This window comes from Eleginops maclovinus, chromosome 20 (genome assembly GCF_036324505.1).
Source record: "Eleginops maclovinus isolate JMC-PN-2008 ecotype Puerto Natales chromosome 20, JC_Emac_rtc_rv5, whole genome shotgun sequence".
Classification (NCBI taxonomy): domain Eukaryota; kingdom Metazoa; phylum Chordata; class Actinopteri; order Perciformes; family Eleginopidae; genus Eleginops; species Eleginops maclovinus.
Genome location: NC_086368.1, coordinates 14951319 through 15003479, shown reverse-complemented (window position 1 = coordinate 15003479; position 52161 = coordinate 14951319). Strand labels below are relative to the sequence as shown.

The 52161-nt window shown below is 41.8% G+C and overlaps 1 protein-coding gene and 1 non-coding gene across 2 annotated transcripts; both read left to right on the top strand.

Annotated features, from left to right (window-relative positions):
* The first annotated feature begins 9930 nt into the window (after window positions 1–9930).
* On the top strand, window positions 9931–25516 carry LOC134882426 (G-protein coupled receptor 22). The gene is made up of 2 exons (XM_063910102.1): window positions 9931–10323; window positions 21641–25516. The coding sequence occupies exon 2, from the start codon at window positions 21765–21767 to the stop codon at window positions 23466–23468; it is 1704 nt and encodes a 567-aa protein (XP_063766172.1). The 5' UTR covers window positions 9931–10323; window positions 21641–21764; the 3' UTR covers window positions 23469–25516.
* A 2843-nt stretch (window positions 25517–28359) lies between these two features.
* Window positions 28360–28432, top strand: trnaf-gaa (transfer RNA phenylalanine (anticodon GAA)). Its single transcript has one exon. It is a non-coding gene; the product is annotated as a tRNA-Phe (tRNA).
* Window positions 28433–52161: the final 23729 nt, after the last annotated feature.

The window sequence follows — 52161 nt, the reverse complement described above, 5'->3', positions numbered from 1 at the left end:
GCTGCTGTCTCTCAGTAACAGTTACCTGCTGGGCCTGAAGCACTGAAGCTTCAACAGTGAGGCTGACTATGTAATGAGCTGTTTCTTTCAGCTCATAAACCCAATAGGACCCGCACTGTTATTTTGAAATATATTGATTTTCTCATAACACTGATCTCTATCATAACATGGAAATACAACCCTGGCTGTGCCTAACATTCTGCAGGCCTACATTTATGAATTTATGTATGTTTCTCACGCTCCATGCCTTTCCTTCAGCATGCTTGATTTATCTGGTCTCTTACGAATTTGTACATTTGTCAGTGTGTGTGTGGGGGGTGTGTGGACGCTCCCTGGCACACAAGAGGATTTCATCATGATCCGTGTGTCTGGGATACATTTCACATATCCTAAAAATAGCTGCCGTCACTGATTTCCGTTTCCAAAACTAGTCTGCTTTGCAAGACACCAAAAGCCTTTAGCGCAATCGTGTGTGTGTGTGTGTGTGTGTGTGTGTGTGTGTGTGTGTGTGTGTGTGTGTGTGTGTGTGTGTGTGTGTGTGTGTGTGTGTGTGTGTGTGTGTGTGTGTGTGTGTGTGTGTGTGTGTGTGTGTGTGTGTGTGTGTGTGTGTGTGTGTGTGTGTGTGTGTGTGTGTGTGTGTGTGTGTGTGTGTGTGTGTGTGTGTGTGTGTGTGTGTGTAAAAGACTGACTGGGAACTTAGGTCCAAGGGCCGTTTAAATAACCCTAACTAATTTGATATTCACTCGGCTACTTATGGGGCTCCAAAGGACTCTTTCTCTAAACACACACACTCTGAATTTGTGACTCAAGGTTGTCCTTCACAGGTGTGTGTGTGTGTGTGTGTGTGTGTGTGTGTGTGTGCTTGTTGACTACAACTGAATTGTAATTTAACATGAACTAAGTGCCCCCCTTACTGCATTTACGTGTTGAGTTATATTAGTGTTATTGCTGTCATCAGAGCTGAACTCAGCATAGGACATTAATAAGATGGTGAGCTTTTGCATACAAACAGGAAGCATGTTCACGGTTGCTTGCATATGATCTTTTTAGGTGTATCAAAAAATGTTCATATGAGGTGTTTTTCTACATAAGATGTATCAATTTGCTAGTAAGAGGTTTTCAAATAAGACACAATAATGATTATTATCCTTGACCCTTCAAGGGTATTTTAGACAGCCACCATTATCCTTCAGCTGGTAAGTAGTGGGTCTTGTGGAGGACAATCGTATGCTGTGAGTATAATAGTGGCTCCCCCTGTCTGTGTGAACCAGAACTGGTTCTTATCGCCTCTCGGATGTGGAGTATTCAGAAACACGTTTAGGAGTTGTTCATTTTTCCTCTTCAGTGACCTTGACTGTTTAAAGCCCCAGGGTCCTTGGGTTGGCAGAGAGCTGGATCAGTAGAACCTCGCCAAGAGAGAGGAGCAAGCCAAAGTCTCTCTCGCTCGCTTTCTCTCTCTTTGTCACTCCTCTCACTCTCAATCTTGCTCTTTTTCTGCCACCCACTTTCCTCCGCAAGTACAAAGACTGTTGCTATAGCAATGAAACATGCTAGAAATATTCTCAATCTCACTTTTACCCTCTCAGCCATATTAGCATATGATCCATATCACTTGTATCTTTATTTCCGTCCTACTTGCTCGCATATATTGTTCATTAAACGGAACATGAACCGTTTGTGTGTGGGTCCTTTTAAGATGCATGTGCACTTGCTTATCTATGCGCACAAATGTGCGTGTAAGGACAAAAATGAAGAACGAAACGTTAGGGATTACTTTAAAGCTTGTGCATGCTGTTCACAGCAGATTCCCTTCCATGCTTTGACCCGGTGTTGTGTCTATCTCATCTCCTGGAGTTTGTGAGTGTGGACAGAGGATCAGAAGTTCCCCCTGTCTGTTAAGTCTTTCACTTGCGCACTCTGCCAGTCTAAGCATTTATTCAGTCTATTGATCTGAGCATTTGTGTTAACCTCTCTGGACTCCTGGCTACTGAGCATTTTCAGTTAGAAATGGCTTTTACAGCTAAAAGCTACTCAACTAATATCACCCTGACTTTGGGTCTGTATTTTTATGCATTGAAGATTTTAATTTAATGGTGACTTTCCAAATAAAAAATAAACTTCTAAAAAGCCTTTTAAAATTGCGAAAAGAAAGTCAATGTGGCATTATCTGAACACTAATTTTTACATTTTGAGTGGAAAATCTTCCTTTATCTCCTCTCATGTCCATCTCCTCAAACTGCTCTCTATTTGGGTGTGAAGGTGTTGTTTACTTTGCTAGCAGATGAGTCAACTATTAGCATATTCTCTTCATTATGGCAGTAATGAGCACAGGCCACCTGAGTGTCACAGTGCCTCAGCATTATTATAAGCCTCTCATGGGACATTTCAGGCACATAAACCTAAATTAGTAAATGCCATTTATCATCTCTCCCTGCTGTCATTCAGCAGTCCATGCTCTATTTCAATTTATACTCAAACTACTGATGGCCTGGGATTTTTTCTCTCAGCTCTCTCTATCCATTACTCTCTCCCACTCATCTTTCCCCCTCTCTCCTTCAATCTTCCCCCTCCAGCGATCCACTTCCCCCCCTTGACTATAAGTAAATCTGTAATTTTGCAGCTGACTAGGAAGCAGAAAGTGGGGGAAATTGTCGGTTATTCGTTGAGAGTGGGAGATGGCATAAAGATTTGATCCTTTAAAGCACTTCCCGCTCTTTGGAACCAGTGCAACACCTAGACCTATTCCTGATGCGGTGAGTGCAGTGCAGTGTAGCAGGATGGACCTTTAATGATATATTTTTCAATATAACTGTACTTTCAGGTAGAAACACAGTAGAGGATGAATATAATTTTGTGGAAAATGCCCCCCTCCCTTTGGAATAAGCTCTCAAAGATTCAGAGCCTTAATTAGAAAAGTAATCTTTGCTGAACAAACACACCATTAACATTAAATATTAGTTAAATCAACAGTAGGGGGAGGGGGGGTTCAGGTGGCTCCAACTGCACACAATAGATCAGCTGTTGGATAGTGAGAGGATACAGAGACCATGCTGTACACCTGTATGATTAAATGTAACTCACTCTCTAACTAAGGGTATGTGAAACGATAGTTTACCCGAAGGTTGACAATTATAGTCTAAGATAAGATAAGATAAGCCTTTATTGGTACTGTTGTGTTTTAGCAGTAATAGTAACAACATAGTAACACAGAATAGGGCAGGTAGGTGTTAGAATTACAATAAGTTGGTAGTGATAGTATAGAATAAAACAATTAATTTAAAAAAAAACGTTTACATGTATGCAATAAGAAATATTATGCACATGTTATAAATATTTGAATATGTATATGTGTGGCTCTAGGGATGGCAATACGGATCAGTGGGTCGGTCCATGACTTCAGAGGCATCTCAACTACTGTTGCTTTGAATTTAATGAATGTATATTTGATTACATTTCTGCCAGCAGATTCTAATGGAAACCAGTTTATCTTTGTACAATTCACTACATTTCTTAGCATTTTATTGATACAACTCATAACACTAACATGCTCATACAGGGAACATATTGATTTAAATGAAATGTTTTGTCCTGTGTCCTGAGTTAAATATCCAACCATGGGCAAAACTCTCATGTCTGATGGAGGACACTTGTAAGCCACTAAACTAAGCAACTGAACATATGGCAAGTAAAACACGGATCAAACCATCGTTACACTAACGCACTAAACTAAGATGGTTAACGTGGTACAGACTGGACATCACTATATCAACACTCTAATTGTAGACTCTGTTATTCTGTGTAACATTTCTCATGATAATAATTCCACATAAGATACATTTCCCACATGGTTCTCAGTGCAGTCTGTTGACCTCTGACCCCACTTAGCCAGTAGACTGAGCTGCCAGACGACCTTGTCAGTGAGACCCTTCTGCAACTTCCAGCTTGTATTTCTGTTTTACATTTTTAGTGTTTTATTATTTTGGATAAGTTCCAGCCAGGTTTTTGTTATCCGTTTTTTACTTCTACACCTTTTCAAATGTCATAGCTTTGAAACGCTTTGATCTTCAATTTAATTATCCACTACCTTAATGACTCAAACTGTGCTGTTGCTGTAGACCCTTGGGATCTTGACCTCAATCACTTTTCTGGTCTCTGCTCTCTAACCAACCTCATGTGACCTCTTCAACTTCCCTAAGTAATTGCCTGCGGATCCATCAACACTTGTGCAACATAAGGTTCTCTTTGAATGAATAGGTTTAAAAAAAGAAGAAGAGGGATGCAGAGGATACAGAGAAATCTAATTTAGTGGAGACAGAAGAAAGACTGACAAAGTGAGGCAGAAGATTATCTACTCCTCGTCTCTGTAGATGGATGTGTGACATCTGTCTGTGACGATGTATCAGTTGTGATTTCTGGGCTCCAGGGTGCCCTCTCTCTTATTCTGAATATTATCTCTGGCAGGCTTCAACTGATATCTTTAATCTGAATCAAATAGCACACTAAAGAAAACACACATACCAGTTTGGATAGATGGTGGCTCGTCTTAAACGTTTGAAGATGATGACCAAGGGCCATCGTCGGGTTTATGCATGCAGGTGGGGGACAGGCAGGCCCTGCTGTTTCTGTGTTGAAGTGGCGAAGTGAGGCTGAGTGGGGATTGGAGGGAAGTGACAGGCTGTACTGGTGGACGAGGAACAGGAGGGCTGTGGATGTCAGATACAGCCCTGGGAGAGCAGACCGCACAGGCAGGGGTCAGGAAAGGAGGGGCCGAGAGAAGAAGTGGGGGGGGTTGAAGTGACAGGTCAGTGCGCGTCTTGTCTTCTGTCCATCACACAATCCCTTTGTGGCTCAATCAAACTAGAAATGTCTTGACTGAATTTGACTGCAGGAGCACAGGTGAATGGGTAGTCATGCAGACACCTGTGCCCACTTGTCTGTACTAGACAAAAATATCATCCAATCAAATGAAAAGACATGTTAAATGAAACCTGTACAGGCTGGGAAAATCTGTTTCCTAACTAAAGAATATATATGTAAATTGTGGGTTGGAACAGTTTTTCTAATAGTTACATAGTATGCCACTTTAAGTGAAAATGCAATTTCCAAACCCGGCTTTTAGGGAAACTAGATAGTCCACAATTATTCTGTGGCCATATTGTGTGCAGAGATCAAACTAATTTCACAGCCCATTACACTTATTTGTAAAGCAGCAGACGGTATGCTCACAGTGCGGCATGCATCTCACAAAGAAATGTAGTTTACAGTGGCCAGAAAATACCAGTTAAAGGTGACTGGCCAGTCGTGACGGGTCACACACTCAGGGTGACACTGTCAATATTAGACCCACTGTGAAGGTCCATGGTTACTTCCTGGTTACACTAATGAGAGGGAGGGTATGATGTCAGTATACCCCCTCCATAGGCAGGACACCATGAGCTTTACAAATACACTTCAGAGGTGGCATTTAGTGAACCACCCTCTGTGAGCTCCGCTTCTCCTCATTATTGCTGGGAAGAGTTACATTTGTCTCTCCTTATTCATAATGAATGATTGTCATTGGTTGAATTCTGCTCAAATGGCTACTGCAGATATTCTTTTCCTTCTGTCTTTGATCTCTTTCCCTCACTCACTTTATCCATTGTGAGTCTCTCTTTTCAGCCCTCTTTTATTGACTATATACATAATCCTCTCTTTCTGCCCCGTGCCCCTGGCTCAGCTATTGCCTCCCTCAAACCTCAAGGTCATTTTTTGAAGCCATGGTGGATTTTCTCTTTCCTTTCTTTGCCTTTTTTTCCTTATTCCATCTGGTACAATTATCAGGTTGGACCGTTTGATAGTTACCTTTCTCTTCTCCTCTGTCAACTCCTGTGAACACCTTGTTCATGTTGGTCTCATTGCAATCTCTCCTCTCAGGTCTATCAGATTAATCTTGCCTCTTGTGTTTGAATGCCTTTCATTTAAGCAGAGTGTTACTGAGTCAGGTGGTGACATTGTGAGGCATCATGAGATATTAATTTTCCAATATTCTCTTTTATTGGACACTCCAGTTGCTGTCTCTGACTGTCACATAATTTAGTGGCACGCATAGTTTGGTCTAAATATAAACACATTCTAATTATATTCCATATTTATTACCTCTCTAAGAGAATTCAATTATATTTTCACACCTTGGGAAAACCTGCAGCTCCCCAGTCTTTGGTAGAAGTGTACAGGACAAGGTTAATACTTTCTGTTCAGTGGTCAGTGCAGCTGAAGCCAGACTGGGTCCCAGGTCTTACCAGAGGTTAAGCCGGGGTCATTGATGCTGAGCCTCACTGCCAGGCATGCTGTCGGACAGGACACAGGGACATACTCATTATCCACACCACGGAGTCTACGGTAAGGGCAAAACAATGCACATTAACACTGTAATAAATGCTTCATTTTGACATTACCTGTAAAGGTAAACACAAACTGATTACATTCACTTCCTTGTAAAAAAGAGAGAAGATAAAGCTACAAGAAGATGTTGATTTATTATGCCTGTAGGGAAAATCTCTCTCAAGGGATGAAACGGGGAGGAACACAATACTGTAAATTACCTGCTACAGGAGAAAAAAACGTCCTTAACGACAAAACGTATCAAGCATCTTGTGGTTTGGTCATATGCTCTTGTCTCATTTCAGTAGCAGACAACTTGAGATGTTTCTGTACCTACAATACAATGAGGCTTTAAAGAAAACTCTCCAATGCCGTAACATGTAAGAGAAAAAAGGTCACATTTGTATGTCACACCTGAAAAATGAAAGAGCATGGGTATCTTTTAAGGCTTAGAATTTTGCACTGACATTTAACACTCTTATAGGAAACCTCTGTAGAGCACTGAGATATATGAGTTTCTATATAGACTGAGTCACAAGTTGCTTGTTGAGTTTCACATAGATTGTGCCACTTGCCTTGATGTTACTGAAAGGCATTTTGGGAACCGAGGACATGACTAAAATAGATAGCAGTTAAGAAGGCTAAAAGAAAGAAAAGTTAATATATCATAAGCTGCTGGAATTTGCTGAAAATTGCGAATTGACGATACGTTACGTTGTAAAGCATTTTTTGTCAGGCAGATTCTTGCTGTGATTGATGCTCGTATGCAGGTCCCGCAGTTTTTTCATTATGTCAATCTCCATGGCTCCAGTATGTCTCAGCACCTACTGTAAATGTTAATTGTATGAATATTTTTGATAGTTTTTGCATGGTGTTTTTGTGTTAATGTGTCATGTATGTATGTTTTTATTTGCTTTCTAGTCCGTGTTTAGATGCATTTTTCAGTATTTTTCCTTGGCTGAGTGACGCAGGCATATGGTAGGTGGGTGTTTGGCAGATGCTCCCAATCACTGGCTAGCTTTGCATTTGTATGTGACTGTTTTCACAAGAGATTCCGATCGGTAGCAAGGGCAATTCTTCGTGTTTCTGTGTCGGGAAAACAATACTCGACTGCATGCTCACAGGGGTCCTCACTGTCCTGCAAAATGTGTGAAGCAGTGAAAGCAAAGGTGGGCTACAGAGAAGACAGAGTGACAGAGGTGATGAGGTGTGAAGTGGGTTTCGGGGTGCAATAGAAAAACTGCTGGAATCTTCAGACTGAGACCATGACATGTTTAGTAAAATCGGTAAAATATCACAGTCATTAAGTTCCGCCATCTTTTCCTCCCGAAATCTTACAGTCGCCTTACACACATGTCTTTGTTGCACACAAACACATAAAGCATATAGCACCAAACATGGGCCTATACTTTGTGTAGTCACAATATCGTTGCAATATTCAGTTTGGAAGAGGATAGTCTGACATTTTGGAAATACGCATACTCAATTTCTTGCCAACAGTTAGATGAAAGGATAACTACCACTTTACAGTATGTATGTATTGTATATATTGCTATAGCTGTTAGCCAGTTAGTTTAGCTTAGCACAATGACTGGAGCAGCTAATTTTGTCCATAAGCAACAAATTGTCACTACCACACTTTTTATATCTTAATATCATAAGCGTAGAAACGTGGCTATAGTTTTGTAAACTTGAGGTTGACAGGCAATACTTGGTTACTTCAGGAAGTTACTGCTCCCAACCAAGACATTTCCTGACATTTAACCCCCAGTAAAACTACAATGGAGTGCTTCAGGGATGACGTGTTTTTGAAGCACAAATGCAATCTCCAGTAAAAAGCCTAAATTAGGCACTAAACTACACTATGATTGCAAGAATTCAACATCACCACTGAGTAAATACCTTTTATTGTGTCCCTTACAACCTCTGTAGTCACCTCTTGTCATTTGTAAGCAACCTCCTTCGTCAACAAACATTAAAACGTATAACTTATTTACTAATGTATTTTATGTCTTAGAACAAAATGTAAAGGATTCTTAAGCTTGTGTTAACTACTTGACCTTATTTATGTTAAAAAAAAAGAAACTTCTTCAAGGCAAGGGAACGAATGTGCAAAAATGCTAACTCAATGCTCACTTATGTGGGTTTAGGACACCTGCATAACTCTGAATAAAAAGAGGTAGAGAATTTTAATTGCTGTGCTTTAGAGGTGTTGTCAATAAGAGCCAGGCTATATGTTTCCCTCAGTTTCCAGCCACTATGCTAAGCAAGGCTAATCAGCTGCTGCCTGTAGCTGTGTTCTCACCAAAGAGATAATGAGAGTTGTATCTATCTTCTCATCTAACTCATTTTAAGAAGACGAACAAGCATATTTCCTAAAATGTCAAACGACAGTACACCTTCACGAATAAAAACTGAAGGGAATACAACTATAAATCATGATGATGATAATACTGATACAAAGTAGGAAAATACACTGTCAAGATAAGGATAATATATAAAAGACTAGGGAAAGGAGTGTGGGTGGAGGTGCATGAGAGCCATCAATGATTTGATTTAGTTTAAGAGGCATGTCATGTTTCTTGTTCAAGGTTATATAAACAGTATTTATTCCACCATCTGTTTATTAGCATAAAACGGTCCAACATGTAAATTTCAAATGCAAGTGTAACAAGGTCCAGGAACCATTTACCAAATATCAGTCTGGGTTTCTAATACATTCATTTGGGGAAAACAAACATAAACAGTGTTAATTAAGAATGTTTGGTATGTTAGCACAAATTCCACTATGGGAGTTTCCAAACAGCCAAAGCCAGCTGACCCGACTTTCCTCAGACACTCCAGGTGTTCACACCATTTATCTAAATCTCCCTCTGCACAGTTTATCTCACATATTAACTTGCATAGTAATTTACACATCCTTCTAAAACAACTTTCTGTGTTTCAGTGTGAGAACTACAGTAAGAGGGACCTCATGTTTATCCTGCACCCAAGGTCACAAATCTACCATTCAGTGACCTTGATCTCTGCAAACAGTTCATAGTAATTGTGCTTGCAGTGCAGCACATGTAAGGATGCCACTTCATTGAGATGATAATCTTAGGTGAAATATGTCTTCAAGCCTCATCAATCTTGTCTTTAATCATTTCATCCTACAGAAGTGATGAAGTCGCCACATGGAAATTTAGATATGAGACACTCGCTGCAGCCTACAGTGTGCAGCAAAGCATAGACATAAGCCTTCAAAAGCCTCCTCCACAGTGGGGGTGACTGATATAATCGAGTCAAGCCTGAATCCAGTCCTTTTCCTTTGAGGGAGTTAAGGTGAAGTGTGTGTAATATGTTTTAGAGAAGGAGAGGCAAGTAATTGGGAGATCTTGTTGAATAACAACAGAGGAGCGTTCACCCTTGAGGAATCTCAGGTCGTCCTTGTGGAAGGAAGGCTACCCATCACACACAATCCCCAGCCCCCCACTCCTCCCGCATCCATTTCTCCTCCTCCTTCCTACAAAAACCCCTTTCCATCCTCCCTCCCTTCCCCTGCACTTGCAGATCACCGTATTGGTCGATGGGATGGAGCGACTGCGCTCCAGCGAGCGGTTAGCGCATTATCATGCGTTTGGCCGGTCCGTGTGTGGGATGCTGTGCAAGTCTGCTGCATAAAAGTGGACAGGTGAAGCGCCTGTTTGAGTGGGAAATTTAAAGAAAACGCCCAAACATTGTGATATTACCTGATGTGTTGTGAGCCACTGCTGAGCTCTGCATCTGCAGACGTGCAGGGTTCTCCCCCCCTCCCGCTGTAATATTTATGACAAAACGGAGGCAAATTATTCTGGTCACGTTTTTGGCTGACAGCCGGCTGTCCTGGAGAGCTCTGGAGTGAATCCGGGTCCAGTGTTGGAGATAGCGCAGCGCACCGACACCTGCAGTAGGATGTAAAGGGAATTCCCACTCAGCAACCTGGTAAGTTTAACACTCGACTAAACACTTGCTCTTAAAACAATCATATTTAATTTCAGGCAAAAATCGTCATGATTTGGATAATGTGTTTAAAAATACCATATTATTAAAACAGTTTGAATAAAAGAGATCAAAAAGGGGTACAGTTTTCTGCAAACAATCTCTTGCTAAATGAAACAAATGGCGGGCTGTCTCGTGGAGGGACAGGATAGTCCAAACCTGTTTTGATTCCGGACTCGAGGCGACAATAACAAAACACCTCATTGCCAGACATGCACTTATGAGGGGCCTCTAACAGCCTCGGGACATGTCACCGGTTGATTTTAATCCTTTGGATTTTCGGACACAAGGTGATTTCCTGTGGGACAAAAGAAATTCTTCGGACCATTTCGTCTTTTTCGTATTCGTGCAGCAAGAATCAGACAATACTTGTCCCGCAGAGAAAAATCATATCTCATATTGGATATAAAGTCTCCCATTTTCTTTAGGACCCAGATGGATTGTTGATGTGCTTCAGTTACATGGATGCACAACGCCACGAAGGTGGCCCGTTTGACTCAAATGGCTCAAAAATGTGTTTTGACATTTAATCCTTTAATAAGATAACATCACACTGCATGTGATTAGTTGGTCTTAAACTGGCATACTCTCTCAAGACCACGATTCAAATGATTGTTAAAAGAGAATCTGTGCACTGTGCAAAGAACAGACAAAAAGTGGCGATTTAAAATTCCTGATATGAAAATGTTAAATCTGGAATATGATTGTCACAGGTTATCAAAGTCTCCTATAACTGTCTTTGCACATTGTTTCATCCTGTAAATAAATGGTAATGGTTGTTGTAATGCAACACTGTCTTTTCATCTGTTTTAATATGAAGCAGTGACTCTGGTAGATGTGATGTAAAATGGGAACATGTGTGGTTGGAAGGTGGTAGAGCAGTGATAACATCATCTCTACTTAATGTTACGGTTGCAGTTAGTTGAATGTCCAACTGCTGTCTGGTGGCGTTATTGACAATGCTTATGACATTTAAAATGTGATGCATGGTGTGGTGTGGTGTGGTTTTTGCCCTTTTTTTAAATCACTTTTTAGTTCCCATTCACTGTTTTCCCTTACACAACACATTACATTCTTTCACATTATTGTTTTCCCACTTTCACATACTTTAAAATCTTTAATTCATTGCGATACCTTTTTGCTATGCCACTACAAATGGCAATAGCAATAATACATTTACTTTCAACTATATCAAATACTGATGCAGATCTAATTATGTAATTTGTGAACAACAGGCTCTTTACAAATACTTTTTTAAATTAAAGAACTGCTATCATCGGCAGGTTGTAGGCCTAGCCTGGTTGGACATGTTGAACACTTAAATATGGGGAATGCAACTAAAAATGCATGATTGGTAACATGACCATATTTTATTCTTTTCTCCATCTCATCAAACAATCAGTCTTCTGAACTGAAACTGTAGCTCATCTTCATGATCTATAAACAACATCTCCAAATTAACCGTTTTTGATAAAACTGAGCACAAACATGCCTTTAGGCCATCTTCTGTTTGATGTTTTCAGGATCGGTGTGTTTGTGCATGATTTTGTGTGTATATGTATTTCCTTCTCTTCCATTTAGAATCCCAAAGGGATAATTGTTTTAACGTTTTCCCATTTCCATTCACTGTCATGGTTGCAGCCTGTGTGTTTGCTTTGCATGTGGGTCATTGTGTGTTTGTGTTTGAGTCTGTGTGTGTGTGTATTTATAGAGAAGCTTTGATGCTGCTGGTGGGGAAATATTCCACCACACGTGTCACTCCAGCAAGATGCCGCAGCTTCATATATTTTCTCAACTAAGGGAAATCATATAACAATCATATTTTATGTCAACGCCTGAGCAAAGGAGTACCTCTGATGTGATGAGTCTTATTTACCTTTCATATATAACAGCGCTGAACGTTTTGCTGAGGTTATTATTGGATGACGTTGAAGGGAAAAACGCACAAGATTTATGTAACAGCTGATCTATTTTCATAACGGGCTCTAACAAAGTTTCTTTTTTTGTTGTATTTGTTTTGAATACAATCAAATGGCCTTAAAGATTTCTAAAATGTAAAACATGATAGTGATATGTTTATATAAAAAAATAGCTATACTGCTGATTCTCACTCAATTTAAGCTGGCCAAATATTATTTTTCAATACAAGGCTTAATTTATGATGTATATTGAAGGGACCCCCAATTTTAAAATATTCCTTATAACAGAAACTTTGCTGAAACACATATGAGCTATTAAAGTCCAGAGGTTGATCAGTTCAAATTAAAATATAATTGGATTCAACAGGAACCACATACATTTTTAAGAGGTCACCTTGAGTAACAAAAGAAAAAAAAGTAAATTGATCTGCTGACTCAACAGGGACAACATTAACTGAGAAAAGTAAATATGCAGGAGAGAAAATATTTGAAATCAAAACAGTATTTGTGCAAGCATATCTATATATTTTAAATCATCATCTGCCATACTTTGCATTCTAAATGAGTGCAAAATTGTCCCAGAATTAACTCAAAAGTTCTTCCTGGTAATATTGAAATGAATCCACTCTCCATTTTACTGACAACTCTTTAACTTACTTTGAAAAAAAGGATTGTGCAAAATGGCACTGCGGTAACTACAATGAAAGCCTCCAGCAACAGGCTTTTATAGCAACAGCATTAAAGGACGGATGGACTATATTTCTGATTTAGGACAATATGTTGACTGGATTGGTAACATCCTTTTTTAATTGCCCTAGTTCAAGCCATAAGAAGAATCAGTCAAACCTCTGAACTAGAACAACAGATGTTGGTAAATATGTTTTGACAGTGCATATTATTCAGGGCTGAGGTTGGTCATCCTTTCTTGTGTTCATGTTCACCGTGAAGCTAAAAGCATTCTGCACTTGATACATTTAGCTAATACAGTAAATAATAATGTTCCTCAAAATGTCTGAGTGTAGGGTACCAAAGAGGTGAAGCAGATCTCAGCACCTGATAGGACAAAAGCAGAAGCAGGAGGATGGTGAAAAAGTGAGACACACAAAGAGCAAATAGAGAGAAGAGATGGACCGATAAATCATTAGAGGAGCAGAGTGGAATGACCAGAAAGAAAATAGACTACCAAGAGGAGGGAGACGGAGGCAACATGGACCATACAAAAGACTGTATATACTCAGTGTGGCCATCTGTAGATAGACTCAATAGAAATACAGCTGCTTTTGTTTACGCTTTTTATTTTTCATGTGTAATGGCAAGTATATGTTCATGCTTAATTACTTGGAAGTGGACCGACAGACATTGAGGTTTAGTGTAAATGAAATGTAATTGATTCCACAAAATATTTAGAATGCACCTCATGTTCTTTGACCCTCCTGGTTTACGTATGAAACTTCTTCTGGATTTCTTCTGAAGGATTAGAAACTGATTATGTTAGGAATGGATGAGACCTCTGTCTCTCATTATGGTGTGACAGATGCCTGCAGTGATGTTCTCTGCTCTTGGCCAATGATGTCTGCTGGAGATAAATGGCATTTATAGGGGTCTAATTGCCTTATAGAGTGGAAAAGCTTATTCAATTTAAACCGTCTTTATTTGTATAGTACCCCATCAGTTCCACTCAGTTCTTTGCTCTTATTGTATTGCCATATTTTTTTGGTTTTCTGACCTATTCAACTGCTTTCCAACTCTCTAAAGCCTGTTTCTCTATGGGCGCTGAGCAAGCTTCAGATAGCTGTAAAGCATGATTCGTAGCACAGTTGATTAATTGTTTGATTAAATTGATTTAAAAAAGTGAAGAACAAGAAAAATTCCTGATTTATTGTTTCACTGCAATATTTTTTAAGGTATTTTTGCCCAATAATAGCGCTATAGAGCAATCTTTTTATTGGTGAAACCCCTTTTGTTTTTTTGTTTTATCCCACCACAATTGCTTCTGTGCTTTTGCTTTTATGCAAGTGGCTGTAATATGCAAAGAAACATAGCAAATAACCGGTTGGTAAGGGAAGAAGAAAAGTGCTGCGAATTTTATGAGAAAAGGAAATGCATTCAACATGTTTTCTGGCCTCCAGGATACAAACAATGCATTTCAGTAATTAGGTGAAAACGGTATTATTGTTTTAAAAAATCCAAAAGACAACTTTAATAATAAAATGTTTTCCTCTTTCAATATGGTAAAATAAAATAAACCAAGGCAACTGCACGCTTTTCTCCTCAGCATTCATCAAATGTATTGTCTACACATGCTCAAATAGTCTGTCACAGCAACCTAAACTGAGAGCTTTGACAATACATTTGATGCATGTAAAATATATATATAATCTAATTGTTTTCATCCAGACTACTTTAAAATTCTGCTGTATGCTTTTGTATGTTGTTCTTGAAATTCCCTTTCCATGTAAGCCAATATATAGACCAGAACATTGTAATAACGCTCAGTTTTTATTATGACAAGTTACTTCATTTTATGTGTGATTGGTGGATTGCTCCTTAACACATAATGAGCCAACATCTCTGGGAGAGTTTTTTGGGCAAAACAAGAACAGTGTTGGACCTTTTTTTTACCAAATTAACACAGCTGGCTGCACCACTCTGGCTATTTCTCTGGTCTGCATCCGGACAATCCATTAACTCCTGATTACAATCGCTTTTGATATAGAGAGATTGAGAGAGAATGTGCTAATCATTGTCTTATCACTGCAGAACACAAAAGGAATGTACTAGTAATATAATGAACGCTGTTATAGCTGTCCTACGTATCCTGCTTTTATCTTTCCTTCATTATTCATAATCATTGCTATTCTGTTGGAAGGGCCATGTGAAAAGATGTCTAAAGCACTGATTTATGTAACATTCTCCACTTGCTCTGGCTCACTTTTTACTTCATTTCCGTAGCTTTCACACTTGATTTTGATTTCCTCTTGTTTTAAAGAACTGTGATTGCATGGTAGCCTTGATTAGTGCTTATCGATGGGTGGTGCTTTTAATAGCAAAATTACAGGCTTATGGTGTCATAGCTGGATATAGGATACCAAGAAGTGTCTTTAATGAATCTGTGGAGCCAAATGAAATCCATCGAACACGCTGTCAAGTGATAATGATGCCTTGCACCCTGTGGACCAGAGCAGTCTAAAAACCAAGGTCTTTCTGGAAAGAACTCTTCCTACATTTTACAGGCTGTGATAATTAACCTACCTACTATAGCTTCCTTACTGATGTTCAGATAGCAGCCTGTCAGAATAGTGGGATACAAAGTGGCTGGACATATGAGATTTATTTTATCTGCAAGGTCTCTGATGTGCTGACAGAAATATGTGAGAGGCTACTTGCACTTTCATATTCAATATCACATAATTGTCAGTCCGAACTATCTGGTGGGATCACACATAGATATTGCATGGTAGAAAAGCAAAGAGCCATGTGCTGGGTGTAAGATGGATGATGAGGCAAGGCGAGGCAGTGCAACCGGGACTATTCAAAAGAGAGATGGATCGTGGCAGAGAGCAGGGAACAAACATTCCCCTCCAGCGAGCACACAACTCAGCATCCATCTGCACACCCCTAAGCCTCCCTCCCATCCATCACTCCCTCACTACACCTAGCCCCCGTTTTCATCTTACCTCCCGTTACCCCCGTCCCTTTCTCCCTAACTGGCCTCAGGCACAAGTGTGGATGGGATTCAGCAGTTTCTTAAGCACACAAGATGTCATTCACCTCAGATGGTAATCCATCTTCTGCTATATCTGCAGCGAGCGCATGCAGAGAGATGGGCTGGCGGTGGGTGGCTGTGTGGGTGGATGGCAGTTAGCCGTGCATTGTGGACTACATGGCGTGCGTCTGTGTCTTCTACCAGCTTGGCAAGAGTTATGATAACACATTTTAAAATTGTACAGTGTTAAGTGTTGCTGAGCCTTACATAAGGATTTACACATACACCTGTAAGAAACACAACACTAAGTTTGTTGCACTTTCAAACTTCTTTTCACCTGACATTCCTGAAGTTGTCCTGATCAGAAACACATGGGATAGGGTGGGATGCTGTTGCTCTCACTGAGCCGGTTGTGTTGTTGGTCTGTCCAGGCTGGTTTGTTGGGAGCCTGCCAGGGATGCTGCTGCCCAGCTGGTGGCTGCTTGCTGTTAGCTGCTGGATGAATCGAGTGGGAAAATTAAGCCTTTGATCGATTATTTCACTGCGGACATTAGGAATACCTCAGACAGCCGTGAGTCAGCGTGCTGCATGCGCCATCATCTGCTTTCTGTCGTTTCCCTCTTTTTCTCCTTCACTCACCAGTCTCTCTCATATTGTTTCCATTTTCTTCCCGAAATGTCAACTCTGGGTGTCTGTCCCATAGAATCAAAGAGCAACGGCTTTCTTCTAGTTTCACCATTTTGTACTGACATTTTATAGTTTTACAAGAAAAGATCCATTAAAGAAGAGCCGGATAACAAATTTTCCTTGAATAGCCGCCTGAATAAATCCAGCTTGTTCTGCATCTGCATCTGTAGTTAAATACAATGCTGCCCTCTTGTAAACATAGTGTCTTCTTATCTGAACAACCAGGCACTGCTTACTACCACAGCATTTTCTTTTTCCAATATAATAAAAAAAGAGACTTTTATTTTGGTTATTGTTGTGCTGTAAACAGCACTGACAATCCCCATCCCTGAGGTTGATGCTAGCTCAGAGCCTCACGGAAGAGATGGATCTGTTCCAACTGCTGAATATAAACCACAGTAACAGGTATACTGATTACAAATAATAAGTCCAGCAAAAAAAGGACAGACTAGACTTACTTAAGGCAATCCATTGTGCTCTACTCAACCAGTCTTTTCAGAAATAGCCGAAACATCATCTTATAAAGGTCTGTGCTGCTTTTCTGTCATTCTTAAGGGCTCATGTGTCCTTTTCAAGCAACTTATTGTGTAACGTACAGCAATACTAAGGGGGTCACAACATTATAATCACAACATGAGGAGGATTTATAATAGTATGAAATCCCCTAACCCTTTACTGTGGAGAGTTACACCCTAACATAGGCAAACTGAGCATAATGTTTCATAGATGGCACAGGCAGAGATTACTTCTGAAAAATGAGCATACTGAAGTTCCACATATAGATTGCAGAGGACTGACGTGGAAATAGGAGAGTGTCCTTAGGGCTTGCGCTGAATCAGCACTTTTAAGGAGCTGGGTGACACCCTGGCATGCAGTAGCACAACGGACAGTAGCATGAGACAAAAGGACAGATGTACTAAACGTTTTCTGCATCATTTCAGAAATCCCAGTGTGTGTTGTGTGTGTTGTTTATCAGACGGATGCATTAGCCTGGAAGAACAGTTGCCATATGAAGTGTTATGTGTGAAATAGGTGAAGTGTGCCTCTACCAATTGGCATAGAATCATAGAAGTGAAAAGTGTATTTATAAGTCCATGCGGTTTGTGAGTGTCCATTTTGTGGGGAACATTCTCTGGCTCTGGAAAGCAGGTGCAAAGGTGTGCAGTTGTATTTAAAAACAACATACAAAAGAGCTTATTTGAATGAAAGCAAGAGCCATTATACACATAACATTATACAAATGTAGAGAAACACAATGCCTTATTTAACAAGGGACAAAGACTGGTGGCTTGAATTAATCTTGGCATCCAGCAAGCTGCTACAGCACTGCAGTGTGTTGATTGTTCCCTTTTCATTTAACTGTTGCAGTATTTTGCTGCAGTTATCTTGGGATTCCAGAGCATATCAACTGTATTTCAGCTTTGCTCATGGACTATAAAATGCACACCTCTTCCTCTGACATATTCTCTGAATGTAGTAATGTTGTGTTGTGTTTGGTTGTTTCACCAATACATACCCTACAATAATGCAAAGTGCCTTACACTTACACCTATAATAACTCAGAGAGCAGGCTGCAGGGACTACAGTCTATGACACTGCCAGTTATGTTTTGTTGTGTTTGTAGAAATCATAGAACATACAGAGATTAAGATACCAGATTTGATGAAAACCGAAAGTCAAAGTCAGATCTGTAAATGTCAGTTTCTTTTTAGTTTTCACACAACAACAATTCAAACACAATATTTAGCTTTCAATACATGATTGCAAATTATGCTTTTGATTGATGACTGTGGAGAGGGCGTGTGGGTTTAACAGTTGCAATGTAAGACTCTCTGACTGAAATGATGCCAGCCTCTATGACAATCACTCACAGAACTCAACAGAGCTTAGGCTTTAAAAAATATAGCTTCACATCTGTTTGTCTTCATGATTGCAAAGATGTCAGACAACTTCAGACTATTTGGATTTGAATGCATGTTTGTTTGGGTAATTTTTTATATAAAACATGATTTGTAGTACATAGTACATATCCTAAGCTCCATCTGCCTGTTCCCTTCTGTCTGACTTCAGGCTAATTTTCATTGGGTGGAAGTTTCACCTTGTTTCAAGCTATTTTCTGTTGCCAGAATTCATTCAACAGCATGCCACAATAACTAAAATTCAATGATGGTCTCTCTCGAAAACTAGACCCACGTAACAATGAGATTTCCTGTAGAAGGTAAGGTTGAAATAACAAAATGACAAACAAAACATATACTGCAATGACTTCTAAAGACCAACAATCATGAACAACTAATCTGCAGCCTCAGTTGAACCCATGAAGTATTTACAATTTCCCCGAAGAGACATCGACACTGATTGTGCTCATAAAAAAAACACCCCACCACCCTGTCTACACATTTGAGTTGTCTTCTTCTCTCTCTCTGCTTGTTAATACTAGAGTATTGTGGCCGTTCCTGCCCCCAGGTTAGAGTCACAGCTGTTCATTTTAAGGGCTTATGACATTTTGTTTTGCCCCGAAACTGTATGTTAACTCAGACTTCTTTTTCTATTGTTTTGTTTGTGGCCCTTTGTTTCTCCAGTTCATCAAACAGTACTGAGTATATTTTATCACAGGACTGATTGTGGCTCATTGTTTCTCACCAGAGTAACATAAATTACTCTTGTTGAAAGCGATTCAGCCTGTTCTCTTCACCAGTACACAATCATCCCTTTGTAATTAAGTGCAGAACGGTAAAAAGAAGCGCATGATTACCTGATGTTGTAAGTGACTGATTAAAATCAATGACTGCAGAAAACAATTTTATTTTGTCAAAATCTGCCCCTATTTTCACATTATTTAAAAAAATAAGATCACGGTTGATTTTTGTGGTATATCACCAAACTTTTGCCAATCACAGTACTTTTACAACATTATATTTGATTTTACTTACGTGGGAGCACAATTCAGTTCTCCTCCTGACATTAATTATCTAAAGTGCTTCAAACACACTCACATTAAATGGAACACATTGCATTGTCAATGCAGTATTGACATGTGTGTTGCCTCTGTGATTGCTGTAAGTGATTGACTGTCTAACATAGTGTGACTGCATGTTTGTTCGTTGATTCTCTGGAGTACCTTCATGTCCACCATTTTGCACAAAGACTGTTAACACAATTGGATATTATTTAAGGAGCCATTGTCTCAAACACAGTGTGGATCTAGACATGTTTTTAATCCAAATGCCACGTCTTTGATTACGCCCAATTCTCATTGTTAGTTCAACACTTTTTTGACTGCTTTTTGGAATACCTAAATACTAAAAATACTGGAGTAACATTTTAAACATACTATATTTGTTTATTTAGTTCTTGTATGCCATGATACTGTGGCCTGTGTAAATTGATTAAAACAAATCCAACTGCATACAACAAATGTACGCATCACTTAAAATGAGGCCACAGGTAACATACCCTTAAGTTGAGGAGATAGGGAGTCTGTTTTTGTGCTGTCTCGCCTCAGGCTTGTTAAATTGGCAGATCGATAATGCTTTAAATCAATGTTCCAGCAATACCACAAACCCCATGGAACCCATTAGTGAATTAAGATAGACCACTGTTTCATGCTGAGTCCTGTTCTGCCTGCAGGTCCTTTCCACATGACAAATGGGAGGGAAAACTGTGAAATAAAACAAAGGGAAAAGGGCAAATGAGAGGGTGCGAACAAGCTGTGGGAGAGAAAAGGTTGACAGAAAAGGCTGAGGTCAAAGCTGCCTGTAAGGACACACCTGTAGCTTTTGGTTCAGAGACGAAGATCATTTTTTTGCTCTCTATATCTATCAAGAAAAAGTCTCATGTCTCAGCAACCAATGCTTCATAGGATTCCTTCTGAAGCACAAAAGAGCATCCAGCGAGCCCTGAATAACATGCTCTACATGCAAAATAATCTGTGTCAGCCAATAAATTGGAAAGGGAACAGAGTAGGAAGAGATGTGAGGGATAAATGAAAGCAGATGAGACAGAGGGGGTGTAGAGAGAGAATGCCAGGGGAGTCGGTCTTTCTCTGATAGCATTGTTTATGTGCCACTGTCTGTGGATCATTGATCCATTCATCTTCATTACGTCTCACTGTGAGAAATATTAACTGCTGCCACCCTCAGTTGGGGTCTTGCAATGTTGACATGCACTGCACGGCCTCTCTACCAGCCCACAAATGTCCCTTCAACCTCTCCTCTTGAGATAGACGCTGACAGTTTTAAACTGCTTATGGGAGAAAAAAATGGCATTTATTGAATTAGTACAGGCATTAATTACCTTCACATGGTAGTATGTTGATAGAGATCACGTACAGGTATCTTACTACTATAGACAACTTGTTGTGTGTCACTGCCACAGCGGTACCGGTGTAGTTGGTTTCTATATGTTTCTGTATGCCTTACTATGCATATTTTATTCTGACCCATATAATCTATGTTGCATAATAATGAGTCAAACATCCACCCACTCCTGCTCATGAGAAGCATAGTTTCCTTTTTTTGTCAGAGTATTAAGCACAGTATATGAAGTGTAAGCACAGGCAGGAAATAAATCCCTGTTGGTTTGTTAAAATGTGTAGCTCGTTCAGGCCAAATGGTGAGGCCCTGCCTAATGCACTACTTGAACATGTCCCCCAAGACACTTTGTGCTCCAGTTATTGTCTGAACTGTTAGCATTGTCTATGCAAAGCATGTTGTTGTCTAAATGCCTGAGCCCAGTGAGACATAGTGGGTCATCAGCAGCAGCTTGAACTGCACCCCACGACTCTAATCACATGCCAAGATCACTTTCACCTCGTTGTGTCAACTCATAGCTTCCCCCCACTTGTGAAATCTCACAAGTTTGACTTGTACTTGCTGCACAGTGTTATTTTTGAGTAAATATGAGACAAGCTGTCTAATAACTGCTTGGTATTTCTGTTTTTTCGCAGAATCAACCACAGTTCTGGGCATCATCCTCATCGCTGTCTCGTTTGAGCCAGAAGAAAAAGAAAGACGAGCATGGTCTGGTGTGGGGGCCTCTGTTGCTATGCGTGAGGGAGTGCTGTGGCGTCAATGGAGACCGAAGGCTATCGTGACCTCCTGGAGACCAGCGATGGTCAGGGGGTAGGCCTGCTGGATGTAGGGGGTGAGCTGGGGGTGGAGGAGGGCTGGAGCACGCCCTACCCCCTGGGCTTCCAGGTTTCTTTGACCACTGTGCTGCTGCTGGAGCTGGTGTTGGGCTTCAGCAGCAACCTGACGGTACTTGTGCTCTACTGTGCGCAGTCCAACCTGGTGGATTCAGTCAGCAACCTTGTTACAGTCAACCTCCATGTTTTGGACATACTGGTCTGTCTGCTGTGTCTGCCACTGACTGTGGCTGTGATCCTGCTACCAGCCAATGAAAGTGGAGTTGGCAGCCTGGCCACACTGTGCTGCTTTCACGAAGCCTGTGTCACGTTCACCAGTGTAGCCACAGCAGTCAATGTGCTGGTGATCAGTCTGGACCGATACGACATCTCAGTGCGTCCAGCCAGTCGTCTGCTGACCCCCAGGCGTGCAGCTCTGCTCCTGGCAGCAGTATGGGCTGTTTCCCTTGCTGTTTTCTTCCTGCCCTTCCTTGAGGGGGATTTCTTCTCTTCGATGGTTGAGGACAGTGAGGATGAGGAGCCAAAAGGGCAGAACAATGACTCTGAGTCCACCACTGGACTTACCAACATTTTTTCCTCGCTTTCTCCTTATTCCATCTCACCTTCCTCCATATCTCCTTCCTCTTTTCCATCAACGCATCCTTCTTCCCCTTCACACCACCTGACTCCAGTATGGCAGAACAGGACATTGCTGTGCGTAGGAGGGCAGGGGTATTACACAGGACTGGCTATGTATTACCACTTGTTACTCCAAGTGCCATGCTTCTTCATCGCCGTAGCTGTCATGTTGTTTACCTACTCAAGGATCCTGCAAGCTCTCAACATTCGCATAGGCTCCCACATGATGAGGGGTAAGCGAGCAAAGGACTCCACCTGCAGGATCCGCTGCAGAAGGCGAAGAAAGAAAGACCTGAGTCTGCCAACAGAGGTAGTGTCCTCCAACCAGAACCAGAACCTAACCAATCCAAACACCCCTACACCAACATCGCCCCCGCCACTCCCCTCCATGCCCCAGGGGATTTCTGACAGTGGAGCAACAGTCACTACTGTCAGTACTGCTGCCACCACCCCCATCGCCACTACACCGGCCAGTCTTGCTTCTCCACCTCCAGCTTCAGCCTCATCCCAGACCCACGCCAACACACCACTGCCTGCCTCAACCATGGGTGTACAGGCCTCGGTTTCTGCCATCATCGCCTTGAGGCGGGCAGTGCGCAGACACAGGGACCGTCGAGAACGTCAACGTCGCGTCCTTAAAATGTCCCTACTCATCATATCCAGCTTCATGGGCTGCTGGGCCCCTCTCTCGGCAGTGAACGTCCTCATCCTGTGTATGGGACCCAGCGACAGCCTGGTGCGGCTGCGCCTCTGCTTCTTGGCAATGGCTTATGGAACCACTATTTTTCATCCTCTGCTCTACGCTTTCACCAGGCAGAAGCTGCGCCGGGCCCTCAAAACACGTGTAAAGAAAAGGGTAGTGTCCCTTCTGCAGGTGGACCCTGCTCCAAGCGGGGGGACAGTTATTCATAACTCCTGGGTGGAAGGTGGAGGCCAGAGGAAGAATCGCAAGCCAAGAGGGGAGGCCAGTGATTGCACTGATCGATGCCTCACAGAGGCAGTGAGGGAATAAGGCTGGGGGGGGGGGGGGGGGTGTGTGTGTGTGTGTGTGTGTGTGTGTGTGTGTGTGTGTGTGTGTGTGTGTGTGTGTGTGTGTGTGTGTGTGTGTGTGTGTGTGTGTGTGTGTGTGTGTGTGTGTGTGTCTGTGTCTGTGTGGCATTTGAAGAATTGTATGTGTCTTACCAATTTGCTAGAGATGTTGTGTGTGTATCTGTGTGTATATTTGTTCATGGGTATGAGAAATACCAGTTAGTTTACAAAGGTCAGGACAAATCCCATGACCACTGGTTCCATGCATATGTGGAGACAGGTGAGCCACAAGCTTGTATTAGAGCCTGCTTTCTGCTCTACTACAGAGGCCCTCATTAGTCCACTTTCTGACTGACAATGTGGCCCTTGTGTCTCCATAACAACACCGGACAAAAATGTTGACAACTTCATAGTCCAGGCCAGTAAAACGACTAGTGTGCACGCTACTTGTAAGATAAGGGTTAGAAAACAGCAAATGCATACATTACTGTTTTGGCGTGCAATTTAACATGCATGTGCATGTAAATATGCACACAGTAACAGGTATACACCCATACTCACAATTAAATTGCACACTGATCTATATTCAGTCAAAATCTGTGAAAGCACACCAATATCTACCTGCACAGATATTCTCAGTGAGATCAATATTAATGGGAGTCTATATTTCTCATTCTTTCCCTCATTTTTTCATGCCTTAATTGAGTTATTAATAAATATTCTTGTGGTGCTGAATGTCTTCTGTATGTTTACAAACATGAATTGGAGTGAAACTGTTTGCACATACTGTATATGGTATAGCAAATTAATTGCAGGTAAATACAAGCATTCAGATTCAAAGTTTACAGGCTCAGATGAAACTACCAGGAAACTGCAAAAAAAATCTAATTTTGTTTCCAGTTATCACCATCTTTCAAAAATGTGTGCTGTTCAAGCTAAAAAGGCATGACTTCATTATTTTGTATTAAATGAACTTTATGAGCAACAGTCATGATTGGCGTAAGAGAGGATGTGTGATTTTGCCTGCATGTGTGCATGTACTGTATGCATGAGTGTGTGCGTGTGCGATGTATCAGGAATAAATGAGTGTGTGTCTGTATTCGTGCAATAATTAATAAAAGCAATGACCCCTAGGATGTGAACAAAGAGAATGTGAACACTGAACTGTTGGTTTTCTACTTAAGGTTTAGATTACTGGGGAAAGAGAGAGGAAAGGGGACTTTATCTTTGTGATATAAAACAAGAACACTTGGAGCAATTGTAACTACAGAGGCCACTGTAATCTTACTGAAATTGTATCAGCTCAGTTTTGAAGAAAAAATCAAAGGGGCACATTTTTCTGAAAACTTAATTTAAACTGTCATCTGTTGTCACTGCAGAAAAAACTAGCATCTTTTACAAGAGAAATCCCATTATGGGGCCTAAAAACTTCCGACATGGGACATTTCCTCGTGTTAGCTGTTTCCGTGGACTCACTGCTTTTTGAACAACACTTTGAATGACTGCAGAGGCAGAAAAACCTCTCTGGACTGAGTCCTGGACATTTTCTCCTCAGGGTTTCATGTCTCATTTTCCAACGGGCTGGACATAAAATAAGAAACCCGCCCTCAATCAGCCGTTGTATAAAGGGTGTTACACAGTGTAAAGATTTATGTAAGTTAGTAGATAGAGAACACTTTCAACTTTTTATTGGCTCTTGGAGAGCGTCTTTGGGATTTGGGCTATCTCCTTCATTCTCACCTCTTTTACACAATTTGTGAGCCAGACAGAAGACAATAATTCTTGTGTATTCATGTACATTTTTCAGGGATGTAAATATTGAAGTGTCTGTTTTGGGTTTTAGTCAAAGAAAATTGTTTTTCATTTGGTCACAATCATCTGCCGGACAGAAAATCAGCCATTGTGATAAACTCTGAGTGAGTTGGAAAGCTAATGTAAAGAGAAGATACATGTAACTGTATTTGTGTTAATACTGTATGTGTGTACACTGTACTGTACATTTATGACCAGGTGTATAGAGAAATATTAGTATTGTATAAGATTTATATTATGTGTTATTGTTTAGAACAAAACACAATCTGTATTAAAAAGATAATCTATCTAAGAATGTATCCATCTCCGTCTCAGTTCATACGTGTTTTATATTCAATGGATTGGTGGTTGTTGAACAACTGATAGTTGAATATGTATTTGTTTAAATATATATATGCAATATATCTGCAAAGAATCTGGAAAGAAATAATTGTCTTTCTTTTTTAAAACAATAGTTCTCTTGACATGTTATAATCATTCTTAATTAGTCTTAATAAATAAAACAAAGACAAAATCTCATTTTTTATATAATGATGTCAATTAATACATAGTTTTCCTCCTACGGTACCTGCAGTGCAGTTTACCCATCTAGATTACTATGGAGTGAGTTGCCAGCTGTTATAGATATGTATAGATATTAGCAGTGGAGATGTCTCCCTTCTAATATGTCTCTTTAATATAATAGAGCGATCTTTCCAGAAATCATGACACTGTAGTTCAGAGTAATCCACAAACCTTGCTGAGAGCAGAATGATGTAGGAACTATTTCATTTTCCAAAGTGTCACTGTGCAGAAGGAAGGGTGTCCTCATGGATGCGAGTCTTGTGACAGCCCCAGATGAAAGTGTTCATGGCATCGTCCTCGGCTGAGCTGTAGTGTCGGTTAACCTAGGTCAGCTCAGGTAAGCATCTCGTTTAGAAGCAGATGCATGCTCCCTTCTGTGCAGTGATAGAAAGAAAGCCGCTCCTACAACTCATTGATCTGTGGATTATCTTGGGTAACTGGGTCATGACATCTGGAGAGATCTATTTAAATGTATTTTTTGGGCAATTTGACCACCACCACTAAAGAACAATCAAGCCCCATTATACACTTGGCAACTAACAACAAATCAAAACAAGAAAAAAATGGGATGACACATGGTCATTTCGTTACTCTTACATTGTGAGTAATAGATCATTTAAGTAGAACATTTTGTCACAGAGATGTAGCTGCAGCTGTATTTCTACAGTCTTAACTAGGTTCTTTTCTTCCTGCTCAGTGTAAAGACCTCCTCCATCTCTTTTCCTCTAGACCGTGTTGACAATTTCTCCTGGCATTCTGCTCCTGTTTGCAATTCCAGTCTCTCTGATCCCTAACTTTAGAAGCTTCGTCCCAGATACTTATTTATTGTTGACTAACGAACCCTCGCTGTGACATGACAACTGTGTTAATCACAAGTGATAATGAAGATGATACCTGTTAGTCAGGTAAGCATCTGTTGAGGCAGCTCTATCAGTCAAGATTTTGACATTTTGTATTTTATCAAACCAGAACTAATCTGTGTGCTAATGTGGCCTGTGTATGTGTGTTTGTATGTGTGTTTGTCTGCTTTATGTGAGGCAACAAACCAGGCAACACCATGGATTCCTCCATTCTACTTTATAATCTCACTAGCTCCCTCCTTTTTCATTCCCTCATTTCCTCCCATGGTTCTCCTTCTCTTTATTCTGTCGGTCGGCATCTCTCTCATATCTTATCAACACTCAGGCCTTCCAGAACAAAAGCGAGGAACAGCTGCAGTGTCTGGGAAGGAAGGAAAGTCACCTTGGGGGATGACAGAGGAACAAAAACGTGAGAGAGGAGAAAGAGAGAGATAGAAAGGGCGAGTGAGAGAAAGAGAATTGAGGGGAGATTAGGGAGAGGAGAAAGAGGAGAAGGAAGGCATAGAAGCTGGCATCGGGACATATGACTAATAAAGGGACAGCACTGCATCACTGCAGTCCCATAAAAAAGGGAAAAACCAAGTGCAGGATGATAAGATTAGTGAGCATTACTGTTTTCTACCACTGCTGGCCCAGTACAGTCATGCAATACTGCCTCTGCCTGCCCATCAACTGTGAAAATGTTTTGGGTGTCATCCAAAAAGCACACAAGATGGTCAACAAGTAAGTATTTATAGTCTCATTGATCTTTTGTGATTTATGGGACAACATTCAACCACTGAGTCTGACTTCAGAAACACATGGGAATAAAGAACAAAAGAATGGCAAAGCTTTAGGGATTACTTCCCAGTTTTTGCAGAGGCCATTTTTTCCATTAATATCTTTAAAGTAAATCCAAATGTTTTGACATTGAGTTCAATAACTGACTTGTATCTTTTGCTGCATGTCATCCTTCTTATCTATTCCCCCACAGTTGTCTCTTAAACTATGTTTTCACAACAGATAGACAAATGCATTCGATGCCTAAGCATGAGATGCCATTTCACGAGTATGTAGCTAGATAGATAGATTGCAACTATGATTGAAAGCATCCTATGCAAGATGAAACCAAAAAGCGAGACATTAGGAAAAAGAAAAAACGCTCTTATGATGATACGCATTTTAACAAGCATAGTTTACCAATAATATAATACTATTTTTAAGTTGGGGGAATTGTACTACAAATCAATCTACAATCAACTATTTTCCAATCTCTTATCAATGATAGTAGATCGGTATGGTCAACAACGGCGCCATCTTGTGTTGAAACCATAAACTATATAATGCTATTTTTAAGTTGGGTGAATTGTACTACAAATCAATCTACACTCAACTATTTTCCAATCTCTTATCATTGATAGTAGATTGGTATGGTCAACAACGGGGCCATCTTGCGTTGAAACCATAGACTGTACATGAAGGTTCAAATACAAGACGATGTAAACTAAACACGGCTAAATGTATGTTTGTTTCTTCACTTTTATTCTATTTGTGATGCTGCTTTGTTGCGTCTATTCAATTTCATAGAAAAAGAAGTGTGTAAATCTCTGTGGTAACCACATTTATATAAAGTATCTAGACCACGGTGCTCAAACGTGCGCCGAAATAGCTCAGTTGGGAGAGCGTTAGACTGAAGATCTAAAGGTCCCTGGTTCGATCCCGGGTTTCGGCAGCATCTACATTTTTCGAATTTCAATTAAGGAAACAATGTTCCTTGCTGTACAAAACTTTACTAGAACTGCGACATACTTATCAGAAATATATCCGTGAATTACTAATAATACATCTTCAGATTGCGTAAACATCAGAAAGTACTGTATTTATCCCAAACTGGGACATTTTTTGATTGCAGTAGCGACATACAAAAAGAAGAAGCATAACAAATTACAAATAATTAGAACTAAAAATAAAAATGAATGCAACTTGTAGTGGCAGTAGCTCAATCTGTACGGGCTCGGCTTTGTAACTGCCTCAAGGGCACTGGTGAGCCCTCTTTGATCTGGCACCATTCCATGCATGGGTGTATTTGTACTGTTCAGTATGTGTATTAAAAAAAAGATATATAAACAGAGTGGAAAACTGAATATCATGATGATGATCACTAAAGGGGTCTGTTAACCTCACACATGTACTTAAATAATCAACAATACATTGTCACTTACCTCCTCATTTAAATATGTAGGTATGTTGTCAACTGCTTCTTGTGTTCAGTGCATAACAGCAGGCCAGAAACTAGAACCAAAAAGCATTTATGCTTACCAAACAGGGAAGCTCTTTAGCTAGGCTACATGTGCTTACTACTTGGGGCATATGGGATCCCGCTCCCTGCATATTTGACTGGGCGTACAGAAGGGGCATATGGGATCCCGCTCCCTGCATATTTGACTGGGCGTACAGAAGGTGCATATGGGATCCCACTCCCTGCATACTAGGGGCTTGGTCTGGGAATTGGGAAATTCATAGTGTTGAGTTTTGAAAACAGTAGAAAAAGCCCAATGTACACATATTTGAGATTTGAAGCTGTCTTAGCAGAACTATAAAGACATGATGAGAATGCAACTTCAAAACATTTTTATTTAAAAACATGGTAAAAGCTTTGAAAAGTACACATTTAACAATAACACATTCAACAACAACAACAACAACAATAACAGCCAGCTACTAAAAAAACTATTTCTTCCCCCCATGCAGGGCCTTCCGGACTGCCACCGCACGCAGTCGGTGTGCGCGGATCCTCTCAATGGTTAAGTTGGAGGACCCCATCTTGGTTTTTCTCCTCATCTTTAGCGGGGAGATGTTCAGAGGGGGACAGTATCACCCTCAGAGTTGATGATTTCTGTTGGGAAACAAAATTAAAAAGAACTGTTTAAATCAGCTTGTTACGTTGGGATTAACACATCGTCATATTGTGCTAGACATGTTGACTACCTTCGATGTAGCAACTCTGCTCCTGGTACGATGTGGGCCTTTTGGGTTTTGGGCGGTCTCCTTTCCCTCCACCTTCTCCTCCTTTCTCTCCTCGCTGCTCTCCTCCATTGCCTCATCCTCGCTCTCCTCCTTTGCCTCATCCTCGCTCTCCTCCTTTGCTTCCTCCTCTCTGTCCTCCTCCTGTTAGCATTTGAAGGACAAAATACTTTTAATAAAGGCAAATATATCGCATAGATTTTCAAACACTGGACTATTAATGAGTAATTATTAGTGCTGTCAAAGTTAACGTGTTCATTTTGGCGATTAATTTTAAACATTTAATGCATTCAAAAATTTTAACGCAATTAACGTGGTTTTGTTTACTTCCGGTGGCGGCTGACCCATAACCTTTGGTCATGTGCGCGGGCAAACCGCACAAACATCTATCGTAACTCAAGGAGAGTCTATGGTGGAAAGATGGATAAGGACGGACTTTTAAGGGGAAAGTTTCATTTTAAAAAGTTGCCCGACGGCTCGTTGGACAAAACCAAGGCAATTTGCACAGTTTGCAAAGCCGAATTTAATTTCCACAGAAGTAACACGTCTTTAGCGTATAAACTCAAAGCAAAACACCCTGCTGAAATTACCTCCATGGGACCTCGCCAGTCTACACTACAGGAGTGTGGCACTCGTGGGCGAATAACGAAACCTGTAAGTGAAAAGTTAACCAATTCCTTGGTTACTTGGATAGTTAAAAACTGCCGCCCAGTTAGCACAGTAGAGGATGATGGACTGAGAGAAGTAATTTGTGTTGCATCAGGAGATACCTCTTATAATTTACCCTTGAGAGGAACCATCGTGTCAAGAATACACACGTTGTATGAGGATGAGAGGGCAAAGCGGACTAACATGCTTGAGCAAGCAAAGCACATTGCTGTCACAGGTGACCACTGGACGTCTGTCAACAACGATCATTATTTGGGCGTCACAGCGCATTTCATTGATCAAGACTGGACTCTGCAGTCGTTTGCACTTACTGTGAGTAAAACCGAGGAGCGACATTATGCCGAGGCATGTGCTAACCATTTTCTGGATGTTGCAAACGAATGGGAAATCAAGGAAAAGTTGACCACACTGCACTGACAGCGCTCGTAACTTGGTAGCTGCCGCGAGGCTACTTCCATTTGCACCTTAAGCCAATAAAATGGTCTTTGAATTTCAATATACTTTCTCTGTGTTTATTCTACATTAATTTGATGATTGATTTTACATAAATAAATATTCATTATAAGCTTCAGTCTTAAGTAGAAAAATGCAATTAATTTATTGATAGATTAATCGCGATTAATTACAGAAATGTGTGCTATTAGTCTAGGCCTACATCGTTTGTTCAGATCTTTTTCAAAAGAGATTTTAAAAACATTTCCACTGTCATTTATTAAATAAAAAGCTTTTCACTTTAAAAAAAAGCATTAAACAAGTTTATTTTATCAATAAATGATGTTGTGGGCTTATTTGGAACACACATGGGCTTAAATGGTACCACGGTACCAATTAAGCCCATGCCAGACTTTTGACTTTTTCCTTAACATTTGTTAATTATGTATTTTGAAATGTACATAAACTAAATAGTAAATCTTCAAATGAGAGGTAAATCTTGCCATATAACAAATTGTTTCAATTACAAATTATGTCTATATCTAGGAAAAATAGCTAAACTTAGATTTTGGTGGGCTTAATGGGTACTCTTACCCTAATTACCGTAATTTCTGGACTATTAAGCGCACCTGAATATAAGCCCCGCACCCACTGAATTAAAAAAAAAAAATGTATTTTGTACATAAATAAGCCGCACATGTCTATAAGCCGCTGTTGCCTACCGGTACATTAAAACAAATTAACTTTACACAGGCTTTAACGAAACACAGCTTGTAACAAAAATAAATAGGCTTTAACGAAACACAGCTTGTAACAAAAATAAAAAAAATAGTAGCCTACCAAGAAAGTCATTGGTCACTATCTTCCTCCTCCTGTGCACTGAAACCACTGAAGTCATCTCCTTCGGTGTCGGAGTTGAATAGCCTCAGAATTGCTTCATCCGATGTTGGATCGTCTTCATTGTCGCTCTCGTCACTTTCATCCGTAGGCAAATTCCCCGCTGAGCTCATGCTGCCCTCTTCAACACGCAGCAGTCCAGCCTTTCGAAACCCGTTCATGATAGTGGATTTTTTGATAATGCTTGTCATCCAAGCCTCCCACTGAACACGGAGCGCCACCTTAAATGCACAATTTATACTGATGTCGAGTGGCTGCAAATACTTTGTTGTGCCCCCAGGAATCACAGCTGGAATTGAGTTTGTCCTCTTGATGGCTTCTTTCACAGAATCTGTTATGTGGGCCCTCATGCTGTCCAACACGAGCAAAGCCTTGTTCTTGTGAAAGAATCCTCCCGGTCGCTTTCCGTAACACTCCGTATGCCATTTATGCATTAGGCCTTCCGTCATCCATTCATGCATTAGGCCTTCCGTCATCCATCCTTTCTTGTTGACTTTCACAACAATTCCTCTCGATAATTTTTCTTTTGGCATCGTCATGCGTTTAAAAATCAACATCGGTGGAAGCTTTTCTCCCGATGCCGTGCAGCTCAGAACACAGGTGAAGTGCGTTTTTTCATGCCCAGTTGTTTTCAGCGTGACTGATGATTCGCTTCAACTTGAAAGCTGCATCATATGCATTTCTCCGTGTCTTTGCCATGATGAGGGTGACAAAATGACTACCGTGTAATCAGAATGATGGGAAGTTTGAGCACGCTCGATTTACGTCACATTATGTGACGGTGCTCAGTTTTTTGTGTATTTTTTTTCAAAATCCCATTTTGGCGGCATGAAGCTTGTGAAAGCGGGAAAAATCCATAAATTAGCCGCGTCATTGTATAAGCCGCGAGGTTCAAAGCGTGGGAAAAAATTAGCAGCTTAAAGTCCAGAAATTACGGTAGTTAATTTTTTTTAATCGATTGACAGCCCCATGACTTCTTGTCTTTTAATTACCTTGACTGAAGAGGGGTGCGCTTCCGCGTCTTCTTCCCAGCCAGCTCCTCCTGAGCCTGCTCAAAAAGGAGCCGAGTCTGGCGGGCCTGCGCCAGGTTCAGGTCCAAAGCATAGAATTTCTCAGTCGTTGAGGTGTCGCATAAAACGTGCCACTGACTGCCTTTCCTGGCTGTCCTCCCCATGTGGTCTCTTGCCTGAAGCAGACAAAGGCAGAAAAGACAGACAAATACACAAGAGCACAATGCAAAGTTAAGGTGAGGTAGTAAGCACAAGTAGATGTAGTACACGGTATTACATTTGTGAAAATTCACTTACAAAGGTGGACACGGCAGTCCAGAGGCTGGTGAAACTGACCATCCCCGGGAGGCCCATCTCGGCCCAGGCCAGCTGCAAATGTTTGGTCAGGTTTTTCGTTGGCCGGGGCATGGTGTTGAAAAACACATGTCGACTGGCTGCCCAACCCTGCCTTGAGCTTGAGTAGGCTGAGCAGCCAGCCGTACTTCTTTTTGCTCAGCTGCAGCTTGGCCTGGCCGAAGGACTCGTTGGTGTTGTGGTCTTCGATCTATTCAGAATCAGAATCACAATTAGCTTCACACATACAACGAGTATGCCTTGAATATACTTTGAATTGAACAAATGGGAGAAATTGGGTGCTTACTTTCACAAGGAAATCACCTTCCTTCGGGCAGTGCTCTGCCTGCCTGACCTGGCTGTCTGTCATGTTGAGAAACACCCCAAGACGGTGACCATACAGCGAGGCCAGGTAGGCAGTGACATAGCCAAAGACCTTCCACTGCCCCAGCGAGGTGTGATTGGCTGCTAGTCGGGCTGCAATGACCAGAGAAAAAAAGTCATTATTAGTCATTGTTATTACTAAGTCATAATTCATGCATTTATTCGAATTGCTACATCACCCTGTCAATTATAAACAGATGTATTACAACTTACCAAAGAGCTTGGGGATGGCCAGCTCCGCCAGTTTCCGGCACTGACGAAGGTCCTCTTTTGTGTGCAGTCGAGCCTCCTTGGTGCCCTTCACCCTGATCTGGTGCAGGACAACAGGACGTGTCCAGGCCTTAATAGAGGCATTTGCTCCCTGATGACCTGCACCAGATCCCTCTGGCTGAGGCGGGAGGACATGGGGGGGGTCTCTTTCAGGAAGACAACAAACGGCTGCACGTTTTTTAAATAATGCAGGGTCGTGGTCAGGGCCATCCCACTTCCCTTGAGTGTCCTCAACCACCTACAACACAAAGACACGAGCACAAAGATAATCATTATAGATGAATATACAAATGAGAGACAAATCCAGCTAAAAGGGAAAAAAATGAAGTCACGTACCCCCTGAGCCTGTCCAAGCTGCGCAGGAACATGAGCTTCGACAAGTCCAGCTGGCCGTTGCTCATTAAGGCTATGAAGTGCCTTATCCTGTGCAGCTTGGACAGGGTGTTATTGCGCAACTTTGGGGATGGGTCAGGGCCCTCCGACAGATTCCTGTAGTCCTCAAGGAGAATGTCTGTGAACAGATATGGACACAATCTGTTACTAGATAACTAACACATGTGCACAAACACCAGACTGCACTCTAATCGTGGCATTTATTGTTTTATTGAGCATTATTCTATCAATGAGAACTTACTGAGGACGGGGACGTGGTCGGGAAAGGCCTTCATGCTGAACGACGGGCGAGGTGACCCCCGTGGAGGGGAGATCCAACCCGGAGAGGAGGGTTCCAAGGGAGCTGGGAGACAAGCAGAAGCAGAGGGGGAGGAGGGAGCAGAGTAGGGAGCCGAGAAGGATGGTGCATGATGAGGAGGAGAACGAAGTAAGAGGACCAGCTTGCAGACCAGGGGTGCCAAAAATGCTCGCCTTTCTCCTCATTGCTGCCAATTTCCTCCCAAGGTCCTTGTAGCGCTTTTGCATCTTTCTATTGCAGTCCTGAGCGAGCTCAAGCGCATCTGTCAGGCCTACAATAGTGGCCTTCAGACTCTCAATCTTGGTGGCGCAACCAGTGGACGTACAGGCTGAGCCTCCGTCCTCCTCCTCCTGTCGGCCCTCGCCGTCCTTCAGCCCTTCAAAGTGATGTCATGTTATATATTTATTGTCAGTACTTGATGTTATTACTTTGTTAACATTGTCAAAGCCATGCACACTCTGCATAACACAATACCTCCTTCCTCCTGGGAATCCTCCAGGTCCACGCGGGAGACCATGGGGATGGCCAGGTTGGTAGTCCTCAACTTGGCCGACCTCGCTATGAAGACACGCCTTTTCAGGCTACGCAGCACCGCAGCCCTCTCCTTTCGCGACAGCTCTGTGTGGGTGTGGATGTGCCGGTCCAGTCGGCATGTATGCTGCAAGCACCCAGGCACAGGGCACGGCTCCTTTCTGATATCCACCCTGCCGTTTGCCAGCAACAGCAGGGGGGCCTTCTCCTCCTTGTTATGCACTCTGTGCTTGCAGCGTAGGTGCTGGCTCAGGGCAATAATGTCCTTGCCACACATTGGGCATCCAGTGGAAGGCATTCTTAATGTATAAAGAAATAGAGAAAAGAGGGCATTTAATACAGAACGGTTTCACTGGTATTAAATGGCCGCTATATGGTCTTACATCATCACACATGAATACAATTCAATACAAATATTAAGAAATGTCCAAACTGACCAAATTTATTTATTAATTTATATTGCAGATACTGCTCAAAACTACATAGTGTGAAAAACACAACTCTTTTCTTTGAGCTTCTTTTTTTATTTTTCAGCGTCTATGTCAGTCCCTTTTACTTTTACACTTTCAAGTAATTTCTATAATAATATAAAAAGAGACTTCTCATCTAAATTTAACAGGATGTATTTAACACAAATCATAGGATAATTTTAAAATGGACTGTACTAGCTCGCTGTGCCGGCTGTTCCCTGAGCTAACTCGCTGTGCTAGCTCGCTTTGCTAGCTTACTGTGCTCGGAGGGATTTCAAGGGATATATATATATGCACAGGACGAATCCATTTAAATTCCACTGAGCTTTAAAGTTTAGTAAAAGTCCTAAAGTAATGACTTACCTCTCGAAGTATTTTTCAACGGTTGGAGACCCAAAATCTTGACCTTTACCGTCGAAGTTTCCAGCATCAATGACTTTTTTTTTCACAGCACACACAAAAAAAATCAGTTTTCCAACTCACCTTTGCACTGAAGTATATACAATCACATCACCCAACCGATAATATCCAGGTGTTGGCGTAATGGTTAATGCCTTGGGAGTCGAAGGTCGCAGGTTCGAATCACCCTCTTGGGTACTGACTTTGTATTTTGTTAATTGTCACACTAAATCAAGGCAGAATTTAAGGTCATATCATTTCAATTGCGACTGGAAAGTCGTTGGGGGATAGAAATTTTTCTGCGTATTGTTGTTTTGTTTAGTTATATTAGTTGAATATGAACAAAGTAAGACAATGACGATGGATGAGTGGTGTGTTGCTCTTGCCTGCAAACTGCAAGGCCACTTGTTGAGTCCCCGTTGTGACAAAGATATTTTTGCAAAACGCTCCTATAAACCTAATGAAACTCCCCTTGATCTGAGGATATAGTGCTTGAAACGGGGCCTGGTTGATTTTAGCTGATATCTCCACGTTTAAGTGGAGTTGTGGGAAAAATTACACATGAAATCACAACAGCAGATCAAGCTCTCGACCCCCTCCTGTGAGGGGAAAAGGGGGATATTTTAACACATGACCTTTGACCTTAGTGGGAAAAGAGGGGCAAACAGGGGTGAAACTAGGTCCCCTCTGGAACAACGTGTGTGAATTTGGTGTTTTTATCTCATCAACAAGTAACCCAAATGAACCTTCGAAATGTCCCCCATTAAATACACAGCGAGTGGGATGATTTGTCCCGCTGCCAATACCATACATACAGTAACTGGACGCGCCATGGCGACCCGGTCGAAGGTCACAGGGGCCCAAAAATGTTGCAGGCGGCCCCCACTCAAGTCCATCTACAGTCCCTCAAAGGCGTTTAGCACCCCGCAGAAATTCGTCCCCGTCGCCCAAAACCGACAAAGGGTGTCAGGTCCTTTGCTTCTGAGAGGATCTTGGAGCAAAGTTTGCCATCTGAGTGAAGTTTTTTTTCTGGCTGGGCTACGATTTCCATATTTAACATTCCTGATGGGGGCTCTAGTTAGAGGCCCCTGGGCGAAAAAAAATCACTCCAGCCCCTTCTAGGGCCAGGCGCCAGGTCTGTAGGTGTCTTGTATGTCCCCATTAATTTCCCCAGGCCCTAAAATGAATGGGACATATGGCAAGTGGGATGGGGGATTTATGGCCTGTTTGTTTACGGTACAGTAAAACCAAGACATCAGTGTTCATCTACTCGCTGAGACGATTCCAGTGAGGCCTGACTTGAGTTTCTAGCCCCAGGGCAAGTGGACCCGAGTGCCCCATCCACGCATCTTATTTTGCCCAGGGCATAGTGCTCCGTCCTGGGCATGACATTCTGGAATTCCCCTGGTTGCTTTTTGGCTGATATCTCCACTTTTAAGTGGAGTTGGGGGACAAATGACAGATCAAGCCGGATCCAGTGATACCACTCTCGACCCCCTACCGTGAGGGGGAGGTTGCCGTGTGGGGTACTTCGTGATGGGGGAGTAAAAAAGCCTTAACGGAGCGCATTGTTCTGTTTTAAGGGGACACCTTTGACTTCAAGGTCATCTGAGGGGTCAAACGGTATGTACTCTTTCAGGCCATTCCATTGACACCAATGCTCAAAGACCAACGACCTTCCTGTGGGCTGTGAGATGCGAATTGGCTTGTGTTTTGGCGGCCATTTTGATTTTGGCCTGCTTGCTTTTTGGCTGATATCCAGTGGTTAATTTGAGCCGGATCCTGCCGGAACAGGATCCGGCACCTCTTCATTTTGGCCACCCTGTGTTCCGGCACCTATTTGGGCAGATCCGGTACCTCTCACAAAAAATTAAAATAAAAAAATGGTTAAAATGAAATAAAATATACAGATATTAATTTACAGAAACAAATCCCAAGAATTTCATGTCGTTTATTAAGATTAAGATTTGAAAGAGTCGGAGATCTGTGTTGACGCACTGAAAAGCTGGACCAACGGACAAACGCGTTCACTTTTGAAATTCGCCACATGAGGAGCACTTCGCAGAGAGGAAGAAACTAATTAAATGCAAGCATGTCAAAAAGACAGTTACATTTACTGTCTTTCTTCAAAAAGAAGGAAGAGGTAATAGACACTTCAAAACGAGTCAGAAAAGCCTCCACAAGCAGCGACGAGGGCAGCTGCAGCGGTCATGTTGATGGTCAAAACCAGGAGGAGGTTAGCGCCGCAACAGCTAGCCAGCTAGCTAACCGACAGCTAGCCAAGCCCGGGCAGGAGGCTGGCACCGTGTCAGCAGCGGGTCAGGTTCACCGCCAGCCGGAGCAGGAGCCAGCTACCGTCGGCCAGGTGGACCACCAACAGCAACCGGTGGGCTACCCTGGCATCAACTAGCCCGGTACAACAGCTGGAGCAGGCAAGTGGAACCGCGACATCAGGCTTACAGCAGGAAGAGTCAGTAGGAGAGGAGAGCGTAGAGGAGTGTGGGACGTCCAGCGACAGGTCAGGGATGGGATGCACAACTGCTTGGACAGAAGCTCAGCTAAAAGTGAAGCAGACTTACTATCCCTGGCTTTTTAGGGGAAAATCAGGTTTGGGTTGCACAACGTGTAAGGCGGTGGGGACTTTGGGGGCAGAGAAGACGTCGGGGATGAAACTGGCAAAAGAGTGGGTTTTATGCACAGTAACCTCATCTGCTTCAGATATTATAAAACAGCAACGCGCACTTAGAAAAAAGGTATTTGAACATGCCCGTACCAAGGCTCACCTAGCAGCAGCAAACATTCTCGAAAAGGCAAAAGTGGACACTTTAGGACAATCTATAATTAATAGTCAGTCTGAACAGATGGCCACTACAGCTCGCGTATTTCGCACGGCGTACAAGCAGGCTAAACGCCACCGTCCCGCATATGGCTTCGAACAGGAGATTGATTGCCAAGAATTAAATGGACTCGATATGGGGAGAATTTTACATTCCAATGTTGCATGTGGAAACATACAGAAACATATTTCTGAAGAAATGAAAAGAAAACTGTTTGAAAAAATAGTAGCCTACAGTGCACTCCCAAAATCAGTGTAATGCTGGATGAGTCAACCAGTTTAAGCAAAAAGAGCTGCTTGATAATATACATTAGGGCTCAGTTGCCCGATATGGACAAGCCTACAAACATTTTTACTGAACTCGTAGAGCTAGATGATCTAACTGCTCAAGGTATTGTCCACAAACTGTTGTCTGCTCTGGAGCGCCTGCATTTGACACAGGATTTTCTCTCTAAGACCCTCATTGGAGTAACTTGTGATGGTGCTTCGGTTATGTTAGGGCGTAAAAGCGGAGTGGCGAGTCGGCTCCAGGCCATGTTTCCCAACATTACTGTGTGGCACTGCTCAGCCCACAGGCTTGAGCTTGCAGTCGCAGACGTAGTGAAAGAGATGGGTGCTATAAATCACTTTAAAATATTGATGGACAAGATATATGCACTGTATAGCACATCTAACAAAAATCGAATGGAGCTGAGAGAGTCAGCTGAGAGCTTGGATGTCCAGCTATGCAAAATAGGTCGTATTTTAGACACTAGATGGGTGGCATCAAGTTTTAGAACCGTTGAAGCAGTGTGGAAGAACTACCCAGCACTTTACAAGCATTTCAAAACTGCATCAGAAGATCCCTCCCGTAACAGTGTCACAAAGCAAACATACAGTGGGCTTGCTATGCGCTTATCTTCGCATGCGTTTGTGAACAATTTAGGCATAATGTGCGATGCATTGCAAGAATTATCTGAGCTCTCAGTCGAGCTTCAAAAACGAGACATTACCATCATTTCAACACACAAGTCAATTTGTCGGGAAATCAGGGTACTTGAGGCCATGTCGGATCGGCCAGGTCGCTACACTGAACTGAGCCAAAGGGGAATTGAGGAAAACTCTTTCCATGGCATCACGCTGAATGGAGGAAAATCAAGCGACAGATCACTCGACCCCAAGCAGTTTTTTCTAACTGTGGCCAAGAACTTTGAGGACCGTATGTTATCTCAAGGAGGCCGGATGCCAGATAAAACTGGATATAACAAGTTCATTGAGGAGTTGAAGGTGCTTTACGCACAATACTGGCCCGAGGACGCAGGTGCGCTGTATGGAGAGACTGAGGTCGAGTCACTGTGTCAGCGCTTCAACATTGCCAACCCGCGCGCAGTCATACGGGCCTACAGAAGGTACAGAGACTCAGATGGCAAAGACCCCCCCGATGAGCTGATGGAGTTACTTGTTGCTGTCAACAGCATTCCAATTGCAAGTGCTGAATGTGAGCGCGGATTTTCACAAATGAACTTGATTTGCACTCCCAACCGTAGCTCTTTGCTCACATCCACCATGTCATCTTTACTCTTCCTAAATCTTGTTGGACCCCCCCTGGCTAAATTCAATCCAGTCCCGTACGTGAGGTCCTGGGTGGCCAAAGGACACAGAACTGCCACAGACACACGCAGTAAAAGTAGAAAAAAAGAGATGGAGGACAATCCGGACATGCTCGTGATGTGGGGTGTTTTAAACAACTAAATATGGTGAGCAACATACTGTCTATTAATAGGCCGCCGTGCCAATCTTTGAATAATAAATATTTTTTTTACACGTTAAACCTGTTGAGAAATTGATTGCTGGCTGTATACTGAAGTCCCACCTGTGGTGATGTGTTGTTGTTGTGCGTTGTGCGTACTATCCTAAAATAATTGTAAATTATCGTCATAACATTTATACCATGGAAACTATTTGAAATCGAGGCTTGTATGTCCCACAGCGTTGCAAGTGGACATTTTCATGTTGTTTTCAGCACCTTTTATGTATACGTTCCGGGACCTGTACGCGTCTCGTCATCCCTGAGCTGTCATGTACTTTGCGTTCCGGCACCTTATGATTTACAAATTAAGCACTGACTGATATCCCCACTTTGGAGAGGACTTGGGGGACACATGACACATGAAATCACATCAGCAGATCAAGCCGGATCCAATGACACCTCTCCGACCCCCTACCGTGAAGGGAAAGGGGGTCAATACGTGACCTTTGACCTTAGTGGGAAAAGAGGGGCCAAGAGGGGTGAAACTAGCTCCCCTCAGGAACAACATGTGTGAATTACCCTAAATCAGCTGTCTCACGTCGCTCGCGAGCTACCAGTCGCTCGCCGCCCCCTTCAAAGTAGCTCACCAAATAGTTTACATTTAAACCATAGACTGTATATATAAGATTTAAACACAAATTTTCATAATATGCCAATTTCATTTGTCACCTGTACATAAAGTACCGCTCATCTTCTATCTGAAGATATGTTGCTACGATATTTGTTTTCACAAAATATGACACAGAGCGCTGTTATCAACCGGTATTGCTAACAATGGCTAACCCTAGGTAATTGCTAAATCTGTAAACAAGGCGCGTCCATCTTTTCCGACTTTCCGACCTCGAATGTGACGTCACTCCCAGTTCCGACCTCCGACCTCCGATGTAAACGCGGCAAACACCGAACGCGGCATTAGCTTGACCATGGCCGCTGAATGCAACAAGAGGCGGAAAACATACTTTTTTCACGAGAATTGGGAAATAGACTTTTGTTTCACAAGTGTAAAGGACAAGTGTGTTTGTTTTATCTGTGGAGTAAGCGTGGCGGTCGGTAAAAAATGCAATGTGGAGCGCCATTTCACCACAGTCCACAGCACCTTCTCACGGAGCTTTCCCGCTGGTAGCAATCTACGAAAAGAAAAGATAAAGGACCTGAAAATACAGCTACAACGACAGCAGTCTGTTTTTACCAGACCAGCACAGAAGGCTACTGCTTGTACGGAGGCTTCGTTTAAAGTGCCGCACATCCTGACAAACGCAAAAAGGCCTTCACTGAGGGCAGTGTTGTAAAGGAGGCCATGACCACGGTGGCTGAAACGTTATTCAAGGACCATAAATGTAAGACAGAAATATTGTCTGCTTTTGCTGATGTACAACTTGGTGCAAATACAATGGCAAGGAGAGTGTCTGCACTGGCTGTGGATGCGGGAAGACCGTTGGAAACGGACATTAACAGGTGTAAATGGTTTTCTATTCAGCTGGATGAATCTGTTGACGCGAGCGATACAGCCCCAGTTTTTGATGATTTCACTGCGCATGAAGAGTTTTTGACTTTACTTTCATTGAAAACTACAACAAGGGGAGTCGATATTTACAATGCTGTGAAGAACTACTTCACGGAACAGAAGATCCCTATTGAAAAGCTGGTGTCAATAACCACTGACGGAGCACCAGCGATGACAGGTCGTCACTCTGGATTTATTGCCCGATGCAAAGCAGACCCGGAGTTTCCGCCATTTCTGGCCTACCATTGCATAATTCACCAACAGGCTTCATGCGCGAAGGTCATGGGATTTGAACATGTCATGGAGCTGGTTGTCAAGATTATCAACTCCATCAGAGCAAAGGCTAAGCAACACAGGACCTTCAAGCAATTCCTGGAGGAATGCACTGTGGCGTATGGAGATCTCCTGCTCCACACTGACATCAGATGGCTCAGTAAGGGTAAAGTACTGCAACGTTTCTTTTCCTTGCTGGGTGAAATCAAGATTTTCTTGGAAGAGAGGGGGGAGGACACCACCTTGTTATCTGATGCAGTGTGGGTCCTTGATCTTGCGTTTTTGACAGATGTAACTGAGAAAATGAATAACTTGAACGTACAGTTGCAAGGTAAAGAGAAAGACGTCTGCAACATGATCAGTGCTGTTAACGCATTCAGCGCAAAACTGGCCTTTTTCATCCAGCAGTTGAAGGCCAAAAGATTCCAGCATTTCCCCTCTGTCACAAAGGTTTTGGGAACCCATGCAGGGGTAGCTGATGCTTTGAACACAGAGAAGTACTGTGACCTCTTGATCAAGCTTGGCCAGGAGTTTGCAGACAGGTTCAGAGACTTTGAGAGACTTGAGCCCTGTGTGACATTAATTGCCAACCCATTCATGATGTGGACATTAGTCAGATTTCTGGGCAGATGGCAGACCTTTTCTGTATCGATCCTGTGGAAATGGAAATGTAACTTTTAAACCTCCAAAACGACATACAGCTGAAACCTCAACAGCATGCTGAACATTTCTGGAGCTTGGTTGAGCCAGAAAACTATAAGAATCTGTGTCAAGCAGCTCTGAAGACAGCTGCTTTGTTTGGGTCTACATAGCCTACCTCTGTGAATCTTCTTTTTCTGACATGAATGTCATCAAATCTAAGTTCAGAACAAGACTGACAGATGAACATTTGAAAGACTCCATAAGAGTGAACCTAAGTGGGTATATTCCAGCATACAGCTCTCTTGTTGGCACCATGCAGTGCCAGGTATCTCACTAACTAAAGGTGCTTGACTGAATATGTAGGCTAGTGAATAGATTACTGAAAGTGTGATGTGGACAAAGTTAAGAAGTTATAATTGTTCATCATCAATAGTAGCCTATGTGATTTCAAAGGTGTGAGTTATGTTTTGACAAAGCGTCAGTGTTTTGTAAATGTTATGCAAAAAATGTGAGTTTAATGTGTTTTATAGTTTGAACAGATAAAGAAATGCATATGCTGATGAGTTCAATTTGGGCTATGTTTTCACACAAAGTGTGAGTATTAGAGGTCAGTATTTTGTAAATGTTATGCAAAAAATGTGAGTTTATCAGTGATAGCTGAAAAGAAAGAAATGCATAGACATGCATACTGATACATATTTAGTTACATTTCTGTATTTTGAGTGTGAGTATTGACTGCCAATATTTTGAAAATGTTCATGCAAAAAAAAGATGCTGTTGAAAAGAGAAAGAAATGTTTGACATGCATACTTTGAGTTTAATTTGAGTATTAATGTTCTTACACAAATAGTGAGTGTTGGATGTATGTTCCGTATATGCTTGTGCCAAACGAAACCTTATTCAGGGATTTAGATACGTGTGAATACATGTTACACATGATATAAAACACAAGTAGCTCTCCGTAATTTTTTTTCTTTAGAGGTAGCTCTCAGAGGGGAAAAGGTTGGAGACCCCTGCCCTAAATGAATCCTCAAAATGTTCCCAGTGCCCCACCACCGCAAATCTTATTTTCCACAAGGCAAAGTGCTCTGTGCTTTGCAGGACATTGTGGAGTTCCCCTGGTTGCTTTTGATATCTCCCCTTTGCAGAGGAGGTGAGGGGGAAATGACACATGAAATCACATCAGCAGATCGAGCCAGATCCAGTGACACCACTCACGACCCCCTACCGTGAGGGGAAAGGTTGCCGTGTGGGGAACTTCATGATGGGGGAGTGAAAAAGCCTTAACGGAGCATTTTGATCCGTTTTAAGCCGACACCTTTGACTTCAGGGGCATCTGGGGGGTCAAACGGCATGTACTCTTTCAGCCCGTTCCATCGAGACCATGCTCAAAGACTGAGTGAGATGCGTATTGGCTTGTGTTTTGTCGGCCATTTTGATCACGTCCAGAGGGTGCATATGGGATCCCACTCCCCCTATATTTGACTGGCGTACAGAAGGTATATATGGGATCCCACTCCATGCATATTTGACTGGGCGTACAGAGGGTGCATATGGGATACCACTAGCAGTATAGTATACAAAAAATGTACAGTACTGTTGCGACCTGGTTATTGCGCACCTGGGGGCCACTAACTTAAAAAATAAATGTAATAATTTTGGGGCCCCCGGGGGCCCCGAACTTATTTTGGTTTGGGGCCCCGGGGGCCCTACCTTATTTATCCCCCGGGGCCCCGAACATATTAACTTATGGTTTGTACATTTTGGGGAAAAAAAGTTTGGGCCCGAATCACAAATAAGTTCAGGGCCCCCGGGCGCCCATACTTTATTTTTAAAATAGGTCCGGGGCTCAAAATATACGGGAAATGGGATCAAATTTTGACCTTCTGGACAGCCCCCACACCCCACCCCACACCATCAGGGAACAATTATTGCGCCATCTAGGGGAAATTGCAGTCATGCACAAGCACAAAATTATCCCATTTCCCTGATGGTGGGTTTACCACCAAAATAAAACCAGTTCACAGGAATTTTCACAAGGGGGCGATATTGTCAAACAAATCATTGAACTGGAGCTGCTTGATTAAAGTTTCAAAACAAGTGTAGTTGAAGTTCATCTCAGGGCAGTTATCTATTCCAGGATATCCATGGCCACAATATATCAGTGTATGCATTTACAAAAACATCATAAAAACACATCATAAGTAGAGATAGGCTGGTAAAGCAAGCACAAATGTGCACAAAAATGCATTAATGAGACATGACAATACACACAATCAGACTAACATTCAAACAGAAAAATAAAACAAAACAAAACAGGTGTTAGTGGCACGATACAATATGTATTAAGAATATTGCATTGATGTAATCTAAGTGGTTTCTTGCCCAGAACTTTGAACGTTTTGTTGTGCAGGGATGTAAAAATTGTAACGGCGGCAGCTGATCCCTGAGACCAAGGGGTAACGAAGTATGAGAGGTGACAATGTGCTCTATACCTTTACAATCTGACATTAAATACATTGATCAAACTAAGCACATATTTAGACAATACACAATAAGCTCCCGTAAGAATATAACATCTTAAACAGTAACCTTTTATGAGCAATTGAACATTAACAATAACACAACATAGTAAGATACACAACATCAAACTCTCTCTTACTCTCTCTCCTTCCTTACACAAGTGTTGATATCACTCTGTGACTGGTTTTATAAGTTTACTTGACCATGAGACTCATACTCAGTTATACTCATTAGGAACAAGTTACTTCTCCCTATCGCCACACATCTTTGATCGCAAACATTAGCTTGAGTGGAAATGTTTCTTTGTACCACATGTGTCTGTGCATTTAGACCTTTGTACACATATATTTATCTATCTCTGATGTCATCAATTCAGCATCAGTTCTCTTTCTCCTGTTTCTTTGTCTGTTACGGTCCTCAGCTACCACTCCTTAATATATTTATTGACATCTTTCTGAGGGTTGACTGAACCCGGTGCCCTTTGAACACGTGTTTGTACTAGTCTTTGATGTGTTACTTGATATTAAACACAATTTATACCATTTTTTTCTCAAGATAAAATGTGAAGTAACCTCCATGAGCAGGATTTAGTTTCTTTGTGCTTCTGTATGGTTTTACTCTTTAAAAAGAAGTCTATTTCACACCTCAACACATTCTCCTATGTTAAAAAATATGTATAAATTGTTATTTAACGTTGACTAGCATATTACTCTCAGTGTTAATACATTGCTAACATGGAGGCGTTAAGCAGAAAGACACCACGAAAAGAGTTAAATGACTCGGTTATATGTACAGATCATTTTTGCTAAGAGCCAAAGTGTAACTTTTTACTGTGGGTTTATTATTTAACAGTCTACATCCATGGTATAATGTAGAGTTTGTGAAATCTGGCAGTTATCCCAAAACATGATATTCCTTAACAACCAAGCAAAACATGAACACAATTCAGGTTTTGCGGTAATGTAACCCATAATTATTTCATTGTTTTATTGAGAATAAAGTCTTGTGGTTCAGTCTTTGGTAACTGCATCACCTGGGTTTAGTGGTAAAGTTTTCATGCAAATCTTTTGCAACTTTACAGTGACGACAAGGTGATGATTCAGATACAACTCACCAGTTTCACATCATTTTGACTCAATGTGGTCGGGCAGAGATTCAGGAGTCATTTTGCAATCATGTTCTTGCAGGTAAAGCACCTCTTTAACTAATTAATAATGCTCCAGCCCAACACATTTAAGTGTCCCAGTAAGCAATCAAAAAGAGCCAGCCTGCACCCAGAACACCTACATTCACCCGAGGCAACTGTTAATAGATATTACTCATTGGAAATATGCTGTGCAACAGGCCTATAGTGTTCACTTCTTACAGTCGTTGTGTCCCATGGTTACCCAGTGTTGTGATTATTAAAGTTGCACTACAACAGTTGTGCACTCAGCAGTTGTGTTGAGTTTTGGACATCAGCACTGCAAAGAGAGGACAGGATGAGTGCTTTTGTTTCGCTGTATAGATACTCTAAACAGGCGTACTTCCTGTATTCACCCATCCCCCTCCCAAGTGCACTTCCTCTTTTTAGACTTTTAATTTGTGCTCAGTGTGCTGCACTCAAGAAGTCACAGTGCCATTGAACCTGGGTAGGAAACAGGAAGACTGGCGCCTCAGAGTAACTTGTGAACTGAAGTCAGGGAAAGTGACACACGGACACACAAAAAGTGCTTGCTTTCAACTGTGCTGTCATCATGCACACACTGTGGTCTTTTTGTAGGTATGCAGGCCTTGTGCCAAATAAACCAAGATAAGCCTGATCCCTGCTGAGAGGAAAGAATAAAGCCTCTCTACCTGTTCTTGTCCAACCTGTCCCAGTTTACAATCTGCTACTGTTACTTCTGCATTCAAAAGATCCCATCCATTTATTTTGGTGTATCATTGATACATTTGTAGAAGCAATTCCCATAGTTTTTTTGTAAAAATCTATTGCAATTGAGATTTCTAATTAATTGTACTCTTCCCTCCATCTTGGAAATCTAGTATCTTAGTCTGATCCGACAAGTTATATCAGAGGGTTTGTCTTGTCTTTGCAGTTCGATCTGAACTACGGAAACAAATGACATTGTTACAATATTGCTCATTTCCGTAGTGCCAATGTTTATATACATTTATGAGAACATACTCTAATTATCAAGGCTGTTTAACCTTTGATGAGTTTCTAGCCAAACAGCATCAGGTAGAGACCTTGACCCTCAAAATGAAATCCTTACTATTGCTCTGTCTGATGATTTGTTTTTTCTTGAGTTCTCTCAGATCGTTTATCTTTACCATATCTTTCTGTCTCCTTTTGAACCAAATTCTTTTTGACAAGATGGCTAGCTACAATCAAAAATCTTTTCCAGCTAAATTATGAGGTCCTCGAGAGCTGTGAAATGTAACAGTAGGTACATTTGTTCCATTGTAAAATACTTGTTTCTTTTCTCATAACATGTGATAAATAAGGAGGCAGTGGGTGTTCTTGCAACCATTATAGTCTGTTACTCGTCCCAGACACTCTTGAAACTAAAACAAAAAATCTGTCTGTGTGAAGGACTCTTATTCCAGGTCTATCAGGGCAAAACAATGTCAAACAAGTTTCTCTTTTCGTTTTGCTTTCCCTTTCATTTCCCTTGAAAGGACCTAATATCGGGTCTATGAATGGATTGGATTTATTTCCATTGTTTGTCAGCATTCAACCTTTGTCTTTGGAAACATGCCCAAAAATTCCAAGTAACGTAATTGATGTTGAAAACAGCAGGAAGTTTAGAGCACTCAGGATTGCAATTATAGATTAGTTCAAATGTTTCCTGTCAGCAAAAAACAAAGCAGTAAAGAAATAGTAAAGTTAAGATTGCAGTAAGGCTGCAGCTTTAATAACTCTGGTGTCATTTCATTTCCCTGCTTGAGACTAGGATTCAGTTTTATACAGTTTGATAAATATCCTTTCCGGTATTTAATGTGTGAACTGGGGCCTGCAGAAAGTGTTGCAGTGAGCCGAGACACCTCTGGGAAGCTGGGAAGAGGACATTTGGTCTTAACTTTCTCTTGTTTGTTTGCCAGCAAGTCTATGAGCAGATCTACTGTCAGCTTCTGTTGCACACTTGGAACTGTAAAGATGTAATTTAGAAAGCATTGACAAGATTGCCTGTCCCGTACTCTCCACTCTCCTCTCTTCACTTTCCAGTCGTTGATGGGCGGCGTGTAATGCGATCCCTCGAGACGCATGCCGCAGTGGAAGAGACGCTTTACTGAGAAGGTCCTGCAATACTAGGCCTTCTATATGCGGGTAAGAATTTCCATTGACCGGTGCGTTATTTATAGCATGGAATGAACCTTTAAAGAGTGCTGGCACAAGGGTTTGCTGCAACGTGTTGCAAGTTTCTGTTCCTGTGACCCCTGGATCAATGTGTTCCTGTCCTTTCCTGTTGCTCAGGAAGACACAGGGTTTGGGTAGTGTGCATTTGCACGTCTTTGTGAGACGATCACAGAGAGTCTTACTCAGCACTGACTCAAGCAAAAAGACAATTATTTTCAAAGCCTTCACAGTGCTGCATCTCAACCGACAGAGCCTAGATAAACAGTTGAGCTTCCTATAAGTCCTCTGATGATAGGGAGCCTGGTCCAGCCAAAGCTCAATGATGATCACAGAGACAGGGGTGTCATCTGTCTAACACCTGTGGACAGCAGGGAGTCTTTGGCAGTGTTTGGCATCTTTGCCAGGTGACATTAGCTGTGTAGGGACTGTCAGCTCAGCAGATATGAGGTTTTATAAACACCATTTGAAGCAACTACATATTTGCAAGCACACCAATCATCCTCCTCCCTGTGTGTGTTTATGTAGCCCTAATGTCATGTATTCAGTGGCCCTGCCCGCTGAATATACAGATCAGACAGTTTCTTGAGCCAGGGTAAGAAAGTGAGAGTATGTTTATTTATGTTTGGTAAACTTGCCAAATAGTACACTGCTGCAGTAGAAAGCTTTTAATATATGCAATGAAAGACAGTAACAGGCAATAGACTGCATTAGTTATTAAGTTAAGTATTAGACTCATGGTCAAATATATTATATCTCAATCCCCTTTTGAACATTGTTAGAGTTTTATAAGCTGGCAAAACAACAACTCCAGACAGTTTAATTCCTGCTTAATTTGCTTCTATCAACATTTTGCCTATAGTCTTGATCTCTCTTATGCTAAGAACACTAATTGACAGCAGAGATGACCCAATTTTAAGGATAATCGAGGTCCTCTTGTCTGTGACACGTGTTGGAACATAGCCTGTGAGATGAAATAATTTACTCTATTCTGGCCATTTCTCACGGGATCCTCAAAATCATTCCATCGGGTCGGTATTATTATCTCTGAACTCATTTCATCTTTCACTCACTGACAGACGCACACGCACATAGTAGAATACGAGCATATTGAATGTGCGAGTCGCTCTGCGGTGTTAAGTGACCTACTGGATCCCTTGAGAAATCGCACATCAGAGGTTGCCTGGTGTAAGTTTTCCACCACCCTGCGTCTCAGAGCATAAGGTGAAAGGGTTAGTATGAATAAGTGAAGCCCTTAGGAGCCCTTACACAGAGACACACACTATCATGTAACACCTGCAGCACCGCTGCAGTACTCAGTGTACACAGCCGTGTGCTGCATTAATATATCGTATAGACTTCTTGGAGGCTATACGATACGATCCTATATTGTTGTTGTTGAAATGGAAATCATTTAAGAGGCCATGTATTATTCGACCAGATTATCATATGTGTATTATTAATATGATATCAATGTAGCTTTCTTTAAATATAACAGTTATTTCAATACCTCTACACAGTACAAAAACACAGTACATCTTGTGCATGGGCTCACTGGCTTCCTGGCTAAAATTCTCATTCAGAAACCCTTTTATAATGATGTCCTTTAAAGAATGTGCCGGCACAGAATAATTTAGTTTTATGTAACAGGAGAGAAAATCCTCTTGTGGGAACAGCTCTCTGAACCCACCTGCCTTTGTTAGAGAGCTCAAAGTGAAGACAATGAGGAAGGGGATGACATGTGACAGGGGTCCAAGGTTGAATTCAAACCCAGTATATCATGTATAATGTGATGGTCTCTGAAGCACAATGGGTTTTCAATTAGAGCTATTTTTTAAAACCCAATTCATAATCATTGTATTTGAGTATTTCAGTTTTAGACAGTCTGACATACACTATATAGACAAAAGTATTGAGACACCTACACATTACACCTACAGGAGCTATACCCTAACCCAGATGAAAGCCTAACCGTCCGTTCTAGTTCATCCCAAAGGTGTTCAATGTCCTCCACACCAAACTCATCCAGCCATGGCTTTATGGACCCTGCTTTGTGCACTGGGACACAGTCATGCTGCAACAGAAAAGGGCCTTCCCCAAACTGTTTCCACAAAGTTGGAAGCATAGAATTGTCCAAAATGACTTGGTGAGATGAAGCATTAAGAATCCCCTTCACTGGAACTAAGGGGCCTAGGCCAACCCCAGAAAACTACCCCATAGCATTCTCCCTCCTCCACCAAACTTTAGAGTTGGCACAATGCAGTCAGGCAGGTAACGTTCAGACTGCCAGATAGAGAAGTGTGATTGGTCACTCCCTAGAACACGTTTCCACTGCTCCAGAGTCCAGTGGCGGCGTGCTTTACACCACTACATCCCACGCTTGCCATTGTGCTTGGTGATGTAAGGCTTGCATGCAGCTGCTCGGCCATGAAAACCCATGCCATGAAGTTTTGGTGCTGATATTAATGCCAAAGGTTTGGAAATCTGCAGTTATTGAGTCAGCAGAGCTTTGGTCTCTGTAACTTTGCGAACCGGCTTTGTAACTTTACATGGTCTGCCACTTCCTGGCTGAGTTGCTGTGGTTGCCAAACGTTTCCACTTTGCAATGATACCACTTGCAGTTGATCGTGGAATATCTAGGAGAGAAGACATTTTACAAACTGACTTGTTGCAACGGTGGCATCCTATTACAGTACCACGTTCGAGTTCAGTGAGCTCTTTAGAATGACCTATTCTTTCACAAATGTTTGTAAAGGCAGACTGCATGGCTAGGTGCTTGATTTTATACACCTATGGCAACGGGACTGAATGAAACAACTGAATCAATGATTAAGAGGAGTGTCCCAGTACTTTTGTCTATATAGTGTATATAACACACAATTATCCCATTCAAACAACCTCTCACCCTCCATTGTAGAAACAAAAACTATTACTTAGAACTGCATAAGCTTTTCTACTTACTGCTCTTTCTCTGATTCCCTGAATCTCATGTAAGAAAAGGATATCTGGCAGCACATGTCACTGACCCCTCGCCTGTGCTAGCTTTTGTTACGGCTCCTTGTGATGATGTTGCAGGGGTCCTGGGTCAGCTAAGATCTGCTGACACACCCGCTCGCCACAGAAGATAAATGCCTGAAACACACGCAAACACACACACACACACACACACACACACACATTTCAGTATATTTCAGTATATTCTAAAGCAAGCAGAAGTTGAGTGCTGACTTTAGGTTGTGACAGGATCTCTGACATCTCACTTTTCACCTCCGTCATTTGCAAAACAGTCTTGGGAAGATTTCTCTCTTGGCCTCTTTCGGCCTGAGCACTCTCCTTCGGAAGAAAGGTGTGGCATGGGGAGAATGAAGGAGGAAATGACACTGACGTAGAGATTTGAAAGCGGAGATGGAGTCCTGCGTGTGTTAATACAACAACTATTGCTGATCT

What these genes read in the sequence shown, in the direction of transcription:
- LOC134882426 (XM_063910102.1), top strand. Translation starts at nt 21,765, where the DNA reads ATGGAGACCGAAGGCTATCGTGACCTCCTGGAGACCAGCGATGGTCAG.